This window comes from Malus sylvestris, chromosome 14 (assembly GCF_916048215.2).
Source record: "Malus sylvestris chromosome 14, drMalSylv7.2, whole genome shotgun sequence".
Lineage (NCBI taxonomy): Eukaryota > Viridiplantae > Streptophyta > Magnoliopsida > Rosales > Rosaceae > Malus > Malus sylvestris.
In genome coordinates this window covers 6,183,524-6,251,143 of record NC_062273.1, presented here as the reverse complement: position 1 = coordinate 6,251,143, position 67,620 = coordinate 6,183,524, and the positions used below count along the sequence as shown (strand labels likewise).

General features: G+C 38.6%; 1 protein-coding gene and 1 long non-coding RNA gene across 2 annotated transcripts; both read left to right on the top strand.

The window, feature by feature from the left end:
• Positions 1-23,182: 23,182 nt before the first annotated feature.
• LOC126600651 (uncharacterized) lies at positions 23,183-24,182 on the top strand. Its single transcript, XM_050267256.1, has one exon. It carries the CDS (start codon positions 23,217-23,219, stop codon positions 23,871-23,873), a length of 657 nt encoding a protein of 218 aa, XP_050123213.1. The 5' UTR covers positions 23,183-23,216; the 3' UTR covers positions 23,874-24,182.
• A 4,816-nt stretch (positions 24,183-28,998) lies between these two features.
• On the top strand, positions 28,999-42,734 carry LOC126600653 (uncharacterized). The gene is made up of 3 exons (XR_007615499.1): positions 28,999-29,258; positions 30,482-30,646; positions 41,689-42,734. It is a non-coding gene; the product is annotated as an uncharacterized LOC126600653 (long non-coding RNA).
• The last annotated feature ends 24,886 nt before the right edge of the window (positions 42,735-67,620 follow it).

Genomic DNA, 67,620 nt, shown 5'->3' with positions numbered 1-67,620 from the left:
AATTTTCACTAAGATAATAATTCAGAGACTAAATTGGCAGTTCACCTAATGTTATGCTACGAAGCCTTTCGTCGGCCAAAGTTTTATTTTTTATTGTTTTTTTTATTTTTTGGTTCTGGTTACATTTTTTTTAATTAAATTGTAACAATAATTAATAAAGGAAAAATAATTTAATTATAATAAAAAAATGTGCGTATAAGTCAAAATTTTTAAAAGGAAGTGGGAAAGGAAAGCTATAAAAAAAGGGACTGAAATCTTCTTCGCTTAGTATTTTGTTCTTGGGGTGTGCTATCTACACACCCTTTTTTACTTCTTTCACACTCTTTGTTAATTTTTGTTCGTTAATCTTCTTTAATTTATCCGATCCAACGGTTGAAAACCAAAAAGATGTGGGAGAAATAAAAAAGAGTGTGTGGATATCACACCCCTTTGTTCTCTCCTTCTGTGAGAGCTTTTCTCTCCACCCCGTGAGAGCCTTTTCAACTTGTGTGCTAAGCCTTCTTCAAACTTTCATCTCCTCCGCCGCCAGCCCTTGCCATGGCCTGGGTAGGTGGCTCTCGCATTTAGTTCTCCCTGCAATATGTCTGCTGATCGTCACCAATTTGTGCTTTAATCTTCTAAATCCTATGCCATCAATTTCAATTTCTTTTCACCATCATTTCAATCCTACATTTCCTTGGCCCTCTGCAAACCCATTTGATTTTGGATTTGTAGCCACTTTGTCATTATTTTCTCAGGATGTGTTGTCGCGATTTTCTCGGGATGTGCGTAGAGCTTTGGTTGCTCCGGCTCGGGTGTTTACACCACTACCTCCCACGGATTTGTCTTCGAAGGCTTTGTTGTCTTCGGATACGTTGTTGTTGATGAGTTCTCTCATTAGCTTATTGTGTTTCGCTACAGATCTATCATATATGGTGCTTTGGGAAGGTTGTTGGAGTCGTATGTCCATCATTTTTGTAGAATCGCTTGGCTGGATTTGGGCGTCTATGATGATCTGTGGCGACGCATCGGTGGCTGTTGCAAGAAAGTTAGGGTTTTTTGTTTATGGGCTCAAACTTTTGGTTTGGGCTTTGTTTTGGGGTCCATATTTTCTTTTGGTTTTTTTTTTGTCATTGGACCTCAAATGTTGTAAATTTATGTGGTTGGTAATGTATCTTCCACTTTTAACCCAAAAAAAAAAAGGACTGAAAGTTTATTTGGTCGGCGTTGGCAGGGTGCTACATGTCTTGCGGCTGGAGGGGCTCGAAGGGAGGCCAGATTGGAAGAAATGAATCTGCAAAGGCAAAGGCAGCTACTTTAAATTTTTTTGCAGTTCTGCCTCTGTGGCTAAGCAATATGCTCATAAAACATGAACCTTTGCACATCGATGACTCGTCGTGCAAAACATATAAGAATGACATTTTGAGCGACAAATACTAAATTTATTATGCAAATGCTCTTAGTGCAAAGACTACACTCGTCCCATAAGGTTATAGCGGGCAAATGTTTGTCCCACGAGATGTTGGTGCCAAATTTTCCTGTGTTTTTCCCAACTTTTGCACAACGAGGCTAAAATCTTTGTGGCACAGATTTACTTATTCGTCGCGCTAAATAACTTTGTGAGAATAATTGTATTTTTCATCGTGCAAAGTTAAAGCCACAAAGTACTTTCGTCCTCTTAATATTTGTACGACGAACAACTTTGAATTTAAGAATTTGTTTGGAATTTAGAAGTTTATATTAGCTTCAAAATTTCAAATAAATACTAAAATTCTATATTTATCTAAATAAAAACTTAAATCAAATTAACCACATAACTACTTAAACTTAAAATTTAATCCAAATAGAAATTAAAAAAACATTTAAAAATACCATCCACAAATACATACTTAAAAAGAATATTAGTAATCCATAAAAGTAGAATAACACTTGTACTATGCTGGCCCTTCAGGATTTTGCTGGAGTTTTGCATATCGTTCAACGACAAACTTCCACACCTGAAAACACCCCTTGAAGATGCCATACATGAACTTCACCAGCTTTGGGTCGGTTGCATCAATAATATAATTAGCCTATTATGCAAAAAAAAAAAAAAAAAATCAATCATTCAAATATACTGTTTAACAAAAATAATTATTAATTTACTAGTTCCCACTTACAGATAACGCATCCAACATAAACTTCTTCAGCTCCTCCGACATCATCTTCTAAGACTCCCACTCCTAGAACAGTTGTTTCGCACTAGTACCCCGACGTTGTGCCGAAGCATGGCGTTCGCCTCCATCTCAGATCGCTTGAAATCATCATAGATGATTCGCTTAGGCCACCCATCAATAACCATTCAGGCCCCCCACCGAAAATCTTTTGTTTTTTGTTGACGAAAAAATTATAAATTGATAATCAAATTAAGCAATTCATCAATTAATTTTTATCAACAAAGTTAAATAAAACTATTAAATCCACACAAAATTTAGTCTTGCCTTTCCGCGATTCTTCTCCTTCGCATCCTTTCGTTGTAGGAGTGGCGGAATCGACCATATCGATTGTACAAAAAAAATTGGGAAATCGAAGGGTTTGGGGAAGAAGAAAACGGGGAGGGGAACTTTAGGGTTTTGGAAAAATATTTGTGGGGAAGTGAATCTGTGATTTTAAAGAACATGTCAGACCTTTGTGCGATGAAGAATTTGTCGCGCAAAGTCCATAGTAAATACTACGCCTTAAATTTTTGGATCGACTCACTTTACACGCCAAAGGATTTGTCCCTCAAAACTTTGCATGACGACACCTTCGTCGCACAAACTTTGTAGTAAATACTTAGTTTTAAATTGGCAACCTACCATTTCGAGATCGTTTTGCGCAACGAAAGACCCGTCGCTCAAAGATTTTGTGGGAAAACGTTCGTTGCACGAGGTTTTGGAGCCAAATTTCTCCCTACCTGCGTTTTTTATCACCCTTTGCACGATGAACAGTTACTGTCGTCGTGCAATACCTTTTGCGCGAAGGTGTTTACTTTTTTCTTTTGTCAACACGTTTTGCACAACGAAATGTCTTCCGTCGCATAAAGTCTTGTCACTCAAATAATTTTTTCTACTATTGTCCTTTGTGTTCCTCTGTGAAACTATACGTGCTGAAAACTTTTTGTATTTGACGATCCTAAAAGTATTTTATGGAACTATCTCATTTATATATGGGTTTTTATCATAAATGGTCCCTGAAATTGAAAATCAATCAATGTAATCCCTGAAATTTATCACCAAACATCAATGTCATCCTTACCGTTTAATTCTATCAATTTTTCTGTTAGTATGCTAACTTGGCATACATGTAAGCTCACCATGCAATGTGGATTTAACAAAAGAAAGTTTAAAAAGTGTTTTAAAATTCAGTAAAAAACCAACCAAGAAGAATGAACCCAGCTGCATTTCCCCACCCCCTATGCGATCTCTGCCATCCCCAACCCCAAGCAGCCGTCCATTTTTGCACTTTGAAAGCATTTGTGTCGCTTCTTACTTTGTCATCTTCACTTTCCCTCTAATCATTTATTGTCATCTTCACTTTTACTTTAATCTTTTGCTTCTAAGCATCTCACTCAGCTGTTTTGTTATACTGCATATAAATGACATTGAACATCCATCATGCTTCATCTTATTAATGAAGTAATTTCCTGAAGAGGGGGCGGGGGTGCGTATGGGTGGTTTGGGGGGGGCGGGGGTGAGGGTATAGCACAAAGAATACCTTTGTAACAACAAGGGACATGCTGGTTTGATTTCTATCCCCATCCAAGCGCTCATATTGATCAAGATCCCCTTTCCTTTATTGTTCTGCCCTTTCTGACTATGAAATATTAAGGAAAACTTAGTCAGACCCCAGCCCATAATCTTTCATTTTCTTTTCATCTCTCTCTGCGATTTTCTCTCCTGTATAGGCACAATAGTTATTGGGGTTAGAGATAGGTGATTTTGAAATCAAATTTGCCACCAGAGCTTGCATAGCTTCCTTGATTTCTGATCGACTTACTATTTCTACAAACCCGGGTGCGAAGACGACAGATAAAGCTTCTGGCTTTTGATTTTTGGTCTCTATATACGAGTCACTATAAAACATCTGAAACGCGAGATCGATTTGCCCATCTCAATTGTTTTTATATAATAAAAAACTTGAAAAATAAAAAATGGAAAAAAAGAACAAGGAGATGAACAATTCGGCTGGGAGTGTAGCGGTTGCTAGGGTGGGAGGGCAAGAAGAAGATGAACAATTCATATTCTCTATTTATTTTATTTTTTGTTTTTTTAGTTTTTAATTATACAAAAAGAAAAATTGTTTTAAATTCTTATAATAATATTTAACAAAAAGAAAATTTCTTTTGTTAAATTCACGTGGCATCATATCATTGGATGGTGGACTTACACGTGTGCCAAGTCAGCACACTAATAGAAAAATTGACAGAATTAAACGTCAAGGACGACATTGATGTTTGGTGGTAAATTTCAGGAACTACATTGATTGATTTCAATTTCAAAAACCATTTTGATGAGGTAGGTCAATTTCAGGAACGATTTATGATAAAAATTCTTTATATATCATCGCATATTGCACAAATACAACTCACGAAACTGTCTCATGAAGTTGTTTTTATCCAAATGCACCGTATACTGCTGTCTCATGCATCTATTACACAAAAGAACCTAACCCTAGCCCCAAGGCTCGAATGTACGCACAATCGTCTTAACTGAATTTGGAGAGGGCGAAAAAAAAGAAAAAATAATTTGGATAGGGCGGGAATAATTAAGTTGGTGCCATTCAAGGTCCCCTCGATCAAGTCGAAAATTTGGATTGTTAACAAAGCTTTGAAAACCACTAATGAGGAATTTAACCATATGACTATACGATCCAATCGATTCGAATGATTTTGGTAAGGATGATCTTCGTATGAAATTAACAAATTAAAAAGTTTCGATTATATAATTTAGACTGCGAAGATGCATTATTCGCAAGAGAAGATGCAAGTACTATGCTAACCAGGAAGTAAAAATTGACTTGTAAAAACTTCACATACGCAAGAGGAGATGCAAGTAGTATCCCAATTCTTTTTAAGGAATTGTTCTTCCATGAGGCATGGAAATGCCGTTAGTAAAACACCATCCATCCAAGATGCTCTATATTCGAATTCATAACATTCTTTTGCCATTATTCCCTTAGAGAAACGGCGAAGACCCAAATGCATATGGGTTATGATCCATTTGGATCAAGCCTGAATGGAAAAGGTGTCACTCCATTTTCAGCAGAAAGTGGAATTCATTTGAACCAGTTAAGTATGGTTGGCTGGGTCGGACCTAGAATTACACCTCTCTCATATGCTAACCTTGTATAAGGTTTGAGTAATCTCCATTAAGTGAATAACCCTAAGCCCAATCTCATCCCAAGCCTCAACTTTAATAGATGTGTTCATTGAAAATTTAGATATGTAAAAGGTAAGTTGACTTTTGAATGCACCACAAACATTTGAATTTCTAATGTTACAATTGAAAATTAGGAAAACTAATGAAAATGATTTGAAAACTTTGAGTTTTAACGATAAGGACAAAATAAAGGATAAAGTGAATGTACCATGATTGACTTTTTAGTGTAAAAATGTGATTTTTTGTTAAAGTGAACAATACCAGGAGCTTTTCATTAAAGTTCCCTTGAAAATTTGATCAGTACACCAAAGAAGTTAAGGGGCGTATTCAATTAAGATTATGAAAGATTTTAAAAGAGTTTAAAAATTAAAAGGTATTCAATTCGAATTTTAAACAAATTTATGAAATGTCCAGAGGTATTAAATCATAAATTTAAAGGAGTTCTTTAAGTTCAGGAATATTCAATTAAGGTTTGATCTTAAAGAATTTTAAAAAGTGAAGATTTTGATGGATTTGGAGGAATTTCATAGTAATAGGCTTTAAATCATGCCTCTCCCCCTAACAATCAAAGAACGGTAGGAAATGCATGTCGATTATGTTTTTTTTTTAGAGAATTCATTTGATTGTTACGTGACATTATTTTTGCAATGGGAGCTAAACACAAGAATGCTTAGTCCAAAATTTTGATTGTTTAGTCCAAAAAATATTGAATCTGAAGCAGTTGTTTTGACAATTAATATAGTTGATGTGCAAATTAATTAGCATGGTTTGGGAAGAAAACTATTGTCCAAAATTTGATTTTGAGGTGCCACTTAGTACTATAGTCTAGTAATATTCTTTTTCATTTGTAAGTAAGAAATCTTAGGTTTGGTTCTCGCCAGAGGTGAATTTGAATCACATTATTGCTGGCCCATTGTGAGGCTAAACCCTCTCTTAGTGTAGATAATATCGTTTATTAAAAAAAAAAAAAAATTTGACTCTGGGGTTACAAAATTTGGGCTTTTAGTACTTTTGGGTTGGGATATATTAGTCTGCTTGTGGTAAATAAGCCCTATAAGCAAAGCAAGGCATGAAGACGCGCGTTTGCTTGTTATAAGAGCCACAGGCCCACAGCTGGATTTGATTCAACAAACTTCAATAATGGATGGTTTGTTCATTGTATCCCCGATTGGAATTGGTGAGGGCATGGTTGAAGTTCAGAGTAGAAACTTGTCATCATCTTTTGCTTTTCGAAATTACATATATACCTTCAAGCTTTCAGTAATGACCAACTGAATACAAAGTTGCAAGCTCTCTGACGATTAATCAATTATTGCATGAAATTTGAAGTGTTTTAGCTGCTTCTCCAAGGCAAAATATACAATGTGCTGAGTTGCTGATGCACATACCTGACCACATTATAGCAAATTCATGTGAGCATGAACCAATCAAATCAATGGCTGAAAATGATGTGGGATTTTGATTATATCATGCAAGCTTTGCCTTAACTTTCCCATGTGTAAATCATTGTCGAAGGTGAAGTCATTGGCACATTGATTTGAAAACTTACCCTCAGCGGTTACATTTCCTAATGCATTGCATGGGAGACTAGTATAAGAGCCTTTTGATATCATACAGCTAATTACGTGTGTGCGCCGAATTCCGAATGTCGCAGAAGGACAGTTGTTTGAGGATCCAGCCTCTTTAGCCCAAGATCTTCTCTTGGTATGCAAGTTATTGCTGTGAGTGACCTTAGAACAAACTCGGTTGATTTGTTCTATTATTGTGTGCTTACTACTGTGATTTCTCTGTCTGAAGTTAAAAAACGTAAAGATAACAAATTTACACTTTTGGCCAAGTATAATTCCTTTGAATCTGTCCTTGGGGAACTGGATTTGAAGAATGAGCGTTAATTTATTTGAACTAATGGGGAGACTTAATTCGTATCCAGCTTATCAGGTGATCAAGATTCAAGAATTTAAGGGATATAGGAGGGGGAAAAAACAATGCAGATCTAGGATTAGCTATGTTGGTTAGAATATTGTACTCCCCTCTTTGCACTCAAGTTCGAATAATCACTCTCAATTTGCATATTTAAGAAGAATTTAGTGTAGCATGAACCATAAAAGAAGTGTAAATATACTGTATCATTTGAAATAAGGAGGTAACTCTTCAAAAAGCAATTAGGAATACCAAAACATTTAAAAGCTTAAATTGTCACCAAGCTCAATGGTTGGACCACCTCCTGCAGAAAAAAAAAAAAAAAAAAGCCATCCATGTTAGTGAAGCATTTCTCCAAATTACAAGCACTTTAATTTATTAGACGACTTGGCTGAAGATGAAATAGATTGACAGGTTTTGTTTTTAAAATGCAAGTGACTAATAATTTACTTTTCATTTTTTTTGCTTTTGAACTTTCGTAGATCATCTCTAGCTAGAAGTTGAATTCTGGAGGAATAGACTTAATTAATTAGCAGTGAAAATTGAAATAAATTGTTCGTTTATCAAGTTTTATGTCCAACCCTAGACCTAGCTAGATGTTGGGACATTTGTAAATTGCACAAGTGAAGTAGAGTCCGAGAGAGTTTTCTTATAACAGATAAGATAAACCAAATGAAAGGCCGGATCATTTTCTTGAGAATCCTAAGGATAACCGTTCATCATACATAGTGTGATTAGAAATCGTTAGGTACTATTTATATTTAATTTTAAAATGATTTTTGATAACACGATATACGATGAACGGTCACGATCATAAAATCTGTAAGATCACCAAAAAAAGATCCGACTAGGATCCTTTTCCCAAATGAAAGAGAAACTCAGAAATTGCTCAGAACATATAAAGTTGAAATGTTGAATTGCATTGGGCTTTCCTTGATGGGACAAGTGATTCTGAGGGAATATATTAAAGGAAAGGTGATGCATACCAATCTTCAATGTGACTGAATGTATCTTTTGGTACAGACTAAAGTCGTTTCGGGCCTAACATTTGCTCCATACTGTAACTGCTTCCTCTTTGCTTTTTCTCTTCTCTTTTGTTGATGTTCCTCAGATTCTCAATGCACCTTCTATTGTCAGGAGAAACACACAACAATCTTACCATGTACTTCTTTGTGATTCCTTGGAAGGATTTGACTTATAACCAACAACTGAGAGAAGAATGTTATTTGAATTATTAATCCTGCTTTATAGCATAGTATTAACTATTTGACATGATCCAGTTGGTATTCATATGCCTTTCATCTAAGGAAAAGATTTAATGTCCAACTCCCACATACAAATCTTATAACATCTGAAAAGTTTCATACTTTGTTCCTTAAATTTGTAGTTTATTAGCATCTGCTTTATATATGTGTGCAAAATATGTTTGTGTTCATTTAAGTGATTCCTGTTTGTTTTTAATTTTTTTTCAAGACAAAATGAAAGAAGATACATAGGAAAAAAAGAGAGATGAAAATGCTGGATGTACGTAGGCTGGTTGGATGGATAGATATGGAGAAAATGTCTAATGATAGACAAAAAAATGAAAACAAAACACGAAAAAGTTTATTGACAAAAGAAAAGCTTATCAAATGGACCCTTACATGTTTTCGTCTATAATATAATCATATTTGAGACAACTCTGTCTGTTTTGGTAAACCATGTATAATACATTTTAATTTATTGTGAATCAATCTACCTCATTGATCCATTTGTTACCTGCACTAAGTAATTAAAGGGTAATGACAATGGCAAACTTGAAGTCATTGGCTTCTCAAGTCAAAAGTGTAACTTGTCATGCAAAATCAGTATTATTAAATATTAATTCCTACATTAAAAAGGGGGACAATAGCTAAAGCTGGAACTTACTGTTCTACACGATAATGTTTGGCATGGACTTTTTACCTACCCAGAAAATAATGGAATACAGACATTACGTGGATCAATCAAACCAAAAGAAGATAACAAACCTACTATTAACGGATGCAAATCCAAAGACTAATTGTAATTTGGAAAGTTGTTCCAATTGGTTAATTAGTAAACTTGCCTCAATAGTTAAGTACCGTGGTTAGATTCCACATCATACCTCAAGATTAACGCGAAATAAATTATGTTGAAATGTATCTCGTTTTACAGCCTTGAAGTTTCGAAGACAAGACCAAGAGGCTGGAGCCTCTGCCATGGCTACGTCGGCTAGTTTATTTAAGAAAGTAATGGCTAGTTTTTTACACGATCACTATACAGAATTAAATCTAATCATTTAAAACAAATGTAGGGCTAGGATTAGAACATGTGGATGATTGACATTTACACATCTAACTATTGCTTTGAATGACGTATTACCTGCAAATTCTTGTAGATAAAAGGTTGTTTTGTTTTCGATGATGGATGTTGAATGAAATGCTCAGTGTTGCTGCTATGTTTTGCAAACTGAAATTACAATGAAATTCTTCTTGTTTTTTTATTAACCATTTGTTCGGGCAAATATTTATTTGGAGAAGGTCTCTGGACCTTAGCACAGCTCTCCAAGGGATTGGCACTTTGTCTTGTGTGCTGCAATAAGAGCTTGTTAGTTCTGAAATGTGCTTTTGTGAGGTTTTAGATGTAGGATTTGAGGCTCGCAATCAAAACTAACTAAATGCTTCGGCGTGCCACTGCTATCTCAGTATAGCAGATGTAGAACAAGTGTGTTTTAAGTTGACTACTTGCGCCCCAAGTTACTCAAACTTCTTGTTATCAAAGGTTTGTCGCTGATGGGTTAAGTCTGCATTAAGTTCTTCTTCTTGCCTTGTAACCAAAGACTTTTAGTTCATGATCTTGTATGTTCAAATAGAGGGAATCCAGAGCCCTTTAAGTCATTTGTTTGGTTCCAAGTTACTCTTAATGAAAACAGATCTATTAAGTTAACCAGATCCAGATGCAAGTGGGGCTCTTAAAATAGAAAAGCAGGTAGAAATGACTTGAATACATGCTAAAGAGTGCATTAAGTAATAGATCTACTAATTCAAAGAATAAACAATGAGACTCGGGCAAGATTTCACCTTGTCTGGCAAGGTTGAACCTCTTACTGTCACTCCCCGACTCGGCTTCCATCACATCCCGAGCTCGGCTCCTTCGTAACACGATATTGTCCGCTTTGGGCTTCGACCACGCCTTCACGATTTTGTTTCTGGGAACTCATGCGAGCAAAACTTCCCAGTAGGTCACACCCCTTTCTCGCTTAACTTCGGAGTTCTTATGGAACCTAAGTCAGTGAGCTCCCAAAAGGCCTTATGCTACAGGGAGGGAAGTATGTACATATAAGGCATAAAGAATCCTCACCCTTGGGCGATGTGGGATCTAACACTTATAGCCACTTATCTTTGAGTTTATAGGGTTTGTATGTTAAAAAGAGATAAATGGTAAATAGGTTTACACAAGAGAATCGATACTACAACACTGGAAGGTAGCAGAGCTTTTATATTAGACAAAAGATAGCTTTTGTAAGGAAACTATTGCTAAAATGACTGAATCTGAGTTGATTTCAGCTTTTTGGATGCAAATCTGGCTTGAGAGCAAAGTTTCTAAGTTTGTTTGTTTGATTGGCTGGGTATCTTTATATATGTTGTCTCTTCTCCCTTTTATAGGCGATTTGGCACGAGGGTCAAGGCTTTGCTCTTGCCCAAAAGCTCTTGGAGGGTAGTGAGTCATCAGCTTTTTACTTGTAGTGCCATTGAAAAGTACTTTTTGGCTGATAGTAAGTTAGTCTCCATCACTTGTCATCTCAGTTATAAGCACGTGGCTTGTGTCAGATGGGAATCTTGTTGATGCAATTGGTAGAGGCACTTTAGTTAATGAAACCAAGAAAGGAAAGAGGAACATTGAGAAGTAATATTTGTGCCTAAACTTGATGAGAACCTTCTTAGTGTAGGCAAAATGATTGAGAACATGTACTTTCTCTTATCTGGGATTCCATGGTTGAAATTTATAATGATGGATCACTGTCCAATTTGGTGGCTAGCGTACTAATGAGAGAGAACAAAAGCTTTTCTCTATTCCTAAAGCCCTTAGATTCAATTTCCATGATAGCAAATGTTGTTGAAAATGCTTAGTTATCGGCATAGAAGGGTTAGTAATTTTAACTATCAAAGTCTCAAGAACTTAAAGAATCAAGAGTTGGTTTATGGACTGCCTGAGATTGAAGAAATGAAAGAAACATGATTAAGGTTGTGCAATGGAAAAACAACAAAGGGAACCACTCCCTACATCACAAGCTTGGAGAACAACTGAACCACTAAAATTGATTCACATTGATGTGTAGTCCAATGAGAACTGCAACACTTGGAAAGAATAGGTACTTCTTGACCTTTATTGGTGATAAAAGTAGAATGTGATGGTTTACTTGTTGATACACAAGTCAGATGTTTTGTTGTGTTCAAGAAGTTCTAGCAAATGGTTGAGAAACAAAGTAGTTTTGAAATAAATTAAAAATAAAAAAATAAAAAAAAATAAAAAAAAGTTGAGAAGAGACTGAGATGGAGAATACACCTTATTGAAATGTTAAGTTCTCTGATGATGTAGGCCTAGAAAGGCAATTAACAGTGGCCTATACCCTTAACAGAATCAATGCTACATGAAAAGGAAATGTCTTACCATTTTTAGGGGAAAAACTGTCAATACTACAGTTCATCTGTTGAATAGGTATCCAACTAAAGCAGTGGGCAAATTGACACCATTTGAAACATTAAGTAGAAGAAAAACCTCTATGAAACACCTTAAAGTATTTGGATCAGTGTGTTATGTTCATGTTCCTACTCAACTCAAGCATAAGTTTGAAGAAACCAACAGGAAATGTGTGTTTGTTATGTAAAGAAATTGTTAAAAAGGATATAGGTTGTTCAATGTCATACACGGAAGATCATAATCTCAAAGGATGTAGTATTTGATGAAAAAGGCAAAGTGAAGTTGGGAAAATAACACTGAAATATATGTGTCAATACCTTTTAGTGATAATTCTGTCAACAATAAAAAGTTTGGAACTTAGGAAGAATTTGAGATGATCATTGCTTCTCAGACACTAGTTTAATCCCCTCAATCCTTCTAAACGTTAACATCTCAGAGTTTAAGTGGAAACTTTAAATGACAGGTTCACATGAATTCACTCCAAGCTCAACTCCTATCAGAATAAAGAGTTTAAATGAGATATATGTTTCCTACAACTTCTGTGTTGTGGAACTAGAAAACTTTGGGGGAAGCTAAGGATGATTTAGCATGGCAGAAGGCAATGAAAAATGAGATTACAGTAACTGGGAAGAACTCAACTTAGGAATTGGTCAATAAGCCAAGTGACAAACCTGTTATTGGTGTCAAATGTTGTACAAAACCAAACTCAACTTTGATGGGTTTATGTAGAAGAAAAAAGCAAGGCTAGTTGCCAAAGGGTCCTCACAACAACCTGGAGTTGATTTAATGAAACATTTGCCCTATGGCAAGGTTGGACACAATTAGAGCGCTTATTGCACTAGCAGCTCAAAATGATTGGAAATTGTTCCAATTAGATGTCCAATTAGCATTTCTTAATAAAGTACTAGAAAAAGAGGTATATGTTGAGCATCCAGAGGGTTTCCAAGTTGAAAATGTAGAAGATAAGGTGTATAGGCTGAAAATAGGCCTTATATGGCCTAAAGCAAGCACCATGGACATGGTATGGTGAAATTGACTCCTACTTCACAAAAAATGGGTTTCAAATAAGCTCAAGTGAAACACCTTGTATACCAAGATGCAAAGCAACTCATATATGATCATTGTGTCTATCTATCTAAATGATGTGGTCTTCATTGACAACAATGAAGGAATGCTCAATGAGTTCAAGAATGACATGATGAAGCAGTATGAGATGATGAATTTGGGCTATATAAATGCAAATCAATTTGCACTCCACTAGTATCAAATAAAAAACTAAGCCTGATGGAACTAAAGTTGTGGATCAAAGTTTAAAAGCATCATTGGCAGCCTCATTTATTTGAGTGCAACAAGGCTATGAATCATGTATGATGCAAGCTAACTATCTAGGTTTATGCATTGTGTAACAAAGTCATATGAGGACTGCATAAAGGGCCTTGAGATATGTCCAAGGTACAATTGATTATGGAATTCACTATGAGAAGGGTCAATCCTCAACTCTGATTGGCTTCTGTGGTAGTGATTGGAGAGGTAGTAAGGATGATTCAAAAAGCACTTTACGTTATGCTTTCAGCTTTAGATCATAAGCATTTTCATAGGCTTCTATCAAGCAACAAACAATTTCATAATCAATTGCAGAAGTTGAGTATGTAGCTGCTGCAAAAGCAACATCTTAAGCTATTTGGCATAGATTTGTGCAAGAGAATTTTGGTGAAGTTCAATTGAAAGTCACACCATCGATATGTGACAACATGTCAGCAATTGCAATGACTAAGAATCATGTGTTCCATCATAGGACAAGACGTGTAAAAAAGAAGTACCATTTCGTCAAGGACATATTGCAGCAAATTGATCCAACTACTCTATTGCAAAACTGAGGATCAGGTGTGTTGATGCACAAAACCGAAGGTCTTGGAACAACGTAAATCCGACCGTGAATCTGCAAGTAATGTAAATAACACAAGATGTATCGTGGTTCACCCCAATGTTTGGGCTACGTCCACACTGATTATTGTAATTCTGAGAGGATTGTGAGGGAGAAAGTGAGGATCTCAAGCCTAGGAATTGGCCTCCCCTAATTGTGAGGGTGAGGGGTCCTTTTATTGAATAAAGACTCCTCACTTATTACATATTTGCCCCTTCCTTTATCACATAATTACATTTAAGTTCCCCGAGTATTTGTACGAGATCTAAATACAATACCCTAAATATGGTATAAACAAAGGTGGTTGATATCTTTACCAAGCCACTACCTAAAAAAAGATTAGCATATCTTAGATGATTGCTTGGAATCAAGTTTGGAAACCGCTTAAAGGGAAGTGCTGAAATGTAAGCAGTTTTACAGCCTTGAAGTTTCGAAGAAAAAGTCTTGAGCCTCTGCAATGGCTAGTTTATTTAAAAAGGTAACGGCTAGTTTTTTATAAGATCAGTCGGTAGAAATCTAGTCACTTAAAACAGATGTAGGCCTAGGATTAGAACATGTGGATCAATGAGATTTACACATCCAACTGTTACTTTGAAGGACATGTATTACCTACAATTCTTGCAGATAAGAGAATGTTTTGTTTTCGATGACGAATGTTGAATGAAATGCTCAATGATGCTGCTATGTTTTTGCAGACTAAACTTCCAGTGAAATTCCTTTTGTTTTTTACTAATCATTCCTACACCATTTTCCCCTTATAATCCAAGTTCTAACAAATGAATTATTATTTCTTGCAAAAATACGAAACCATTTATTAGTGTCGCTATGATAATCGACAAGAAATGTATATTACTGTTGGATTTTAAGCAAAATCCGACTGAAAATGGATGCAGTGGGGGATATAATAAGCAACATAATTGCCAACGTCAGGAAATGAATTTTTTGACAGAAAATACTCTAAAACCGACAGAAATTGTGTCGGATATAACCGATAGAGAATATATTAATAATGAATAAATAAGAGCATTTTTGTTGGCTAAAACCGACAGAACTTCTGTTGGATATAACTGACAGAGAATTTATTAATAAGCATAAATAAAAGCATTATTGTTAGATAAAACCGACATAAAATATAATAATTATAAAAATATGTATAAACAACCACTTTCTGCATTTTCCATATTCACTGCACTTTCTGCGTTTTCCATATCCCCTGCATTCACTGCATTTTCCATATTCACAGCAAGATCAGACATAGCTTCATTAGGAAGCGGCTTAGGACGCGTCATGCTAGCCACTGTTACAACATCGTTTGTTTCTACCTGCACACATTCACATTCCATTAGAATCACTCAATCACAGCAAGCATTGCTCATTCAAATGAATTTCTCTCTGAAATTGAATGAAAATCGAAATACTTACAGTGTTGATGAGCTCTATGATAACGGAGAGCTCTTGGTGCGCCAGCTGAAAGTTCTCCACCATGCTCTGCCATTGCCACTGCGTCACTGCGCTCTCTTTCGAGCTCTTCTTCTGCTTCTTGTTCTCGTCCTTCTCCACAACCCAATTCTCCAAATCAAATTTTGTCGTTTCTCGTCGTAGCCTACATCACTTTAATCAAAGAAATAGATAATTAGGGTTTATGAGAAATCAAAAGTTGATGCCTGTTTGGTTGCCGAGAAAATAAAATCAGACAAAAAGAGGATAAATCGACGAAGCGCAAGAGCTTCAGCTTCCCAATTGAATCGGGCAGTGTGACAACTGTGCTTGAACTTATGTCTAGCACACGCATACATAAGTGAATGAATTATTTCCCCTTGTCCTTTCCCAAAGGCTCTCAGTTGCAAGTGTTGAACTCGACAGAAGGAAGGGATGGGAGAAAAATGGGAAGGAAGGGGGAAGGGATAAGGAAATGAGGAGAGAAGAGAAAGAAATGCGGAGAGGAGAAAAGGGGGAAGGACGGGGAAGGGAGAAGGCACCGGCACAAGGAAGAGATTGAGGGGTTTTATGTTAGAAAATTTTCATTACTGTCAGTTATAACTGACAGAAAAAAAAAATGGAGGCAAAAATCCCCCCAAAATTCCCTCCCAAAATTTTGTTAGGATTTAAAAAAATAAAATAATAATTTGGTTTAATAAATAAATAAATAATATGTATTTAAATAGAATATGTTTTTAAAAATGGCAGGCAACGATCCAACCGTTAAACTTATTTGTACACACTCCAAGATCGCATATGTAAAAAATCATAAAAAACAAACATTCAGAGATTACGTAACGGAACAAAAGTTTTAGACAGCTATAAACGAAAAATCATAATTTAACGGTTATTTTAGCTCCGAGTTTAATGTTTTTTTACAGCTACACTCCTCGACCCTATAAGAATGCAATGAATAAATTTGATCTTCAATTTAAAATATTTGTACTAGTGGATACCACAGAATCTTTTTTTATACTTAATGGAAGTATAATAACTCTTAAGTGTTTATTTAATTTACCGTTTTGACGCGATACACATTCTACGAAACTTATGTAAATGATCTAACCGTCAAACTTGTTTGTACACACTTCGAGATCACATATGTAAAAAATCACAAAAAAAAAACAAACATTCAAAGATTAGGTAACAAAACAAAAGTTTTCAATAGTTATAAACGAAAAATCACAATTTAACGGTTATTTTAGCTCCGATTTTGATGATTTTTTACAACTACACTCCTCGACCCTATAAGAATGCATTGAACGAATTCGATCTTCAATTTAAAATATTTACACTAGTGGATACCACAAAATCTTATTTTATACTTGATGGGGAAGTATAACATTAACTCTAAGTGTTGGTTTAATCTACCGTTTTGATGCGATACACATTATACGAAACTTTTTTCAACGATCCAACCGTCAAACTTGTTTGTACACACTTCGAGATTGCATACATAAAAATCGCAAAAAAACAAACATTCAGAGATTAGGTAACGGAACAAAAGTTTTCGATGGTTATAAACGAAAAATCACAATTTAATGGTTATTTTAGCTTCGATTTTGATGATTTTTTGCAACTACACTCCTCAATCCTATAAGAATGCAATAACTCAATACGATCTTTAATTTAAAATATTTACACTAGTGGATAAATCTTATTTTATATTTAATGGAAGTATAACATTAACTCTTAAGTGTTTGTTAAATATATCGATTTGATAGGATGTGCCTTTTACGAAACTAGTTTCAACGATCCAACCATCAAATATGTTTGTATATACTCTGAAATAGCATGTGTAAAAAATTGCAGAAAAAAAAATCAGAGATTATTCTGGCGACCGCCCAAAATTTTGCTTTGTTCGTGTCAGATATATCCGACAGGGCCTTCAGTGAAAAAAAAAATATTTAAACCATGTGTTTATTTATTTATTTTTAATCAATATAATATTTTCAAATAATAAAATAGTCAATTTCTGTCGGTTATAACAGTCAGAATACTAAAATAATAACCGTCAGAAACTAAAATAATAAAATAATCAATTTCTGTCAGTTGTAACCGCCACCATTAACTTAAAAATCACCGGAATATGTTAAAAATATTTTAAAAAATATCCACCAGGAATTTATGTCGAATATAACCGACAGGATTTCATTGTTATTCGACACTAACTGAATGATGTGTCGGATATCTTTTATCCGACATAATGACTTATTAAACCGCCACCATCATCCGACACCTAAAGCTAATATTGTAGATCTCAACAGAAATGACAAATGTCAAGTCCAAGGCTCTTCAGTTGAATATGTTGGAAATTTCTCAAATTTTCTTGCCATGCATGATCTTTTTTGTATCTTACTCGCAAGGTCAATGTTTCTTAACAAGTAGCCAAAATTAGGGGTGGGCAAACGGGTATAGGAACCGCGAGTAAGGGCGGGCCCAAAATTTCTAAACACAAAATGGGGCAGGGCGGTTCGGGTATATGAAATTAGCGGGGCGGGCCGGATCTTAAAATAAGAGGGAACGGGCCCCCGGCCATGCCCATTTCTAGCATGGAATAGAATTGAGTCGAAGTCTTAGAGGCCTGTCTTCTCATCTCTCAATCCCAATTCCTCTCATTTCACTCAGATTCTCAGACTTCGATCTCTCCTCCTAACTCCACCTGTTCTCGATTCGTTCTCTAATCCCTGCGCATTTCCATTGATCCAAACACCCTCCACCGCTCCAGAGACCCACACAGAACCATATCATTGTTCTCGTACACCTCGAATTCAACCCCACCGGTGACCCTCACGCTATCAATGCTGACGTACATCACCTCCGACAACTCTGTATCGACCGGATCACGACGAAGCATGAGCGATGCCGAGTCTGACGTCGGAACCCGGGTCCTGTCGATTTCAAGCAATATCCCAATCTCGCGTCGGAGGTGGCGGAGCTTGAGGTGGTCGAGAACGCTCCCAGTCACGTAGGGGGCAACCCGGACGTAAAACAACCAGATTTCGAACCAATCATCTCCTCCGTCTAACTCAGACCCATATTTGCAGCGCACGACTCTACTCCTCTTCAGTTTTAAGGTATTACGTTTTAGGGATTTAGGATTGAAAATTAAATTAGGGTTTTCTAGATTTAGGGATTTAGGATTGAAAATTAAATTAGGGTTTTCTAGATTTAGGGATTTTATTGGGTTCTTGAACCTTGACCTCTGTTATGCTCCATTTTCAAATCTTTTATTGAATTGAATTTGAATCGACTGAGTTTGAAACTTTGTTGAATTAAATTGAATTTGAATCGATTGTGTGTGTGAGTATGTGTGTGTGTGTATATATATATATTCAAGAATTGATGTGCAGTGCAACCTTAGTTTTAAAAAATAGCTCTTGTAATTTTCAAATCTGTTTATCTTGGATTGCTTGTGTTATGCTTGGACTGGTTCAATTCGATTGTTAAAATTTGGATTTGTTTATCTGTTTTAGGCTGCCCATACCATCAAGAAGATGCATTTGGCAAAGGCTAAAAGGTACTTGGAAGATGTTTTAGGCCACAAAGCAGGCCATTCCCTTCCGTCGCTTTTGTCGCGGTGTTGGTCGAACTGCTCAGGCGAAGAACCGCCTGTCCAATTACTAGGGACGTTGGCCGGTTTAGTCTGCTAATTTCATTCCAGTGTTGTTGCAGTGCACAGCAACACAGCAGTTTATAAATTTGAAAAAAAAAAGGAAAAAAAAAAAGAGTTGGACCCGTGGACCTGCCTTGAATCGGCCCGTTTGAAATGGGCCAAGTTAGGTCCGGTTCCAAAACTCAAAATCTTTCAACCCGATTCGGCCCGCCCCGTTACTATTTAAACGGGTAAGGTCCAGTTCCCTCAAAATTGGGCCCGGCCCGGCCCATTCCCAGCCCTAGCCAAAATACACAAGAAATCCTCTATTATTGTTGGAGTTTTGTTTTTCTAGACTTCAGGTGAATGAAAATCACGGTCACTTCTCAATCTTAATACAACAGTAGAAGAGAAAGTACAATAAAATATAAATAACCACCTATATATATTAAACTAAAACTAAACGGTGGGTGATCAAAATTTTCTTAAACCTTAGGATTAATTAGGAGATCATGTCTGATTATTATTGTTATCAAATATTTGTGGATAAAGTTAACATAGAAAGTTTCATCCCCTATTGACTGATATTTTCTTCTGTGCAGTAAGTCAATGCTTCTTTGTAAACCCTATTAACAAACACTGTATTAAGATTGGTTTATATTTAGCAACTAGAGGGCAGAGTTTTATTTTTTACTTTTTTATTTTTTTTTTATTTTTAATTTTTTTAATTTTTTTTTCCCAAAACAAATGATATTATATACATTAAGGGAGATGGGATGGGTTAAGCCTCACAATGGGCATAGTTAATTTTGATATTAAGAATAAATAATTCTTGGTCACAAAGAGAAAGGGGACTCATGGTCTAGTCTTATAGTTGATATCAAGAATAAATAGAAATGGATGTGCGTTTAATATATTATCCTCAATCCTGAATGTTAAATCTAATTGTGAGTGACTATGTATCCTTGATCATGAGGGCGACCAAAAGAATGAAACTATGTTTCTATATAACACAATAAGTGAAATACATAATCAAAGCAAAATTTTCTTTTTATACAATCTAAGGTGTGCCCCTCTTAACATAAATTCTTAGTTCCACCATTAGATTAAATAAATTATGCAAATCATGATAAAATCGATTATTTTAGAGGCTGTGCTGTACAAAATTTGATAGTCTAGCATATCAACCACCATATAGGATTCACTGAAAATATGCTTAATTAACCGAAAACTGCAAAATCTGCTCTACCATATGCAAAATATTTTCAACAAGAGATCTTATATTTCATGGTGATTAGATTTCTTCATAGAGATGATGTTACTTGCATCATACTTACCTACCATTGTTTTAAGTCAGAATTGGTTAGTTACCACATGCTAATCACATCTCTCACAAGTCATCACAAAGGTAAGATCTACTTGCATAAGTAGATTTCGCATCTCCCACACGCGATAAACAATATAATCGTTTGACCAAAAAAAGATAAGCAATATAATCAGCAATAATGTAACAATATAAAGCAAGAATACATAATTTATCAAGATTCTATGTGAGCTGCATATTTATGGATTAATCCATTGGTCAAACAAAGAGAATTGTCATTTTTCTATTATAGTGAAGAGCGGGATTTAAAATTAGGCTACATTTGGATGGGTGACTTTTAAAGTCACAAGCATTGTTCTAAAAATTCCAGCATAGCGTCGCCTAGGCCCCGCCTAAACGGCTGATCAGCGCCTCAATTAATGCCTATGCATATAAAAATTAAGAAATGACGCCTAGACTTGTTGAGGCGCCCGCCTAGCCGTCCCATACCCACCTAGATACGTACATGCCTAAGTTGCAACTCACTTAGATAGAAAATATATAACTTTCTTTTTGCATTTTATTGTTTCCAATAAATTGTAAGAGACTTATTGAACACTTAAATAACCGCACATTATATGTTTGCTCCCCATGTTTTTATTATGTTCCAATACTTCATAATTTATATATATATATATATATATATCATTCTATTTTCTAATTTACGATGAAATTATATATATTTTAAGTATAAATAGACAGTTATTTACATGAACTACAATAGATTTATTTAAATCCGCATAGTCAGCTTAGCCTAAGCCCCAACCAGCCGTCTGATTAGGGCCTAGCATCGTTTAGAACCTTGGTGACAAGACACATTAAATACTCTTGTTTGGTGGGATTAACCTCCTGCTTTTATTATGCCATATTATCATCAAGATTATGTGGGTCTTCCAAGCTACTGCTTTTGATAGGTTTTATTTTATTGTCGTTGTTATTTTGTTTCTTTGTTTTTCATGGTCTTCTTTTGTTGTCATGGTTAGACTTCATGTTCGCCTTGACATATTGTATTTTTCAATTTTATTAATGAAATTATCAATTAGTCACTTCTTATGATAGCAATATTGGAGTGGGATTGACTTTGTGACCTTAATTTAACAAAAAAAAATGCACTACAAGACACTAAACAAAGGGCTTGAACGTTCTCTCAAATATATAACACCTAGTCATTTTCAAAAGGGGAATGATAGGGAGAGAAAATTTCTAAACTAAATTTTGTAAATTAAATAACGTGGTTTTTAGTGATTGGATTGTTATCGATAGATGTACTTATTTTTTATTAGTGACAAATCATTTAGTTTGCAAATTTAGTTTAAAAAATTAATCTCTCTAGCATATTACCCTTTTCAAAATCCCTTTCATCTAATTTTTATTTTGTATCATATCTAATTGGGGATAAATACCATTGAACTTAAAGTCTCGTCCAAACGCACCCTAAAAATTAAGGATGCTGTAAAAAGTTGTAATTCTTTGCCAAGTGCATACTGGTTGTGGCTGTGCACTTCTACATTCCTAATATTTCCTTTTGTGCACAGTAGCATTATAGTAATTTTAACATGAAAAAGGCCTAAGTTAGGGATGTTCTAAGAGAAAATGATCTTTTATCTCTTCAACTCGATATTTTTGGTCAAGCTATTTAACTTTTGATTATTGAATTTCTATTCTCAATATTAAGAATCTATATTCATATTATTTGCTCAATATTGAAGTGTTTCACACATAGAGCTAGAAACACTTTTTAGCGGGGGCAACTTTGAATGATGAAATTGAATTGAAAATTCGATACAATGTTATCAATTTATTGTCCAACTATATGATTTTGGATAGTATTTAAAACGCTAAAATTTGGGTAATTGGTGTATTATGAAGGGTGAGAGAGTAGGAAAAATATAGAATGTGAGGGTAATTTATATTTTTAGTTGGAGCAATTTTTCATCACAAAAGAAGTTGATTGGGGGCATCTACCCCCAGATGGTTTCGTAGGGTACACAACTTGAAGTAATAACTGATTGCATCAGTAGGCCGGAAGTTATAGTACTGCCAAGTGTCAATGAAGAAAATTGCGATTCTACCATAAAATTAATTAGCAATATGGGGAGTAGCACAACCTCTTATAAGCCCTTGCGTGGTTTGTTCCCTTACTGATGTGGAACTTTATCCTACTTACACGTCCTCTCACATGTTGCTAATTTTCAAACCTAACACGCGGACAACACAAACGGGGTAACGTGGAGCACATGTCGCCATTGACAATATTGCTCTGATATCATGAAGAAAATTAAGGTTCTATCGTAAAATCAATTGATAATATTGGAAGTAGTCTAACCTCTTATAAACTTTTGCATAATTTGATCCCTCACTCATGTTGGACTTTGTCTTCACATTCTCGCATCCAAGTAGATTATAATATTTCTTGAGCTCGTAATTCCTGCGAAGCTTGAGCCTCAATTGCCGTTCTCGAGCTCCTGCATTTTAAAATACACTCTCTTTGGGATCCTGGCATCACCACACCCTAACTTTACCTGTCCTCATCTTCTTCCCAAATAACCCCCAACTTAACTTCAAATTACCAAGGCTACCACCAGTTCAAACAATCTAACCGCGACTTGTATCAGCAGATCTTGCAAGTTTGGAACTTTTGCCAGCTTTCAAATTTGAAGCCTTATCAAAATTGCAAATCCTTAAAGGTTCAAGGGCCATATCTCCTAGGTCACAAAGTTGAATGGCACATCTTTTAAATAATCAAAAAGTCAAGGGGCAAACATGGAATGAAGAGCCTTTATAAATCCCTTTCCGTTAGGGCCCTTCAGCCAATTAACCTCACAGCCACTCCGGCACACATTTGCACACACAAAAATGGTTAGAGTTGGACCCTCCTCCAATCTAAAATCCCTCCACCCTCTTCAAGTTTTCTCCACCTTACCACCACCACCAGCTTCTACCTTGAGCTCCACCATGAGGATCAAAACCCTAATCCACACCCTCATTTTCTCACATGTGTGCCGCGTAATTCGGTGCCTTAACAAAGCCAGGTCCAAGGCCTTATCAATTCTCATCCAGGTTCTCAGAGATAGCCAACCCATGCAGCTCATCTACCCTACAAGAAAAACCAAGAACAAGAAAAAGACCAAGAAGATATTCTTCGGCTCGTTTAGACTGCACTACAACTGGTGCTCCTCTACGCATGTGTTGCCCGTGCCTGCGCATGTCTACGATGGATTAACAGCAACACATTTGTACTATGATTCCACATGGAATTCAGTAATTTCAACTGATGGTCAGCAATGTGAGGATAATCATGGTCCTGAGTCGCAGCTCACTGGGTACCTCCAATGGCTTGAGGAGAAGAAGGTCCATGACAATAATAATAATTCCATGGACAACGATCCGACCGATGCTAATGAGATCGATAAGCTAGCTGATTTGTTCATTGCTAGAAGCCATGAGAACTTTATATTGGAGAAGCAGGAGTCCTACAGGAGATTCCAAGAAAGGCTTGCCAGAAGCATGTGATATACTGTTAAGTGATTAGAGTGTGTGAATTGCTTTTTTACCTTTCTCATTCTTCTATGTAACATCTTTGGAGTGAGGAAAGTGTAGTAGTAGGGATGGTTGAGTTATTTTTTTCCTTTTTCTCAAACTTTTTCTCTTTAAATTAGTTACTTGGTTAGCTTATGTCTTTTGAGAATGGTGGGGATGGAGTTAGAGAATTGTACATGATGGGGTTGTGGCTATTTGTGCAATTCTTATCATATGGTGATGGAGAGCAGAAGATCCTGATTGCGGTTAATTTTTAATTAGAACTTAATTTGCAAGTTTAAAGTGGGTGTGCTTTAAAATCCTTTTTTCACATTATTTTGTGGCATGTGTGTGTGCGTGCTGTTTTTACACAAATTGCGTGATCTACTTACTAGTCATGGGAAGCCATCTGATAATTCTCGCAAATTCATGATGAATATTCTAAGCTTTCTGCCTCTTTTTCACTACCTAAGTAGTTAATTAAGGATAATCAATATTTTAAGGTTACCAATATCTAATTTGTAGATTTTTATGTGAAAAGGTAGCTATTTACAGAAACTTCCAAATCCCCATATCCATTGAATTATTTCTTTGTTTAAAATTTGGGGACAGCTTATCCTAGATCTCGGGGAAAAATGTAATTAGATGGTTCTCATTTTGTCAAAGACCTAGAATAAACCAAAATTGAAATACTTGCCCGCCGATATCTTTGTTTTTTTGTTAATTACCCAATTCATTAAAAATTTCACTGTCCATTTCCCAGGCATCTGATTATTTTTCGGAGTGAGATTCTCTCATCTCGAAAGATTTTTCAATTTGATCAGCATACGAGATGATACACCATATGTCACTATACAAATAGTAGGATATGTGTGTCAAAAATTTAATAACTTAAAAAATAAAATTTCTCACCACTTATATAAAAACATGTGATATACCAACCGTGTTCCAATCACAATGAAACATTTCCTCTCCTTCTCCATTCTTCTCACATTTTACTTTTTGTCTTTTTGTGTTTATTAAAAAATTAATATAAAATATTGACGTGATTTAATTATAACTGTTTAAGTTAAAAAAAATAAAAAAATAAGAGTCAAAGAATCCTTCTCCTTATTTTCCTCCTGATAAAGCAAAATTTCTACCCACTTTATAGACACCCAGATATGTGTTATGGAGGTACGGCTTATATTTGCTTTAAAAGCTCATCATTTGGTGATTTTTACTAATGATTTTCTTGAATTTAAGACCGGACTGGGTCAACAGCCTCACTGCCTAACTTACCTACCTGTTGCCTGTCTTTATGTTCTCTCTCCCTTTACTTGTCAGCAGACATAATCGCGCAGTTGTTGGATCCCAACTTCTTGCTTCGTCTGTGAATTCAGTCATGTCATGTCTTATATATTTTCATAAAGAATAGTTTTCAAGTAAGAACTTGTAGTTAAGCACGTTGTACAAAATTACTCTCCCATGATACTACTAAGCGATCTAAAGAATCAATGATAAGTCTTACATATAAAAATCTAGATAATGAATCTTTATAACTGTAAGATTTTGCATAATTCAAAATTTTAACCAATAAAAGAACTTGTGCAAATAAAATCACAATTTTTCGTGTATTGGACGGCCAATTGAAGACTAGAATATGCACACTTCAATTAGGAACATTTTTTCTTGAATCGGTGTGTAAAGAGTAGAAAAGAAGAGTAAATAGAAGAAACCTCTCTCATGTTGTGATAAAATTCTGATTTCCCAGTGTATCAACAAATACGACAATTCTCGTAACAAATTTGCTATAGCTATCTAGTAGTTGCCAACGTTATTGTGACTAACTCGTAGCCTTTGATTATCGTTACTATATGAATCAATTCTTATTCTTGTAAGTGTTTTAAAGTTGAGTTTCACAAAGTTACAGCAAGACACTCCCATCAGCCTCTAGCTAGCTTACCCTATTTCATATAAAAGGGGGTATCTTAATCGATCTCATGCAACCATCGAGCACATGCACATGACGACAAGAGTCATATATAGAGTCAATGAGGTCAGAGGCAGATGGCAACCTTCAGCAAAAAAATAATAATCATATGGGAAATAATTTAGTAATTTAGTGTTTTACAAGTGAAATTAAATAACCAAGAAAAAAAGAAAGAAATTAAATACTAATGCAGCAGCCAATGGACCAGTATACGATCAAGAACCATCCATGCACTGCACAATAGCATGTGATTTGTGAGCTCCGCAGGCGCCTGAAACCACGCCTTCGAAAGCAGATGAAATGTGGCTTCCAAGTCATTTCTTAATTGACATGTGTATGCATTGGTAAAAGTGATTCTTATGAATATAGTAACTAAACTGTTTAATTATGCAAAGTATGACATATGGAAGCTTGCTTTGCTTGGATTAAAATAGCTAAGCCTTTAGAGCATCTCTAATAAGGGATGCCTTTAAAATGGAGCATCTCTAACAAGAGATGCCTTTAAAACGGACATTTTATATTTTTTTTTCCAATTAATGGAAGGACTTAAAATATTCATCTGCCCATCTCTAGAAAGTAGGCTCTGTGAGTTATAAGTTATAACAGCTTCTTTATTATAGAATCCACGTTCACATCTCTTAGAGATGCAAACTGAGATGTACATGTCATTTTTACATCTCAAATTTACATTTTTCCACTAGAGATGCTCTTATAAACTTATTAGAACTAGGTGCTCCAGATGATGATAAAATTAAGGAGTGTTTTTACTATCAAGTATCAATCTACAACACATGATACATTGCAATATATTTGGTCACTATTTTGTTGCTATTATATCACCTCTATCTATTAATATCAATAATCAGGAATATACCAATGCCTACGTATTGATACCAGATACCAGCCAATCACTATCATTATACCAAGTTAATTACTACAAACATTTCATTAGGTTTTTGGTTAATTAGTTTGATAGTTCAATACAATCGACTATGTTAGCTGCAATCACTACCAAGTTAATTACATACGCTGTTCTCATATTCTTTCTTTGTCCAAAGCTAACTACCTACCAAAGAGTGAATTAGCCACCAAACACATGTTGTCAAACTTAGGCCCAAGGGGCCCTTTTCTGTTCAATTTTTTTGAAAACTAGTTTGGGAAATGTTTTCAGTTTTCGTTAAAATGAGAGCTACTTTGTTGAGTTTTCAAAATTGGCTAGATTTTGGTTTCAGTTTTCGAAAATATGAAAATTGAAAATGAAAAATTGAAATTGTTACCAAACATGCCATACCTCCTCCTTTTTTCTTTTCTTTTTTGTCAGGTCCTTGAATTAGACTACCAAATATTAGTTACGTTGATAAATTTCAGTGGGCGTACATATCATTGAAAATCTAATGACGAATGAATCTGGGTGATATATCAAGTTCTACATTTTGTGGCACATAGATTGAGTGTAACATCATTTCGGTTTGTCTTGTTTGATTAGTTATATAATATACCTAATCAATAGGTACATGACCTTATCAGATTGAATCTTATCTTATGTACTCTGAGAGAGAGAGAGAGAGAGATGCACAGTGTCTTGGAGAATCACGAATTAATATGAATTAGTTGACATGCATTACTGTTAACCACGTACTAACGGAGTAGTAGACGTAGACATGAGCCAAAGAGAGACTAGACAGTCAAGCTTGGATGCTTTTGTTTTGGAAAAGACATTTGTGTTTATAAGGCATCAATATTGATGCCTCTTTAGTCTATATATTCGTTGTTTCTTTATTCCAAAGCCCTCTTTGCTGTTACTTTTATTTGAAGAGAGATAGAGAGAGAATAAAACTTTGGGAGAGCCATTGCATTTTGATTCTTTTGGTCTCCTAAAAAAACCTTATATATGTACTAGCCTTTACATAAAAGTGAATGCCTGGAGCTTCCTGGGGATTTTTTTCCCTTCTATAGGATAAGATGTGTATACTTGTAAGTAGTGTGTTTCCTTTCTTATGGCCCACGTGCTTACATGCATGCCGTACCCCCTGAAGAGTTTAAGTACTCTTGCTATATATGTGTATAATTAGGAGTGTGAGTGTGTAGAAAATGTACAAATACAAAGTTGATGCACATGACATATTGTAGCTAATATGTTACCTAGTACTCGAGAGTTTGCGGACAATTGCGCGCATTTGAGAGTCTTTGATGTAGAACAAATGGTAAAATGGATCGAAGCGGAAATGAACAGTAGGAAGACAAAAGGACGCAGCGAAAATTTGTAGATTTGGCGTCCAAGCTCCGATTTGGACGCGTGATACCTTTTCGAAAAAGGAACGACATCATGAGTCCAACACACAACTTTGTTGTGATATACGTTGGATTTTGGCCATTTGGGGTCATTTCAGCCTCCAAAATAGTGCTTAAAGTTTCGTAATAAAAATCGGACTCTTCGTTTGTCGTCCGATTAATGTTGTTTTGATTATTGGAAGTCCTTTGAGTTTTGTCACCCAAAAAAAAAAAAGTCATTTGAGTTGCACCAAACGTTTGTAATCTTTATTTAAGTCATCTGGATTTCTCTCAATTTTCTTGTGAATTCGAGACTACAAGGGATTATGTTGATAATGTTTTGATCGCTTTGTGCTACGTCAGTCTTTGTCTTTGGGGTTTAGGGTTTTATACATAAGAATGAAGTCAACACCCAAAGAAAGAGAGCCGGGAATAAAGTTTGGGGAGTCTTCCTCATCATGTAACAAGTATCTTGTAGTATGATATACTCCTGCTGTAAGAAAATAAAATTAAAAAGAATTAGTTTACTTGAGTTATGCTATTTGTGTGACAATTATGTGAACTTCAAGAATTTGGAAAATATATCGACTAGACTTTATTTTTTCTAACAACGATCAATAACAAAAAAGGTTAAGAATGTATACAAACTGCAGATCCATCCCAATACAAATTGTAACGACTGGTCCCTAAATTATGGTATCTTAATCCTCAAGGTGAGAAATGTTAAAAAATGCTTCCGGTGGGTATATGTTGACTTAGCAGTCGGGACACGTGTGAATTTACAGGATTTTAAAGTTAGGAGATTTTTTTGTAAATTTCCTTCATGTCTAGATAATTTTATTGGTTGTTTAGGTTCATGGGGGGCCATGACTTTCTTTTATTCTGGGGTGTTCTCTCTCTCAGGGAGGGGGAACTCTCTCGCTCCCTCTCCCTTTCCCGGAGTTACACCCATGGAGCACCATCATCACCTTCAATTATCAGATGAATCAAGTTTCCAAAATCACCACTACCTTCTTCTCGTCACCATGAGCTTAATCCCGGTTCTCGTTTTGTGAAAATCGAACCTGAGACAACGTTCTAGGAGCTCCACTGCAGGCTCACTTTTCCAGACTAGATTTCGGCATTTTCCAGCGAAGGTAAGGCCTCTAACCCCCATCATTAGATTCCTTTCATTGAGTAGATGAATTTTCATATATATAGTGGGTGTAAATGGTTGAGAAATGGCAAAGATATGAGCTAGGTAAATCTATGGGTTTTCCGGCGAGAAAACCCAATGTTCGGCAAGTGATCCGACCAGTGCAACGGTGAGGAATCAAGTCGACCTGACCTAAGAACTCAGTCTGGATCTACCAAACCGGATCCAACTTGATCTAAACTAGGATTCTACCCAACTTGATTCAACTCTGATCCAACCCTGATCCGACCTAAATCTAGGTTGGAATATTCTCTGGAATATTCTAGTAAAGAGTTTCCTGTCGTCATCTACTACGGAATATTCCATTGACGTTGATTTTTTCAAATTCGGCCTCGAGACCCCTCCTAGGGTATTTTAACGCACTGATTCCACATCCACTGTTTGTTTCTTCAAATTTGACCATTTAAATATAGTTTCATGATTGGCCTCCACTTGGACTTGTAGTAGGCGGAGATCCGACCGTTGGATCATTATGAAATTGTAATATGTTATCTTAGAAGTAATGTATTGACCTTAGAAACTTGCAGATCGAAAATCCGATGTGCGGATATTCCGGAGTGAGAATAATTAGGGTTGTTGACTTTGTCAGAAACCATTTCGACTAAGAGATTGACTATGGGCCAACAAATCCTGAATAATTCTCGAGTATCGATGTTAGCATCACTAGAGGCCGCTAAAGCCTAGCGAGTGGAACCTACCCATCGTCACTATATTTTGGTTCAGTGAAATATACATTTCTACCAAGTACAATATCTAAATGTTTGCGTAGTATATGTTGAATTTCTTGCATTAAGAATGCACTACGATTGCCTTGATCCCTTTGCAGGGTATGTAGGCAGTCTAACTTGAAAGTTAGATGGAACCATAAGATTAAATAAATTAAATAGTGTATCATTTCTCCGAGCTTGGGATGTGATTTTATTATGAAAAAGACAAGGCTCTTCAAGGGAAAGCTAGCTGGAGGTGAGTGGATTTTAATTTAGAAATGTGTTATTTATCTAAATTTTAAGCATGCTTGAATATGAGTCCGAGTTATATTTCACGAATTATATCGATTTCATGATATATCTGCATATTCATGATTTATGATGTATGACGAGAATGATTTCATGATTGTTATTCCTTTATTATTACTTATCTTATGGCACACATACACCCATATAGATCTAGAGTATTGTACTGTGCTCATTGTGGAGTAAAAAATAATCACAAGGCGACACGTGGATCTTTGGACAAAAGAGGACAAAAATACCCTTGAGGTACAACGGGATTCCTACGCACGAGCAGCGAGCAATCATCCTTCAACTAAATCAAAAGTGCCCAAAATAGGTAACAATTCAAAACCTATCTCATCAAATCCCTTCTACAAGGTAACTCCCAAAACCTATTTCATTTCATATATTTTTTTACCTTATTTTCTCTTTTTTAGCTAATCAATTAGCTATTTATTTTATTCATTCCATAACCTCCCAAAAACATTCCTTTTATTATGTTAATTAGCCAATTAATATATTTATTCCTAATCAATATATTAATTGCTAATTAAATCACCAAATAACACCCAAAAAACATCCCAAAGGCCGGCCACCTTTTCTCCAAAGGGAACCGGCCATACTCTATATAAGCTACCACATTTTCTCCAAAGGGGACCGGCCATACTCTATATAAGCTACCCCATTTTCTCCAAAGGAGGAAGTCCACAATCTTGCAAAACTCCAAAAACACTCTAAACTCTTTTCTCTCTAAATTCTAATTTTGGCATTGGAGGTTTTTCGGCCAAAGCCCCCCTCATTCATCATGGGCGTGTGAGGATTTTGGCCTTAACCAAAGATGTTAATTGTTTTGTAGGTGCAATTTTGTCCAAGATTAAGGAGGAAGAAATTTGCATCCACAAATTGGTGCTTTCATTGAGAAAAGAGTCACACACTCATAGAAGACTCTCGTATAAAAAGGTTTTTCTCTATTTTCTAGTCCACTTGTAGTTTTTCGTACGTTCTTATTATTAGAATTTTTATTTGCAAAAATTCTTTGATAAAACCTAAAAGAGAAGTGCAATGGCTAGGAACTTAGAAAATTCAACAAGTGAAAATTCCAATATTCAAGAAATGGGACCGCGGTGATCCACGAGGCTAAATGTGACAATAGGTGGAGCGGCACCACCACCACGAGTTTCCACCACGGGGACTGGTAGCCACCTGTGGCAAGGTCCATGGCACTACTACCACGGCCCGAGCCGTGCAACCATAGCAATCCCAAGCCATGCCATCCAAGGCTCACGGAACCAAGGCCATGACCTAAGCCCAACGCGAGCTCAATCCGTTGCCAAGCCGAGCCCAAGTGTCGCATTTGCGTGCATCATGCACTGAGCAGCCCACTCTCGTGGTCCAGCCTGCTCCTATAGCCCAGCCCGCTCTTGTGGTTTCCCAAGTAGCCCAAGTCGGTCCGAGACTATCTCAACCATCCGGACCAATCATCGAGTCGAGGGTATTTTCACCACATTTCTCGACGGATTTGACATTTCCCAACTCAAATCTTGCGCTTGAAGTCTACCACCATTCCACTGCTCAATGAGGCACATTCCATCCAAGCTTTTCGAATGGCGAACAAAACTTGTCCCGACAAGTCATAGAATTGACGAGTGCCCTTACATAACAGACAACCTTGGTAAATCAACTTTTGCAACGCACCGAGATCCAATGTACCCCATATGAAATGTCCCGAAGTAGGACAAAGGTAAATGAGGAACCTCTCAACCACTCAACCAACTACAAATCAAGCATTTGGGCAGTGTACACTCCCGATTGGGACCTCGAGATAGCGTATACTCCCGTTTTAGCGTGCAAAGGAGCGTGCACTCTCGACTAGGCCCACGGACAAGTATACATTCACGGTTAAGGCCACGCTCCGATAATCAACATAAGCAGCCTTCTAGGCAAAGCGTTCATTCGCGGTTAGGCCCGTAAGGAGCATTATCCACATCACATCAGAGCAGGCAGCATGACGAATGGAGAGAAGTAGTCACTCAATCCGGTTCAAGTTCAACCAGCAGCTTGCGAAGAAACCCCTCGCCTGCTAAGAATCTATTTCATGTATCGCAGCTGCGACATAGACAAGCCTAGCATGTAGAATAGCCACCTAGACCAGCAGGTCAAGACCAGAGGCATCCGAGAGCTCCGCTACCCCCAACAAAGGCAAACCCAAGAAGAGGTAGAAAGACTTTTCAATGAACGGTTTCGTGATTTTCGACGTAACGAAGCGGCTAATGAGGCACTACGGCGGGACATGACCAATATAAGTATATCACCCATCACGGACGAGATCGAGTAAGCAAAGCCTTCACGCAAGTTTAGCATGCCGCACTTCACATCTTTCAAAGGAGATGGAGATCCATAGAAACACTTGAAGCACTACCAAAGCGCGATGGTTCTTTACCGGAACAACGATGCCCTTATGTGCAAAATATTCACCACCACTCTACAAAGTGAGGCACAAGATTGGTTTCACACCTTGCAACCATGGTCCATCCAGAATTTTGATAATCTTTCCTTAGTTTTCACCAAAGAATACTCATCTTACCACTCGATCAAGAAAAAGTCTAATCACTTGTTCAACGTGAAGAAATACCCAAAGAAGTCGCTCTGCGACTACGTGAAGAGGTTCAAAGTAGAGAAGGTAAAGATCATCGGATGTGACGACTCAATAGCAAGTGCAACATTCCAAAAAGGACTCCCAGTAGACCATCCACTGTTCGGAGAAATGATCATGAAAGAAGACCTAACTTTAGCATATTCCTTTGCCCTGGCAGATAAGCATGCACTTTAAGACGAGGCTCGATGAGCAAAAAAGACGCTCGAGCAGCCTAAAAAAGAGTCAGCAATGGCTCAAAGGAAGAAAGATAGGAAGCAGCCCAGCAAGGTCAAGTAGGAGGCCAAAACGTAAGGACCAACCCATGACCAAAGAAGGCCCCATAACCAAGAGCTATTCTAAGTTCTCAATTCCGATCCATCAAATCCTTCGTGACATCAAGAACGAGCCATGGTTCAAGTTGCCGAAACAATCAAAATGAGATACTTCCAAGTTGGACCACACCAAGTATTACGCATTCCACCGAAGTCATGGTCACACAGCCGACGACTGCTACACTTGGATGAACTACCTAGAGAAGCTCGTGAAATAAGGCAAAGTTGATAGATACTTGGACAAGCTAGCTGCGCAGCCAATAAGGAATGCAGACGATGATGAGGAGGCGCCAACCAAGATGATTCGAATCAATGGCATTTTCGTCGAATTCGAGCATTTGGGGGCCACTAATAACTCCAAAAATAGGAAGATCTAGCAAGCTTTACTAATCTCACAAGTCCAAGCAGTCGATACCCAACCTGGACCCATTATTGGCTTCACTGAGCAGGATGCAGAAGGCGTCGATTTCCAACACGACGATGCATTAGTAGTATATGTCCAACTAACACATGCTATAGTTGACAGGATGATGGTTGACAATGGAAGTTCAGTCAACCTACTTCAACTCTCAGTCATTCAGAAGATGGGCCTGGAAAGTACAATCATACGCCGAGCATATGTGCTTACCAAATTTAACAGACACACCTCAACTGCCATCAACCACACCATACTTGACGTGAAAACACCGCCAATCGTCTCAAAGCAAACATTCACGATCGTAAGCAATCCATCTCCCTACAATGGAATTCTTGGGAGACCTTGGTTGATCAAGCTGGATGCCATCACTTCCGTCAAGTATCAAAAAATCTGATTCCACATCCCTGGAGGAGGAGTCGGAGAGATCGAGTCTGACCAGGCCTCATCCCGACGATGCACTATGTAAATTTTGAAAGAATCAAAGAGTAAGATCTTTACCCCTGTAGAGGCTACCGAAGTCCAAAAGGACAAAAAGGTTACCAAATAGAAATTTCAGCAGGTGGATCAAGAATATGGCATCCAAGCAAACCAGATAGGATGGAAACCCGAAAAGGACTCCGAAGACATCATTCTTGATCCCCAGCAGCTGGAAAAGACGGCTAGAATTGGCTCACGTCAGCCGAGAATGAAGAACTCATGACTTTCCTTAGAGAAAATCGAGACATCTTCGCATGGTCACCATCCGACATGCCCAGCATTGACCCCGAGATGGCTTGCCACAAGCTACACGTCGACCTCCCTGCCAAACCGGTGATCCAAAAGAGAAGACATTTTACACCCGAGTTAGTAGCGATCATCGAGGCAGAAATTGACAAGCTATTAGAGGCAGGATTCATAGAAGAGGTAGCACACTCAGCATGGCTTGCCAATGTCGTACTATTCATGGAGAAAAAGAAGGGCAAATGGAGGGTTTGCGTAGACTACATCGACCTCAACAAAGCATGCCCAAAAGACCTTTATCCTGTCCCCCGGATCGATCTATTAATAGATTCAACTTTTAGGAACCAGTTACTCAGCTTTTTAGATGCATATTCCGGCTACAATCAAATAGCCATGTAAGAGCTCGACAAGGAGAAAATCACGTTCGTGATAGAGCGGGGCATCTACTGCTACAAGGTCATGCCCTTTGGCCTCGAAAATGAGAGAGCCACTTACCAAAGGCTAGTAAATATGATGTTCAAGAAGCAAATTGGGATAACCACAGAGGTCTATGTTGACGATATCATGGTAAAGGCAAGCAACGGTCAGACCATATACGCAACTTGGCAGAAACTTTCAATATCTTTAAAAAGTACAAGATGAAGCTCAACCCTACCAAATGCACATTTGGAGTATCTTCAGGCCGATTCCTAAGGTACTTAGTAACCCAACGAGGAATTGAAGTACATCCCAAGAAAATCCGAGCAATCATAGAGATGAAGTCTCCAGCTACCTTGAAAGAGATCCAAACCTGGACCGGACGAGCAGCTGCCCTCAACCGCTTCCTCTTACGATCCATCGATCGATGCAAGCCTTTTTTCAAAGCTATCAATATGGCACAACGAGATAAATGGGATGAAGAGTGCGAAAAAGCTTTCCAAGACTTGAAGAAGTAACTCACATCACCTCCCTTACTATCCAAGCTGGAAGTAGTGGAGGATTTATACATTTACCTAGCAGTCTCCGAAGTAGCAGTGAGTTCTGCCCTTATACGAGAAGAGCTGGGGGCTCAACTGCCGGTATTCTACACTTCTAAAGCTCTTCTTGATAAGGAAACAAAATATCCGAAGATCGAAAAATTGATTTTGGCATTAGTTGTTGCGGTTCGAAAGCTCAAACCATACTTTCAAGCTCATACAGTCATTGTCATGACTCAGTATCCTCTACGATCAATCTTACATAGTCCGAATGCTTTTCAATGAGTGATGAAATGGGCATTGGAACTTGGCCAATATGGTTTAGTTTTCTGACCTTACACAGCGATAAAGGCCCAAGCCTAGTGATACTCCAAAAGCAATCGAACACACCTTACCCATGCTTGCACCTCCAAGCGAGGATTTCTGGTATTTGCATGTTGACGGCGCATCCAACTACAAAGGCTCAGGAGCAGGCGTGGTCCTTGTTACCCCAGACTGCTCGAGCAGACGATCACTCTAGGCTTCAAAACATCCAATAATTAAGTAGAGTACGAGGCCCTACTAGCAAGCATCCGAATGGCAAAAGACTTGGCGGTGAAGAAGCTCGCAATTCATTCTGATTCCCAACTAATCACCAGCCAAACTACTGGGGAATACACGGCAAAACATCCAAGGATGGCATAATACCTAAAGAAAGTACGCCAACAGCTTAAGGCATTTCAGACTTACACTCTCACTCAAGTTCGCGGGCAGACAACGCCCATGCAGATACGCTAGCCGATTTAGGCTCTGTTCTCGACCACCAATTTAAACGCTTCATTCTGGTGGAATATCTAGACAAGCCAAGCATAAAGATGGAGTCGACAGCCGAAGTGTCATAAGTTAGTGTAACTCCCAACTGGCAAAGTTCTATTATAGACTGGTCAACGGCACACTACCCACCGAAAAATTGGAGTCAAGGAAGCTCCAAATCAAGGCGGCACGCTACTATATGTGGAATGGCATTCTCGTCCGAAGATCCCACACCGGATCGCATCTCCGCTGCCTAGCACATTCCGATGACTTGAAGGTTCCAAGCTCAATCCATGAAGGTATTTGTGGGAATCACTCCGAACGCCGATCCTTAGCACATAAGGCTCTTAACGCAGGCTACTATTGGCCTACCATGCACCAAGATGCTGAGGAGTTAGTACGAAAATGTGACCGCTGCCAACGTTACAAACCAGTACCAGCACTGCCTGCCAACGAGCTACACCTGCAGACGAATCTTTGGCCATTCATGCAGTAGGCAATCGACCTGGTAAGTCCTATGCCGCTTGCTACTGGGGGCAGGTGCATAATGATCGTGCAACCGACTACTTCACCAAATGGGTAGAAGTAGAGCCCATGACGACCACAACTCAAACGGACATAGAACAATTCATATAGAGGAACATCATTTGCCGATTTGGCATCTCTCAGTCTATCGTCACCGACAACAACCCACAATTTATGGGAAAAGATTTGGCGAAGTTCTTCCAAAAGTACGACATCAAACAACACATGTCCACGCCAAGATATCCTCAAGGCAATGGGAGGGCGAAACATCCAACAAGACGATCCTCGACTGCCTCAAGATATCCCTCACTGACAAAAACGGAAAATGGCCAGATGAACTCCCCAGATGTTTATGGGCATATCGCACCACCAAAAGATGAGCGACCGATGAGACTCATTTCTCTATGCTTTGGAAGTAATCATTCCTCCGAACATCATCGTGCCAAGCATCAATACTCTACTGTCAAGCATTGAACAGAACAGCAAAGAGATGGCCACAAACTTAGATTTGGCAGAGGAGAGGCGCGAGCAAACCATCACCTGCATTGCAGCCTACCAGTAGCAGCTCCTTTCCAGCTACAATAAAAGGGCCAAGATCCGGCAATTCCAACCCGAAGATTTAGTCTTAAAAAATGCCTTTATCACTGTCCGCAAAGAAAGCTCGAAAAAGATTGATCCCATCTGGCAAGGTCCGTACAAGATCAGTAGAGTAGGCGGTAAGGGTAACTACACCCTCGCCACCATGAATGAAAAAGAGATTGAGAAGCAATAGAACGCCTACAATTTGAGGAAATACCATGTGTGACTTCCCACTATATCAAGACCCGAAGACTCAAGCAGCTCAACGGGCACCACCTCGTAAGTCGATGACTATCCAATTGTCATACAATCTTTTATAGCTAAGTTATTCGTTCATTTTTCAATGAAGAAATCAGAAGTAATTTGCAACTTGGCTCGACTACATGTCTACAACAACTTATCTCTCATGCACTTCAAAAGAAGATTGCACCTTGTTTGGGAACTCACCGCAGGAATTGCATCCCCCGAAGGACCAACCATGCTCTTCAAAGCGGGAGGATAAACTCAATACTCTGAATATCCAAACGTGGATGAGCCTGGCTACCCTAGTATAACTAGATGCACGATGGCTTGCGTCGGGATTCCTAGAAGTAACCATAATGGTCTTTTTTCAAGGTTTAGCTAATTGAAAGATTTTGGGTCTCTTGGTCTAATCTGCAAGGAACCGGCCCTAGAGATGGATGAGGCACATTACGTAGTACACCTTACGGGCAGCTGCCCTGGAAACCTAAAGTTGCTACTGAGTGCACTAAGGTAGCCTACGGTTTCCAGAAAACTGCCTATGGTTTGCCCTTCGAGCAGTAAAACCACACTAGACTTATACAACCGCACATTCTTATGAAAGGCTAAACAAGCTAGCGTACATATACGAAGCTTTATCCACTGCCAACATGCTATGTAGTCGATAAGCTTCACCTCTGCCAAGCGTAGAAAAACCTACACTAAGTCCTAAAGTGTTGTGATACTTGCTACACAACCTACGGAATTGGAAAAAGCCAAGGTTAACGACCTAGTGGTTATACGGATCCGTCTGCTTTTGTAAGTAAGGCATCCGGCTGCCAACCCTATGGCTAACAACTTTGCAAAAGTTCTACACCAATACATACGGCTGCATAGGCTACACAAGCCTGTCTACTTATAAAAAAAAGTAGCACGCCTACCACTGGTCTATAAGGTCTAAAGGTTAGGGCATGGACAAAAAGAAGAGACGATCGAGAAAAGCAAAGGAAGCAAGTTTATTAAATTTTCTAGCAAAATTGATAAACAACTAGCAAAGACTGAAGGAGTTCAAGCAAAAGCAACAAAGGAAAACAAAGAAAATCCTAAAGACTACCTAGAAGACTACTCTTCAATAGCTTGGACATCTCACGACTACTCGATCCCCACACCTTCAGCAGCCTTGATGTTCTCAACAACAGCATCATCCGGCATTTTACCCTCGGCTGCCCCAGCTTGGCCACCAACTTCTCCAACTACTTCACCGATAGAAGACTCAAAAGTAAAGACGAGCAAGTCTTCTGGAGAAATATAGAAGGTCTCGAAGTCTTTACTGGAAAAATCAAAGTCAGACGGTCACCCATAGAGATGATCTACGTAACCCAGCTTGTAGAAATCGGCTTAACTCTGAGTAAGCGAAGCCTCGAACACAAACTTCTCACCCTTCAACTGCTCATTTTCCTCAAGCAAGCAAGCACAAACCCGCTGTAACTCTTCAACTTCCTTCTTCAGATTGTCATTGATCTTCAAAGCATTTTGAAGTTCCAACACTTGAGGCTCAAGCCTATCAACAACCTTTTGAAGTGGATCAATTGGTTGTAAACAGCGATTAGTTTTTCATCCTTTGCATAAGCAGCGGAGCGAAATTCAGAGATAGAACGCTCAAGATCTTAAATCTGAGGTATGTAACACTTGATTTCCTTTTCTGCATTTTCATACTTTACTTGGATCGCATCAAGCCTAGTCTTCAAATCCATCATCTTTTGGAAAATGGTCTCAAGCTGCAGAGAATTGGGGGCAGAAATGTTAGATCATTTCAAAGCAACAAGCTCAAATTCCAATTTCTTGATTTTTTCGACCGATGAGTAAGCTTCGGCAGCCATGGTTCTTGCCATCTCTTTAGCAGCCTTGGTATCCTCTTAGTCAAGGAACATAAACTCGGCTACCAGAATTGTTGTTTTCTGCATCATGGCTAGCAGAGCAGTCTTCCTATACTCGAATGTGTGCTTCGCAAAAAAACTCGGACCAACAATCTCATTGACACCATCAACAAACTTGGCACATATATCTGTATCTTCAATTAGATCTGGCTTCAAAAGCGCGCAAATCTCATCAACTTCCCCAGAAACAATCTTGGTGGATTCTTCAAGCCTACCTGAATGAGCAGTTTCCTTCTTATCGGCAGATGAGTTGGTCGCAATAGTGGAAGAAACAGGTTTTGGCGCCACTTTAGCAGGCATGGGCACCTTGTCACTCTTCATAGTAGCTAGCATCTACAAAGGTGAGCTAGACTTAGCTCCAGACGAACTTTTTGGCACAAACTTTAGCATTGGAGGCACGGAGGAAGTTCTGCACTGGGCAATTCTTTCAGCAATCGAGTTAGCAGCCTTCAGAGCAATAGGCGTTAACGGCACAAATCTAGCAGTTCTTTCTTTCTCGCCCTTAGAGGAAATCAAGTTAATCACAAGCTTGGGAGCAACTGGTGAACCTTCACGAGCAGCGGAAGAAGTCTTTATTTTCTTTTCAGTAGGCGTCTCCTGGGCAAGCGGGGAATGTCTCTTTTTCCCACCTTCATTTGTAGCAGGCTTCACCACGGTGATAGGACGAGTCAACGCCTCAGCTTTGATTCACTTTATCTCCTATTTCAGGGGCAACCCATCTTTTTCCCTATGAAAAGGACTAAACAGCCAACGCCATTCACGGTACTCAGAAGGGATACCCAGAGTAACATGCACTTTTTTCATGTTTGGAGAAGCCTTAGGAGTGGACCCAAATTTTGAATCTACAAAAACAGCGGAAGATAATCAGAAAATTGAAGAGTAGTATGGCACTAAAGCAAAGTGGCCGAGAAGATTAAGCAGCCTGCTTACCAGAAATGAAAATCTTTGGTACACGCAGCTCAGGGGAAGAATCAGACTCCCGTTGTCCACTTATCTCCAAAGTCTATTTGGCCCAGTCATGATCTCCTTTGCTTGAATTATCAAAAAGCCTATGGCGAGATCGCAACTGCCCAACTTCACCAATGTGACCTATGTCAAAGAAGTACTAAAATTCGTTGACGGTTAGATCTAAGTTAAAGAATTGGCTTAGATTATAGAATCCCACCATCACACAGACCGCATTCGAAAAACATTGGGCGGGGGCACATCTCATGGAGCAGAGCACTTCTTGGAAGAAATAGGAAAAGTAAACCTTAACAAAAATAGTAGGGGTGGAACTTTATGGCTCTCTGTGTTCCACTGCATGGTTCCCAGCTGCTGTTATCCTTAACTCACTTCACACACACTCCCGACGGAATGACATGCCAATACACCTCAAGAAAGTCTTTAAACAAATCATCGAAGCTAATCTTGAAGTGAGCAGCTTTGAAGTAGCCAACCTTGCTCAAAGACCCACCTTGACGATACTATGGTGGCACACCATCATCATTCTTGTGGCTCGAGGAAGACATACTTGAAGGAATTCTACAAAAAGTACCAGGAAGATTCAGTAGAGGGTTGTTCAAAAAATAAAAAATAAAAAATAAATAAATAACAGGCCTCTCAGCCCAAAAAAAAAAAAAGGTTCAATAGGCCCCTCGGCCTCACCTTCTTTCCTCAGGCACGGGCCCGAGCCCAACCTTCTTTAAAAAAATGGTAAAGTAGGGAACCCAGCCCGCTCTAGCTCCCCATCCTTCTTCTCAGTTAAAGGACCTTGCAGCCCAGCTCAGCTGACAAGGGGCAGGCGCCCCCACACATTCTCCTTCCTCACAGCCCAGGCATAAGGGCCAGACTGCAGCACCACCCACGACAATAGTGTCGCAGCCTCCCTAGGTCATTTTTCAAATCTCTTCGACCATTTTTGAGACAATTTCAAGCCCTGAGGCATCCAAAAAAAATCAAGAAGACAAGAAAAGTAATTTTTCTTACCTAGAAGCAACGAAAGACGATCATTTGCACAGGCAAGATGTGGAAGATTGCTAGATGAGGGGGAACAAATATCCTCTAAGCTCTCTCCCTCTTGTAAAGTAGAATAAATTGCTCTCCAAAATTGATTTAATAATCCACTTAAGGTGGACTTAAGTAGGCTTCGAGAGAAATTTATTTCATTTTCCTAGAAGGATCTAATTTCTTATTAAAAAGGAGAATCAGCATCAAAATAGGAAATAATTCAAAGTTTCCTAATGCAAGAAAATCTCTACACTTGTTTCCCTTTTTCTGCGTGCAGCCCAACAGGTGTGGGGTCATTTGTGGAGCCAAAAATAATCACAAGGCGACATGTGGATCTTTGGACAAAAGAAGACAAAAATACCCTTGAGGTACAACGAGATTCCTACGCGTGAGCAGCGGGCAATCATCCTTCAACTAAATCAAAAGTGCCCAAAATAGGTAACAATTCAAAACCTATCTCATCAAATCCCTTCTACAAGGTAACTCCCAAAACCTATTTCATTCCATTTATTTTTTTACCTCATTTTCCCTTTTTTAACTAATCAATTAGCTATTTATTTTATTCATTCCATAACCTCCCAAAAACATTCCTTTTATTATGTTAATTGGCCAATTAATATATTTATTCCTAATCAATATATTAATTGCTAATTAAATCACCAAATAACACCTAAAAAACATCCCAAAGGCCGGCCACCTTTTCTCCAAAGGGGACCGGCCATACTCTATATAAGCTACTCATTTTCTCCAAAGGGGGAAGTCCACACTCTTGCAAATCTCCAAAAACTCTCTAAACACTTTTATCTCTAAATTCTAACTTTGGCATTGGAGGTTCTTCAGCCAAAGCCCCTCTATTCATCGTGGGCGCGTGAGGCTTTTGGCCTTAACTAAAGATGTTAATTATTTTGTAGGTGCAATTTTGTCCAAGATCAAGGAGGAAGAAATTTGCATCCACATAACTTGCACGTGTAAAAGTATTTCCAGCTTGGCCACATCATGGACATGACATTTCAGCTTGCAATTGCCTTGATATTACTCGGCAATGACATGATTATATTTCTAGTTTCCACTAGCTATGGCTAGTGGATGACATTATAGATATCAGCTTACACGTGTATTGGGGACATGATCACACAGTTATAGGCTTAACTTGTACCATGTTCACGATCTTAGGACACAACTTGCACGTGTAAGAGTATTTCCAGATTGTCCACATCGTAGACATGTCATTTAAACTTGTCATTGCCTCAAGATTACTCGACAATGACATGATTACGTGTCCAACTTCCACTACCTATGGCTAGTGGATGTTTATATATATTAGCTTACACATATATTGGGGTACACAATTATACTCTCAACTTTTCATTACCTTGAGATTACTCGATAATGACATAATTATAGTTACTTGCTCAGCTTGTCATTACTAGGGGTAGGTTCAAAAAACCGAAAACCGAAAAAAATTGAAAACCAAACCGAACCAAAACCAAAAAAACCGAACCGAACGAAAAAACCGAACCGAATTGAAAAAACCGAACCGAACCGAATTCTTTTGGTTCGGTTCGATTTTAGTGATCTAGAAACCGAACCAAACCAAACCGAACCGAATTAATTAAATTAATTTTTTTATTTAATTATTTGTTTTGGGTATTATTTTCTAAACCCAATTTGTAAGTTAAAATGTGCTAAACCCTATGTGTTGCCAAACTTTAAGCTCAAAATATTAAAAAAAAGGCCTATAAAAACTCTAAACCCTAACCTATTATTTCTCCCTCATATAAGGTTCCGGAACCAAACCTCTTCCCGAAGTACCTACATCCATCTCCATAGCACTGTCTACTTCTGCACCAGCTTTCTTTTCCAAATCTACTCTCATATAACATGTAACATAATCCATAAACATTTATTTCGGGTAGATTACTTGGGTAATTTGTGATGGAAAAGAATCCAACACACACTAAATAAATCCACTCACGCATTAACTTTACTAATCAAGTTGTCAACATGCAGTTACAAGCAAACAACACTGATCTTTGAACAACATCATACAATTTAACTTTTCTAAGTCATTTGTACGATTTTTGTGTGATTTTTGTGTTGTGAGGTTGTTAGTTTGGACTTTGGAAGACTTGATTGATGATTTTAGTTCAACTTTAAATGTTTATTTTCATTGTCTTTGATTCTAGTTAGAATGTTTATGTTATGATTGTGTTGGATATGTTAAAATTTAAAATTTCAATGTTTTTCATTTTTTGAAAAAAAATAAAAACAAAAAACCGAAACCGAACCGAAACCGAAACCGAATCAGAAAAAACCGAACCGAAAAAAACGGAAAAAAAATTGAACCGAACCGAAATTTCGGTTTGGTTTCGGTTTTGGCAAAAAACTGAACCGATTTAAACCGAACTCACCCCTAGTCATTACCTCGATTACTCTGTAATGACATGATTATATTATCCAACTTCCACTAACTATGGCTAGCGGATGATATTGTATGGCCATGCCACTTGTAAGTATCAGCTTAATATGTATGTACCTATCAACTCTCAGTGTATACATCACCCAATAGCCGTAGCAGTGATTATATTCAACATCGAAGTTCTTTCCAGCGACTCTAACATATTCTACCAAGTATGGTATTTACTCAATGTGTTGGGTAATTATGTTCTGAACCCATTCTCATGCATGAAATTGAGGGTCTAAGACTTATTAAGTGTGACCTTTGGGGAAATGTTGAAATAAATATGTTTACTTGCAGGTGTTGTGATTTGAGCTTATCCCTATTTTAGAGAAAGTTTTGTCGAATTCTTTTGGTAGAATATAGTAGTTGATCATTGTAGTCATGATTTCATGCATATTATGACTTTGTCAACCATTTAGGTGATGGCTAGCAAGCCTCGATTTAGGGGCATACTAAAATCCGAATCGGGGTGTATTAGAGCATCCCTAATGGGGGGCTTTATCCTCCATGATGTTACTACATATTAAGCCTTGGTGAGAAATTTCGTCCCCAATGAGCCCGAAAATAGGACTAGACCCACCACTTGGTTAGCAACTTCGTTTCTTGGGTATCATAAAATTGGGCTACATCTAGCCCCCAAAAAATAGTGGGTCCCACCAGAAAAGTAGCAACACATATGAGCCCAATTTTATCACACTCCCTCCACATTTATACTCTTCTTTTATTCTTTTTTTAATTCTTTTTTTTAACATATTTTTGTTCCACAGATCCTTCTACATTTTGTGTTTAATGCTTAAGACATAAAATTATATAAGTTATTCTACTAAAAAGGCTCACTTTTTTTAATCTGAAAATTTAGATTTCCCCCTTAAAACTTTAACACATCATATATATTCTGACTTAAACCGTTTATTGGGTGTTAACAAAAAACATTTCCTTAAATTTGCTTTATGACTCAGCTTACAAAAGTTTATAGTCCTAAAACGCTCCTTATTATGTGATCAAACATTTGATTGAGTTTGTTTTTAATTTATTACAATTTGACTAATTAATGATTGTTTTAAATTCCTTAAGAATTAAAATTTCAAATTGATTTAACGGTCATGGGCATTGGTGGGTGAAAGTTTCGATTAAATTTTTTCAAAATTATATGATACTAATTTACCAATTGGTGCTAGGTAAATTGTTGTGTTGTACGTGAAAATCAAATTATTTCAAAGGGCGAAGTGGGGATTTGTATCTTTCAACGGATGAGATTGAGATAAGAGAATCTAATCCAACGATCGGTTCATAAATGATGAAATCTAACCTTGTCACAATTTAAACTTTTTTAGGTTGAAAGGTTCATAAAAAAAATTAAGATAATCCGTCTAAAAATCAACTTAAAAAAAGTTAACACAAGAAAAAAAATTCATCACATAATCAAATTACTACATAAATAAATATATAGCCCCTCATTGAGAGAGATTCTTTTATAAAGCCCCAAAGATTCCTCGGACCTCCAAAATGGGCTATATCCACCATTTTTCCAATCCCATATAGAGCCCCTCACTGGAAATGCTCTTACAAATTAAGGTCTAAGACGAAAATGAAATGATTTTTAGAACATATGCATTTGAAATACATTATACTTTGTTTGGATACAATAAAATAAAACAGAATTTCATTTAAAATACAGAATTTGGGATGGGAAAGCAATTTTCCCTTGTTTGGGAACTTGGAACGCGAGAATAACCAATTTTGGGATGAAGATTTCTGAGTTTAATTTCAGTCTAAATAGGTGGAATTTCACAATTCCAACAATGATGAGAAACCCAAATTCATCGGCTGGAAATCTTGCACGCACCAAAGTTCATGATTAGGCCGCCAAACTGGGATGATTAGTGCCAAAATTCACAATAAAAGGGATGCATCTTCACTCTGTTAACTCTCCAATCTTCGAAGGGATTCTCACGCGTGCTTCATCTTCTTCCTTCATTCTAGGTTAGCCTCTTCTCTCTTCTTTCTTGATTTTTTTTAAGCTTTTTGGGTATACTTTTTATAGCAATTGTGAATTTTGCTAATAGTCATACGCTTGGTGTGTTTATTAGGTTTTTTTCTCCGATTGAATTGTGTATTGGGTCTGTAACCTTATTTGGAAAAGGGGGAAGGTTTTTGGGTCTGTAACCTTGTCTGGGAAAAAGGGAAGGTTTTTAGTGGTGGTGGGTAGGGGGGATACACATTATTGGCTCTTGCTTGAATTGTTTCCTTCACTGGAAGAAAAGAAAATATAGTCTAGCAGTCGTCCATTTTTAGTTATTGATGGGCTTTGGTGTTAGTTCAGAAGCTCCTTGTTACAGATGTTCTTTTGAAGGTTAACAATAGCCAAGATTGAATATGATGATTTTGTTAAGCCACCGAAGCAGTAATTGAAAGAAGGAATTACTCTAATGATACTAATGCCAGATTGTTCTATCTTTATGAACCAACTGTTGATTTGAATGTGACTTGTATGGCTTCTCATTTTTTTCTATTCACTTTTGCTTCATTTGTTTTTTGGTTGCATAGCCTCACTCTTAATTTCTTGCCTCAAAAAACTTATGTGTCTACTACATGTATATCTACAAGTTTTAGTTAAAACAGAGAGTTGAATATCCCACAACTATTGTTGCATATCACAATGTATATTTGTTCATATATTCAAATAGGTATGGAAAATACTGATGTTGTAGACATGCTAACGAGGTTAAAGCGAAAGCGTGCTATAAATGAAGAGGCAAATAGGAAAAAAAGGAAAATTATTGTCGGTACAATTATATATGTTATTGTCATTGTCACGCATTGATATAGTAAGAGTGTTCTTCTCAAAGAACCTTCAAATGATTAGGATCAAGAAAGACAATCTTTCCTCAGCCGATTGTTTAATGGAAAAGATTTAACTTGCATTGAACAATTACGAGTTAGCAAGAGTGCATTTAAGCAGTTATGTGAAATTTTACAAGAGATTAGTGGATTAGTTCGCATTAGACATGTGTCCATTGAAGAATCTGTTACAATTTTTTTTAATATTCTTGCCCACAACTTGAAGTTTAGAGTCCTCGGTTTACACTATTATCATTTCAAGGAACAATTAGCCGGCAATTTCACAATGTGTTGCATGCAATGATGAAAATAAGTCAAGAATATGTGAAATATCAACCATGCGTTATTGGTAATTCTGAAAGAGAGAAGTGGCAGTGGCTTGAGGTAATCAATCAACACCTAAACCAAAAAAATTAATGTCTTGTTGATGTATCATTTTGACACAAACTGATGATTTTATAACTAATGTCTCATTTTTGTTTGATGACTTTAACCCTGATGATTTATAACCAGTTTAACGTTTTTATTCACATTTGTATTAATCTATATAATACAAATTCTAGAGAATATCCAAACAAAGAAATTTGGAATTCCCATCATTTTGTAATTTCTATGTATCCAACATCCAAACGATGAAATTTCAATTAACGGGAATTTAATTATTGTCAATTGTAATTCCCGTCATTTAAAATCCTGTGATAATTTAGAAATTCTCCATCCAAACATAGTGTTAGATTATATTTATGAGAATAAGGGAATTATTTTCCTTCTTTCTGATCAAGGCTATGATGAATAATGAAACTTTTTAAAATATATAATAAGAGCGTGAAGAAATGGGAGGGCACACCATAAATAATTTTTACGGCGCACCAGAGGCACGTCATTCATTCACCCAGATTGACTCAGAAGCAAATCTCTACCAGAAAAAGGAAGCCAACCCTTTGTACAGTACAACCCATCCGTTGTGAGTAAAAAGAACGTCCATCCATCCATCCTAGTTGTTGGAATAAACCAGCAGCAGCAGATGTAGGGGTGGTTTGGGAGTGAGGTGCTTAAAAAAAAAGCATCCATGAAAAAAAGCTGTGAGGGTTTTAGGTGTTTGGTAAACTAAAAAAAAGGCTTATTTTGGAAGCTGCTGTGAGAATAAGCTGAAATCAAAGGAAAAAGATGAAGCTGCTATTTGCAGCTTTGGAAAACTGGTTTTTTTTCAAAGCACACGGAGCTACAGTGCTCCTTTAATGAAAAGACCCACTATCAGACTGTTTTTTTTTTTCAAAAGCACTTTTACAAAAAAGTCTGTTGCTTTATTTCACAGCCGCTTATTCTCACAGCACAACCGCTTATTCTCACAGCAGTTTTTTTTCAAGGCACAACAATACCAAACCAGCCCGTAATAGAATCAATGTATCAACATACAACATAATAAGTAACCTACAACAATTAATAAACAGAAAGTTGAAGTGGATTTCACAATTGGTATACAGAAATTACAAGAAAAATAATTTATATCTAGCATTTGTTGCAAATTGATTTCGATGAACTTAAAGAATTTGTAGAGCATATGGCTCAAGTGGAGCCTTTTCCCAAAGTTTCAGAGAGCTTGTTGATGTCTTAAGCCAGTTATCCTGATACTTGATACATAAATGATCATTTGCACATTTCTCATATTGTGAAGCATGCAAAAAGAGGTAGAACAATTATTTCAAATATGACAAGAAATTCACATCCTCTGTTAAATCAGTAAGAATATCCTTCAACCATTTCAATAAGCTATCAATATCCTTCAACCATTTCAACAAGCTATCATTTTCTTTTGACCAACAATAAATTTATTTTCTTGCTTTCAAGCATTAAGATAACCTACAGAGTCATCTGAGAAGTCAATACATACTTCAGCTAATGGTAAGGAATGTTGGCTCAAGAACAAGAATAAAATTGATCAATCGCTAAATGATGAATCTTTAAACATCGCAATATTGAAGACAATATCAAAACCAAGAGCTAGTATGCAAACTCAAAGAAACTAAATATAACTGCATTGTGATACCGATTGTTACATGGAAGAAATGGGAAGTTTATAAGGTATAGTCAGTCCCAAAGTTAGAAGGACACTAAAGCACCAAACCGGAACAATATACCAATACAATATAGTATTATACAAGAAGGGTTAAGAAAATATCTTATCAAGCTTTGTCCAACCAAAATTATTGAAACACTAGATGCATAATGCAACAGTTCAATAATCCACATAAATGGCAAACAAAATATCAAAATTATCCCCACACACCAATGAAGACATTATATATTAAAGTAGTTCAGTGTATAAATGATTATAAAGAAGGTTTGGAACCTTTTTTGCAATGTTTTTGTAGTTGCCTTTGCTTGCGATATAGATAGCTCAAGGGTCTTAATCTCTTGTAATCTTTCCCTAGTTAATAAAACTCTCAAAGTGCAGGAAAAACAAAACCAAACAAATTTGCATGTAACACAAGGGAGTAGTAAAATCACCAACTGTATCTCATAGTGCTAGCAGGTTGACAGTGCTTCATGTTTTTCGATTTCAGCATAGTCAATTATATATGCAAACCACGACCAGTTGCAACACCACCTGCAGTGGGTGTGGTTATTAATAATTTCCATAATATAGTTGTTGAGTTTGATATGTTGTTATGATCGGTTTATTGTGTGACCTAGCATGACCGTAGTATCAAAAGGGCAAAAAAAAATATTTATTTTTTATGAAAGCAATCTTCATTGAAATCAACTAGCAATCAATCAGAATTAATAAACTTAGAGAGCCAGTTAGGCACCTCCTCAATCCAAGAACTAAACTCAGAAGATGTGAAAGCATAGCGGGGAAGTTCATGTGCTACGACCTTAGCTTCCCAATGATGCCGAAAAAAATTTTGTACTCATGAAAAAAAAATCGAAACTCTAGTTATACATGTTTCATATTTCTAGCTAGTAGTCGACAAGATTTATTTTATATTTTTAGTAAAGACAATAAGTATTTTAGCAAGGTGATGGATGATTTACCATACATGCCATGTATACAGATAAAACCTTTTGGGTTGTAAAGACAAGCGTGTAGCTAAAAGCCTAGAAGGACCGTAGCACAAACTCACAAAAACAATGCAACGTGCACTACTCTTCACAACAAATGATTTTTTTTTCTTTAGAAAACCTCAAGGTGGGGAATTTTATTGAATAAAAAAAGTTACACCTAATTATGGGGGACATAAAACTTTACCCCTTATTATACAAAGCAATTGGGGGGGGGGGGGGGGGTGGAAGGAAAATTACAAGAAAATAAAGGGCATCAACCTTACACCCCTTTCCAAAGAAAAAGTAAAAATACAAGAAAAAGAGGTGACATAAAACCTAACAACTCTAAAGCAAAGTCTAAAATGCTTAAACCTACAAAACAAGCTTAAAAACACAAAAAACAAAATGTTACCAACAACAACAACAAAGCCTTTTCCCACTAAGTGGGGTCGGCTATATGAATCCTAGAACGCCATTGCGCTCGGTTTTGTGTCATGTCCTCCGTTAGATCCAAGTACTCTAAGTCTTTTTTTAGGGTCTCTTCCAAAGTTTTCCTAGGTCTTCCTCTACCCCATCGGCCTTGAACCTCTGTCACGTAGTCACATCTTCGAACCGGAGCGTCAGTAGGTCTTCTTTGCACATGTCCAAACCACCATAACCGATTTTCTCTCATCTTTCCTTCAATATCGGCTACTCCTACTTTACCTCGGATATCCTCATTCCTAATCTTATCCTTTATCGTGTGCCCACACATCCAATGAAGCATCCTCATCTCCGCTACACCAATTTTGTGTACGTGTTGATGCTTCACCGCCCAACATTATGTGCCATACAGCATCGCCGGCCTTATTGTCGTCCTATAAAATTTTCCCTTGAGCTTCAATGGCCTACGACGGTCACACAACACGCCGAATGCACTCTTCCACTTCATCCATCCAGCTTGTATTCTATGGTTAAGATCTCCATCTAATTCTCTGTTCTTTTGCAAGATAGATCCTAGGTAGCAAAAACGGTCGCTCTTTGGTATTTCCTGATCCCCAATCCTCACCCCTAACTCATTTTGGCCTCCATTTGCACTGAACTTGCACTCCATATATTCTCTCTTTGATCGGCTTAGGCGAAGACCTTTAGATTCCAACACTTCTCTCTAGAGGTTAAGCTTCGCATTTACCCCTTCCTGAGTTTCATCTATCAACACTATATCGTTTACGAAAAGCATACACCAAGGAATATCATCTTGAATATGTCTTGTTAACTCATCCATTACCAACGCAAAAAGGTAAGGACTTAAGGATTGTTGATGCACAAAATCAGTGAGGACTTTGGTACAACAGAAAAAATTAAGTTTGTGATCTTCGCTAGATTGCTCCGATCATTAGTGTGGATAAGTATGTAAATGGATAGAGACAGGAAAGCAAACACAAGATGTACGTGGTTCACCCAGATTGGCTACGTCCACGGAGTAGAGGAGTTCTCATTAAATGTGAAGGGTTTACACAAGTACATAGGTTCAAGCTCTCCTTTAGTGAGTACAAGTGAATGATTTAGTACAAATGACATTAGGAAATATTGTGGGAGAATGATCTCGTAATCACGAAACTTCTAAGTACCGAAGTGTGGTATCGTCTTCACTTGCCTTATCTGTCTCATAGGTAGATGTGGCATCTTCTCTAGAAGTACTCTTCCTCCATCCAGAGGTGGTATCTTTAATTGGTGGAGATGCACAAGGTAATGTATCAATTCCACTTGAAGCTTACTTGTAGTTTCAGGCTTGGTCAAGCGCGATACAAACCATGTAGTAGGAGTCCGCCAAGTCGCCGAGTTAGGGGATCTACTGAAAGAGGTGACAGACAAGGTAAGCCATCAGAGCTCCAAGCAATCAGTCCCAGATCAGAAGTTTGATTTCGAGTTCCGGCTTATTGTTCTCATTATCCCTATCTTGCAGGCAGCATGAAGGATAAAAAGAAGAAAAATGAGAAGAGATGATATGAGATACTTTTGCTTTTGAAGAAGTAACTTTCCACAAGCTTATTCTTGAACTGGGCTGGAGGGTTTTCTGGTTTCCTCCAGAATATAAGGCCGACTGAAGAATTTGAGGGTCAAAACAAGTCCATCAAATCTAGAGTACATTCGACCTTGCTGATATGGGATACTTTTGCTGTTGACAAAGTAGTGGATATATCGTCACGCGTTCTATTACGCTTGTCTCCACATGCTTCCTTGTATCCTTCTCACTTGCCCTATCTGTTCCTCAGGCAGATGTGGTATCTTCTCTGAAAGCATAAGATGTTGAAGATGAGTACTCGAGAGCAATGTCAGGTAAGTAATCAGGTAAGGGGTTCCAGGCAGTCAGTTTCTGACTAGAAGCTTGATTCCAAGTGCTGACTGATTGCTCTCTTTCTCTTTGTCTTACAGGTAAGAACAAGGCCAAAAGAAAAGATAGGGAAAAAGCATGATATGGGATACTCTTGCTTTTAACCCTGATGATATGAGATATTCTTGCTCTGGTGTAGCTTGTTTGCAGAGGTATTATCGGGAGGAAAGAAAGCTGAGTATTTCGAGAGGCTTCGTTGGGAGTGCCCTCTCAGATATGAGGAAGGGTTGAGCATTTTTGCAAGTCTGCCTGTCCGTTGAGGATGGAGGTCGACATATATAGGAGTCTCCCTAACAACAAGTAGTAATGTTATTCCCTTACCCTGCTTGGTCATAGCACAGTAGTGGGAGCTGCCAGCTTCACGTGTTTTAACTCTGTCAGAGCACTTTGAAAAAGTGGTATGTAGTATCTGGAAAGCTGATGTTGCGTGTGAAGATTACAGACAAGCTTTATCCAAAGAGATCTGGCTCTCGAAGTTTAAAAAACGGTGCCTCTTCGGTTTTTTAACAAGCAATCCTGTCGGGGATCTGGCTCTCGAGATTCGGAGAACGGTGCCTCTTCAATTTTTTAGAAAGCAATCCTGCTGGAAGTCTGGCTTTCAAGATTCGGAAAACGGTGTCTCTTCGATTTTTGAGAAAGTAATCATGTTGGGAGTCTGGCTCTCGAGATTCGGAGGACGGTGCCTCTTCGATTTTGGAGCAAGCAATCTTGTTGGGAGTGTTTTCTCGAATGTGAGTAAAGGTTGGGCATGTTTGCTAGTCTACCTTGCCACAGAGCACAGAGGTTGACACACAAGGACTTTCCAATTATCCAGCAGTGGTGCTGTTCCTTTACCCTTGTGGGTAATAATATGGTAGCTAGACCTTCAAAATTTATGTGTCTAAACCTTGTTAGTGTTGTTTCTTTGCTATTCTTTTACCCTTCTTAGTCACAGCGATGTAGTGGAAGCTGCAAGCTTCACGTGTCTAAACTTTGTCAGAGATCTTTGGCAAAGTTATCTGTGGTACCCATGAGCTGATGTTGCGTGTGGAAAGTGGATGATTGAACAGTAAGATTCATGTGCTTTCTACTTCACCAGAAATCTTCGACAGAATGCCCGCAATTTCCGCAAAGCTGAGTGTGCATGAGACAAGTGTTGACAAGGCTGAAAGAGCAGGTGCCTCTTCGATTTCTGAGATCGGCCTTCGTGGTCTTTGAGCAGCCTAGCCTTTGAGAAAGCAAACGCGTCTTCGATTTCTGAGATCGACCCTCGTGGTCTCTGAGCAGCCCAGCTTTTGAGAAAGCAAACGCCTCTTCGATTTCTGAGCAGGCGCCTCTTCGATTTATGAAGCTCCGTCGAGTGCAGATTTTTATAGAGGCTGGCATTAAGTTCCAAAGCACATTTGAATCTCCACCAGTAGAAGCTCCCTTCTTGCACTTCTAAGATCTTGATTTGTCCGACCTCTTCTTTCTTCAACACCTTTGAAAATGTCTGGCCCCTCCGACCATCGTTTTGACTTGAACCTTGTTGAAGAGGCAGCCACGCCTTCTCCAGACAACATATGGCGCCCATCCTTCTTATCCCCTACTTGTCCTCTTACCGTTGGGGATTCCGTAATGAAGAATGATATGACCGCTGCGGTGGTGGCTAGGAACATTCTCACTCCCAAAGATAACAGACTACTTTCCAAACGGTCTGATGAGTTGGTTGTTAAGGATTCTCTGGCTCTTAGTGTTCAGTGTGCAAGTTCTGTGTCTAATATGGCCCAACGCCTATTTGCTCGAACCCGCCAAGTTGAATCATTGGCAGCTGAAGTGATGAGTCTCAAACAGGAGATTAGAGGGCTCAAGCATGAGAATAAACAGTTTCACCGGCTCGCACATGACTATGCTACAAACATGAAGAGGAGGCTTGACCAGATGAAGTAATCTGATGGTCAGATTTTACTTGATCATCAGAGGTTTGTGGGTTTGTTCCAAAGGCATTTATTGCCTTCGTCTTCTGGGGTTGTACCACGTAATGAAGCTCCAAATGATCAACCTCCGATGCCTCCTCCTTCTAGGGTTCTGTCCAGTACTGAGGCTCCGAATGATCCCTCTCCGGTGCCTCCTCTTTCTGGGGCTCTACCGACTGCTGAGACTTCTCCTAAGCAACCTTTGTGAAGGCTCCCTCTTGTTTGTTTATTTTGACTCATGTATATGTACATATTTGTAACTTATCGGAGATATCAATAAATAAGATTTGCTTCATTTCAACGTATTGACCTGAAAGTTATGATGCACACTAATCTAAAAAACAAAAACCAGGCAAGCAAAAGAAATTCGAATGCAAAGAAGTAAGAACTGCCAACGAAAGGGAGTTATCCAAGACCAAGTTTGAGGAAGATAATACCTTGTTAGCAAACTATTAGAAACAACATTCCTTGATAAATATGAGAGAAACAAAATTCATCTCTTGGATACAAGTCAAATAAGTAAACCATTGTGTAAGAAAATGCCAAGGAGAAATAAAATCATTTGAAGGGAGACAAGCAAGAACATTAGAACAATCACTTCCTAACCAAAGCATATGCCAACCCGATGATAAGAAAATTCAACACCAATAATAATTGCTCATAACTCCACACATAAAAAGAATTCTAATGATAAATACTTTGACAAATTCCTCCAAAAAAATAACCAGCCAATCCTTAAAAATTCCCCCACAAGCAATAGGACTAGGATTTCCTTTAGACAAGCCATCAGTGTTAAGCTTATGCAAGAGAGACATGTGTTCAGCAATCTCAGCTTTCTCAGATCCCCTGAATTTATTCTCAATGGCCTAGAGATAATCCTTAGCAAGACCAAATTTCTTGATTCCTCCACGCACAATGTCTATCATTCCACTCTCTAATATGGACAAAGCCACCTTGTTTGTTCTAGTCCATCTTTCAAACTCGGTCTTCTCAGCTTTGGTAATTTTATCAGTCAAAGCTTCAGGTTGTGGATTGTCGAGGGCAATTTCATACTCATTCAATGTCAAGAGCAATTCAATCTCTCTTCTCCACTTCTTATAATTGCTTCCACTAGTGAGTATAGGCACTGCTACCAAATTTAGTGTCTTAAGTGAAACTACAGAATTGATTAATGAAATCAGAACTATGAACCCTTTTAAAGATTCCTGATTTCCATATTTTCACCACTAAATTTAGCCCATTAAATCAATTTAGTCATATACATATTAGATTTAAGAATATACATAGAGTAAACAATTGCAATGATATCCACAAGCAACACTAATTGTTCTAACTGTTAAAAGTGCAGTGTATATTCATCAGTCATTCAAGAGGACAGAAAGACATAAGATTGTTAAAGATGATGTTTATTTCATTTCGACAAATTGGTGAAATTTACAACAAATTCAAATTCAATTCCGATGTGCTACGTTCGACTCCTTCCAGGTGCAATGGTGTCTCAGCTGGTTTTCTGATGTCTTCATAGATAGAATCTGATCAGGTGATCGGGTTGTGCGGCCAAGATGCGCTTGGTAGAGGATCCTCAGGCAGAGTCGTCACCATGTATGATGGTGAAGCCTGACTTATAATGGCGGCGAGCGGGAAGGCAAGTCTTCATGAGGGAACCGCCTGACCAAGGGTGTTGGAGATAGCGGGGTGCCTGACCAAGGGTGTTGAGGATTGTGGTTATCTGACGAAAACTCTTTTTCTCACGAAAAGGGAGCTTTAGGAAACCCCATTTGAATCTTGAAGAGCTCATTTCTCAGTCTTGGGGAGAAAACTAAGAAGGCAAAAGTACTCTGGGTTAATTGAAGCAAAGGCTGGAGGAAGTTTGTTGGCTGAACAAAAGCAAAATCAAGCCTGAATTTTTAGAAACCTCAGAGGATAACCCAAAGGTCGTGAGAAGAGCAAGAGACGCAGGGTCATAGGCATATTGTCTCAAAAAAACAAGTTCCAAGAGTGGGTATACAAGCATGCGGATATTCAATCAATATTGGCGCCTGGAATTCCAGTCTGAATATTGATTGAAGGGGGCACTGTTTGGGTTAAAACTTAAACTTTGGGCTTAGAAGGGAGTTGGCCCAAAAAGAGAAGGAGAAGCCCGAAGCACAGCCCAAGTCCAGAAGGCAGAAAAGGCCTTTTCCCGACTAGGTGCAGATCATTTGCACCACTTGCTCACCTACCCAAAGGCCAAATGGTATAGACCAGCCAGCTAATCAGCCCAAAAGTACTTTATGGTGGCAGTACAAGTAAATAGATGATGAGTCACTATCCTTCAAACTGCATTCGGGCAAGATTATTGCTACAGGAGGCCAAGCCAAGGTGTCTATAAAAGGAGAGAGAGAAGTCAGAGTCAAGGACACTCAAACAAACAAATACAAGCATAAACTCTGCTCAAAGCCAAATTTTCTTTTAAAACGAAGCTGTAGTCAGCCCAAGCCTTCATCCCTTTCGGGATAAACCTTATTGTAATAGCTCTGCTACCCTGTTCAACTCTTGCTGTAGTATCGATTTCTTTCTGTAAACTCACCTCCCAACCCCTGTTTTAAGCTTTCAAATCTTCTGATAAACCACAAAGATAGGAAGTTGCAAGACGATCAACCTTGCCCGACAAGGTTAAACCTTACCCGACCCTCTTTGTTTTTGTCTTTTCATTCATTAGCCTAGCAATATGTTGTATACTACAAGTTGTATCCAAGTTATTTCTAGTAATATGGCTATTAAAATGACTCTCTCTCAGCGCTTGAATCCGATTTGAATATGTCTTCACAGTTCAAGCCAGATCTAAGTTCTAAGCCCTCGGGCATATAAGATTTGATCATTCTAAAAAGTCTTTGGCCTCAAGGCATAAAAAAAGAACCTGATGTGGACTTAACCCATCCACGACAAGCTTTGATAACAAGAAGTCCGAAGTTACTTGAGGCGCAAGTAATCGACCTGTCACTTAGTTTTATTTTTGTTATATTATGATTACCATATAATGTTCGAGTACAGGATGAATTCTGACGGGAAGCCTCAAAGCCTATTCAAGGCCCCACAAAGGCACCTATTTGGATTCATCCTATTTCTTGGGCGAGAACATTGAGTATAGAATGAGTTCTTATGGGAAGCCTCAAGGCCTATTCAAGGCCCCACAAAGGCACCTATTTGGATTCATTCTGCTCTTTGGGCTCAGGTAATCAGAAGTATGATGGTTATAAGACTCATATAACCAAGAAAATGAACCTATGTGTTCGAGTACTAAGTTAGTTATTTATGGGAAGCCTCAAGGCCTACACCTAAGGCCCCACAAAGGCACCTGTCAATAACTAACATAGTCTCTCGAATATATATAATTAAAACTCAAACATCCGTTCTACATCTGCCATGCTGAAGATGGTAGTGGCACGCCTGAGCACTTAAAAGTTAATCTTGATTGTGAGCCTCAAGGTCTACACCTAAGGCCCCACAAAGGCACCTTTCAAAGTTAACACTGTCCTTCTCTTTCAGCCTTGCCCGACAAGCTTTGCCCGACAAGCCCGCCAGTAAAGTAGAAGCTCGACAGAAAGCATTAACCGGCGCCGACCTCTCGGGGAGCTGTGTGCTCGTCGGCCAGGAAGCATCCCCCACAGAAATTCCTGCCACGAACATAGTTTTGGCACGCCTGGTGGGATTACTTTGATAAAAGAAGTATGTCAAAAGGATCAGAAGATTTACAAACTGCTTTGTTGTACATGCTACAAAGACTGGAGAACGCCTCAACATGCTCCAGAAAATAAGATGATCTAGTTCTAAGACCACCTATTCCTATATCTTTACCTCACATTGGGGAGAAAGATGATAGGGAGAAGAGGGGGCTTAAAACCAATCAACTAGAAGAAGCTGCGGTGACGGATAAACATACGGATCCCTTCTCAGAGGCCCCTATAAATATGATTAGTATGGCCTGGGCAGAGAAGGGGAAAGAGAAGGTCACAAGAGAAGAAAGATGACTAGTTGACAAACCCATAAAATGGGTGGTTAACTTGCCCGAATATCCAAGAGCCGCCATAATCAAAGGAATGGTGTTGTGCAGTAAGTGCCAATGCGAGTGTGAACTCGAAATACCGCCCACAGGAGCCCTCATAGATCATCAACTGATCAGGAGGAATGAAGAACAAAAGAGAAAAAAGGCACAAGAGAAAGCTCGGCGGACTGCAGGAAGGGATACCTCCCGAAGTATCTTTCAGCGGTTAGGAGGCGATTCCCAACCAAGGGTTTTATCAGAGATATTTCGTAACCATGAAGTTTCTGAGGAGGCAAAGGATAAAGATGCTAAGAAGCCGAAAGAGAAATGTGTAGGGCACTCTCAGTACAGCCATATGGGAAGAGAGGTCAGGAGGAATGACAGGATAGCAAACCCTGTCACAAAAGATAATCCTGCCCGCCTCGGGCGAAAATGGTATGTGGTCGGGAAGAATGGACAGCCCGTTAAGTAAATGGGAGCCTTCATGGTTAGAAGGGTTCAGAGGCAACACAAAGCCTACATGAATTCCTTGAAAACCCCAGCGACGTCGGAAGCATCCAAAAATCAAAAGTTGGAGAAAATGTCATCTGGGGGGAGCAGTCAGCTCCGCTGGAGAAGTAAAAAGGAGGTGGAAAAGGCGAATAGCAAGACTGAAGGCGAAGGAAATCATGTGCCACAAAGCCTACACCCTGGGAAATATAGAATCTTGAGGAGAGCTCAAGAAGATATGGTTATGGTGCCAACTCCCGAATGGAAGGCAGAGCAGCCTATTTGCTTTGGAACTGTTTCACCTGAGCGAAAACAACCTTCTCTATCATTAGAGAATCCCTTCGGGGAAGTTCCAAAACAAACACCATGTTCAGGTGTGAATCAACTAGAGGGGGCACTAGGACCACTGCTTCCACCAGATGCTATGGCATGGTTGGATGAGTTCATGGACCAAATTGGGAGCAAAAAAAAAAGAATTGCCATAACCTAGCAACTTTCATATAAACATGGTGTATGTGCTATCTACCATGTTTGTTGCCCAACCAAATCAGCCCGCCGCCATGGAAGGAGATTACGTAACAACTGAGCCAATGATGGCTCATGTTAACGTGAAGATAGTGGAAGAAGGAGAGTCGGGAAAAGCTGCATCATCTGAAGCATCCAAAAAGGGTCTTTTAAGGATCTATACAGACAAGATGGTGTTCAGCTGCCCGAACATTTCACTTGCCAATCATCTGAAACTCATATATGCAACAGCTCATTTGGAGGGGGTGCCCTTCAAAAGGATTTTGGTTGATAGAGGGGCAGCTGTTAATGTACTACCGGCCAAGCAAATGAAAAGGTAGGGGAGAGGCATAGAGGATCTTATTCCTACAGACCTTACAGTTTCTAGTTTCTCGGGCGCTATCACCAATACTCTTGGGATATTGCCTTTAGAAGTAAATCTGGGGTCTAAACAGATCATGCTGGCGTTCTTTGTGGTAGACTGCACCTCCACCTATGGAGCCTTACTTGGAAGAGATTGGATCCATCAAAGTCTTGCTATATCCTTCACCCTACATCAACAAGTGGCTGTGTATCATGAAGCAAGCGCAGAAAGGCCAGGTTTTTGGGAGATGGTAGAGGCCGAATCACGGCCATTTCTTCCCACAGCCAATGTAGCGGAAGCAAGTTTCTACAATCCCAACGTAGGAATCTTGAAATGTTTGGGAGCAGATGAGAACGGCCGCCCTACCAAAGTGACAACCCAAAAGCTTCTAGAACAAGGAATGCTCCTTACTAGAGAGGAGTGGGATAGACCTTGTATCGTCCCAACACCCCTACACCATCAATGATAGAACAAAAAAGGAAAGATCAGGTAATGGAAGTCAGATCCCTGATTAAACGACTGTTGGTGTATGGGAAAGGAAGAAGACAAGAAGATGAGCTCTTAGACAGAGAAGAGCAAGAATGGCAGATAGGAGCTTCAACCAGCCAGGATGAAAGCAATGAGGAATCTTGTCAAGAAGAATTGGAAAGGGCCATTCGAATGGCCGAGTGTATATATGACCTAGATGAGCCAAACGACTTGCCCAGGAGCCCGGAGCTAGTCGAATTTTTGTGTGCAGAACCTGATAAGCCACCACCAGAGGTCCAGGATCCTTTGGAAGTTATTGAGCTAGGAACAAAGGAGGATCCAAGACCAATACAAATCAGTGGTTTATTGGAGAGTGAGGATCGGGCACAAATTATCTGTCTCTTGTAAGAATTCAGAGATTGTTTTGGCTGACATTACATTGAGATGCCGGGTTTAGATGCAACCTTGGTGGAACACAGAATGCCCATCAAGGAAGGATATAAGCCGGTTAAGCAAGCACCACGAAAGATGTCGAAGGAGATAGAAGAAAAGGTCAAAGAAGAGATTGAGAGGCTTGTAAAAGCCGGATTTATCAGGCCAGCCAAATATGTGGACTGGTTAGCCAACATTGTACCCGTTTTAAAAGCCGTAACAAAAGCAGTACGATGTTGTGTTGATTACAGAAATATTAATGGCGCTACACCTAAAGATGAGTATCCCATGCCCATGGCAGATCTATCCATAGATGCAGTAGTAAAACATAAAGTCTTATCTTTTATGGATGGAAATGCCAGGTATAATCAGATAAAGATGGCCCCAGAGGATATACATAAAACAGCTTTTAGGTGCCCTGGGCATGTGGGGGCATATGAATATCTGGTCATGCCCTTCGGGCTCAAGAATACTGGTGCAACCTACCAAAGGGCGATGAATGCCATCTTTCATGATCTGATTGGCCATAATATGGAGGTGTATATTGATGACATCGTGGTGAAATCCAAGACGGAGGAGCAGCATCTGATAGACCTCAGGCAGGCATTAACAAGAATGAGGATCCACAAATTGAAGATGAATCTAAAGAAGTGTGCGTTTGGAGTGAGAACGGGCAATTTCTTAGGATTCCTGGTTCATCAAAGAGGGGTAGAAGTGGACAAGAATAAAGCATGGGCAATAATGGAGTCGCCTTCACCCACCAACAAAGTGCAACTCCAGAGGCTGCTGGGCAAAATTAATTTATTAAGAAGATTCATTGCCAATCTAGCAGGCAAGATCTAGCCGCTGACTCCTTTATTAAGACTGAAGGATAAGGAGAATTTCGAGTGGGGACCACCGCACCAAGAGGCTTTTGATAATATCAAAGCTTATTTGACTTCTCCACCAGTGTTGGTACCACCTCAGAGGGGAAAACCCTTAAAGCTATATATCTCCGCTTCAGATAAATCAATTGGGAGTTTGCTAGCTCAGAATAATGAAGGCGGGAAAGAGCATGCAGTGTACTACCTCAGTAGAATTTTGACCAAGGTAGAAACAAGGTATTCCCCAGTAGGGAAATTGTGCTTAACTCTGTATTTTACTGCCAATAAGCTGAGGCATTACATGTTACCTTGTCACGTGCACATCATCGCCAAGACAGAAGTGATAAAGTACATGTTGTCAAAGCCAATGTTAACAGGAAGGATTGGGAAGTGGATTCTAGCATTATCAGAATTCAGCTTTCAGTATGTCCCCCAAAGGGCAGTAAAAGGCCAAGCAATTGCTGACTTCTTAGCGGAGCATCAAGAATCTCGAGATGAGATAATCAATATACCAGGAACCCTAGAAGTTACTAATGTTTGGATCCCGCCAGGCAAAGAGATCTCGGGCAAAGAGGAATGGATTCAGCAGGAGATAAGAAGAGTGGCTGGTCTGTGGATTACTCCTTGGAAGCTGTATTTTGATAGTTCTTATACTCAGAAGGCTTCAGGAGCTGGGATTGTGATTATCAACCCTCAAGGGATTTATCATTATTACTCATTTCTCTTGGATTATCAAGGGAATACCAATAATCGGGCAGAGTATGAGGCCTTAATAATTGGTTTGGAAATCTTGATGGATCTGGGGGCAATGGAAGTTGAGGTGTTTGGTGATTCAGAATTGGTAATAAACCAGCTAAATGGGGAGTTCAAGTGCAGACATATCACCATTGCCAGGTATTACTTGGCGGCCACACAATTGCTGAGTTATTGGGATTCTGAGATATCAGTGAGTCATGTTCCCAAGGGAGCCAACCTAGCAGCTAACGAGATGGCGCAATTAGCCTCAGGCATGCCAATACAGGAAAGAAGATATAGGGTGGATGTCGAGATTCAAAGGAGAAATCTTCTTTCTATCCTGGAAAGGGGATTCAGCCTGGATGTAATGGTTCTAGAAACTAAGATAGAAGATTGGAGGTCGCCCATCATCCATCATTTGAAAGATCCCTCTTCACCCACCAGCAAGAAGAATAGACAACAAGCAACTAAGTATGTCTTATGGGCGAAAGACCTGCTAAGGAAGACTCCAGACGGATTATTATTGAAATGCTTAGGCCAAGAGGAATCCATGAGAGTGATGGTCAAAGTACATGAAGGAGTATGTGGAGCACATCAGGCGGGAACGAAGATGAGGTGGTTACTTAGGCGGTATGGTTATTTTTGGCCCGACATGGAAAAAGATTGCAAGTCCTATGCCTGAGGGTGTGAGGAATGTCAAAGGCACGGTCCTCTCTAACATGTACCCTCTGTGCCTTTAAATCCAATAGTCAAGCCTTGGCCCTTCAGAGGATGGGCAATAGACTTCATCGGGTAGATTTACCCGGCTTCTAGCAAGGGGCACACTTTCATCATCGTAGCAACGGATTACTTTACCAAATGGGTGGAGGCCTCGGTTGTAAAGTCCATAACCTCAGCTGCAGTCAAAAAATTTATTGAGACCAAGATTCTGCATAGAATCAGGGTGCCCGAAACCATAGTGACGGATCGAGGGCCATCTTTTATTTCAAAAGAAGTTGAAGAATTTGCAAGCAAATATAAAATAAAGATGATCCAGTCCGGTCCTTACTACCCGCAGTCAAATGGCCAGGCAGAATCCAGTATCAAAATTTTGGTAAACATTATCAAAAGAATGGTGATAGATAGTCCGGAAAAATGGCATGAAAAGCTGGGGAATACTTTGTGGGCATACAGAACTTCCAAGAGGGCAGGAACAGGGACAACTCCTTATGCTTTAACTTTTGGGCAAGATGCAGTGCTTCCCATGGAGATCAATGTAAGTTCTGTCAAAATTCAAAATCAGTTTGGGTTACACAGCGAAGAGTACATCGAAGCCATGTGTTAAGGGATTAAAGACTTAGATGTAGCCCGAATTGAAGCCCTGAACCAGATTCAGGAAGGGAAGAGAGCTATTGCCCGAGCTTATAACAAAAGGGTGAAAGCAAAGTCTTTCAAAGAAGGAGATTTGGTGTGGAAGACGGTCCTTCCTCTAGGAGCTCAGCTTAGGGGCTTTGGAAAATGGAGCCCGACATGGGAAGGTCCTTTCATTATTAGTCAAGTATTAGACAAAAGGGGATATTACTTGACGGACCTCGAAGGGAATTGGCTCAAACATCCCATTAATGTTAAATTCTTGAAAAAGTATTGTCCAACATTATGGGATGTTAGAGATTGTTATATTGAAGAAGATGCAAAATAAAGCAGGTTTCGGAATGCTAAAAGTGCAGTGTATATTCATCAGTCATTCAAGAGGACAAAAAGACATAAGATTGTTAAAGATGATGTTTATTTCATTTCGACAAATTGGTGAAATTTACAACAAATTCAAATTCAATTCCGATGTGCTACGTTCGACTCCTTCCAGGTGCAATGGTGTCTCAGCTGGTTTTCTGATGTCTTCATAGATAGAATCCGATTAGGTGATCGGGTTGTGCGGCCAAGATGCGCTTGGTAGAGGATCCTCAGGCAGAGTCGTCACCATGTATGATGGTGAAGCCTGACTTATCATGGCGGCGAGCGGGAAGGCAAGTCTTCATGAGGGAACTGCCTGACCAACGGTGTTGGAGATAGCGGGGTGCCTGACCAAGGGTGTTGGGGATTGTGGTTATCTGATGAAAACTCTTTTTCTCACGAAAATGGAGCTTTAGGAAACCCCATTTGAATCTTGAAGAGCTCATTTCTCAGTCTTGGGGAGAAAACTAAGAAGGTAAAAGTACTCTGGGTTAATTGAAGCAAAGGCTGGAGGAAGTTTGTTGGCTGAACAAAAGCAAAATCAAGCCTGAATTTATAGAAACCTCAGAGGATAACCCAAAGGTCGTGAGAAGAGCAAGAGACGCAAGGTCGTAAGCATATTGTCTCAAAAACACAGGTTCCAAGAGTGGGTATACAAGCATGCGGATATTCAATCAGTATTGGCGCCTGGAATTCCAGTCTGAATATTGATTGAAAGGGGCACTTTTTGGGTTAAAACTTAAACTTTGGGCTTAGAAGGGAGTTGGCCCAAAAAGAGAAGGAGAAGCCCGAAGCACAGCCCAAGTCCAGAAGGCAAAAAAGGCCTTTCCCGACTAGGTGTAGATCATTTGCACCACTTGCTCACCTACCCAAGGGCCAACTGGTATAGACCAGCCAGCTAATCAGCCCAAAAGTACTTTATGGTGGCAGTACAAGTAAATAGCTGATGAGTCACTATCCTTCAAACTGCATACGGGCAAGATTATTGCTACAGGAGGCCAAGCCAAGGTGTCTATAAAAGGAGAAAGAGAAGTCAGAGTCAAGGACACTCAAACAAACAAATACAAGCACAAATTCTGCTTAAAGCCAGATTTTCCTTTAAAACGAAGTTGTAGTCAGCCCAAGCCTTCATCCCTTTCGGGATAAACCTTATTGTAATAGCTCTGCTACCCTGTTCAACTCTTGATGTAGTATCGATTTCTTTCTGTAAACTCACCTCCCAACCCCTGTTCTAAGCTTTCAAATCTTCTGATAAACCATAAAGATAGGAAGTTGCAAGACGATCAACCTTGCCTGACAAGGTTAACCCTTGCCCGACCCTCTTTGTTTTTGTCTTTTCATTCATTATTCTAGCAATATGTTGTATACTACAAGTTGTATCCAAGTTATTTCTAGTAATATGGCTATTAAAATGACTCTCTCTCAGCGCTTGAATCCGATTTGAATATGTCTTCACAGTTCAAGCCAGATCTAAGTTCTAAGCCCTCGGGAATATAAGATTTGATCATTCTAAAAAGTCCTTGGCCTCAAGGCATAAAAAAAGAACCTGATGTGGACTTAACCCATCCACGACAAGCTTTAATAACAAGAAGTCCGAAGTTACATGAGGCGCAAGTAATCGACCTGTCACTTAGTTTTATTTTTGTTATATTATGATTACCATATAACGTTCGAGTACGGGATGAATTCTGATGGGAAGCCTCAAGGCCTATTCAAGGCCCCACAAAGGCACCTATTTGGATTCATCCTATTTCTCGGGCGAGAACATTGAGTATAGAATGAGTTCTTATGGGAAGCTTCAAGGCCTATTCAAGGCCCCACAAAGGCACTTATTTGGATTCATTCTGCTCTTTGGGCTCATGTACTCAGAAGTATGATGGTTATAAGACTCATATAACCAAGAAAAGGAACCTATGTGTTCGAGTACTAAGTTAGTTATTTATGGGAAACCTCAAGGCCTACACCTAAGGCCCTACAAAAACACCTGTCAATAACTAACATAGTCTCTCGAATATATATAATTAAAACTCAAACATCCGTTCTACATCTGTCATGCTGAAGATGGCAGTGGCACGCCTGAGCACTTAAAAGTTAATCTTGATTGTGAGCCTCAAGGCCTACACCTAAGGCCCCACAAAGGCACCTTTCAAAGTTAACTCTGTCATTCTCTTTCAGCCTTGCCCGACAAGCCTTGCCCGACAGGCTTTGCCCGACAAGCCCGCCAGTAAAACAGAAGCCCGACATAAAGCATCAACCGGTGCCGACCTCTCGGGGAGCTGTGTGCTCGTCGGCCAGGAAGCATCCCCCACGGAAATTCCTGCCACGAACACAAGTTTTCTTTTAGCATGACTATATGCAAAATAAAATTTAATATTGAAAACTCAGGTGTGAAGCAAATCAAAATTCATACCTTTATTATGCAGTTTGAAAGACTTATCGCTCGACATCAAGATCATAATCGAAAGACTTATTGCTCGACATCAAGATTATAATCGCGGTATGGAACAAGAAAAGAGAAAACCAGAAGGAAAACCCATTTCGAAGAACACAAGCGGAACAACTTTCCCAGATTTGTAACGGTCAAAAATGTTAAATATCAACCTTTATAAAAACGACATCGTTTTACTTACATTTGAATTCTTATAACCCTATATTCAATGGTTTCATGAAGGATTAAACTTAATGGTTAGAATCCTAGGTTCTGATACCACATGTAAGAATAATTTTGAACAACTTATCAATCTAAAGAACATGGATACAACCAATCAAATCACAACTTCACTCAACCCAGAAAAGAACTTAAATATGAGAAAAGATCGAGCACTTACCTACAGAATTTGAACCAGATAAAGAAGCCATTGCGACTTCTAAAGCTTGCAGTCTTCTCCTCTTTAGCAAAACACACTAGTTCTTCTGAACAATAGCACTTGGAATACTATGAACCGTATATCGCAAGAGCAGTGACATAAGCCTTATATAGTACTCCTTTTACCATTCCCTATCATAATAGACTTAGGATTCAAACTCCACAATTGATACACAATCATACCAATCATAAACGAGTTCCAATACCGAGTGTTAATCCCATAAGGATTACTCAGGATCTTACATTATTTATGTTAGCCTTATAGGGTTATACAATTAAAACACAAAAAAAGGAGCGACAAACCTGATTCCCGTTGTAATCATGGTACTCGAGCAAGGAAAGAGAAAGGGCAAAGCAACACCAAGATCTTCTATAAACTCCTAGCCGAATACAACTACTCTATGGAAAGTATTATGTTGTGTTCTAGGGCTTATAGGGACCGGTGTTATATACAGGCTAAAAGTTAGGGTTTCCATCCATAAAGGAAACCTAAACTCACTTTCTTAGCCTTCAAGTCAAGTATCATATTCATATTCAATTAAGGATTCCATCAATCCTATTTCTAATATAAGACATCTTATATAGGATTGATATCTTTAAGAGATCAAATCATAATTAACATTATTCTCCAATATTACATTCCTATTACAGACCATTTAAAGGTTGATTTATATTAGATAAATCCAACAACTTATTCCACAAGGGAACCAAATAAGATATAGCTTTTGTCTAAGACTTTTCCATATCAATCTTAAACACTACAACTGATTCCTTTCATAATTCATACTCATAAACTTACAGCATATTCTTTACATTAATGGCAAATAGAAGCCAAACAAACACCTCAACACCGAAGTGCATCATGTGTATAAAGCTTAACATGAAAAGGCAAGGCCTTCAAACCAAAATAGAAAGCAGATGGGGGATGAAATATCTTCATATAACCTTAGCTCAAGAACAGTCGTCGTGTTTACTACGAAGAACCTCATAACCCGATGAGAATAAAAAATTCTCAGAAGAAGAGGGATACCAAATCAACTTGTCATCTTGCACAGTCAACGGAAGAGAAAAAGGTAAAACTTGTTGCATCACAGGGAAG

Excerpts from the sequence above, each read along its gene's own strand:
- LOC126600651 (XM_050267256.1), top strand. The coding sequence starts at position 23,217 with ATGGTTAGAGTTGGACCCTCCTCCAATCTAAAATCCCTCCACCCTCTT.